The 72,089-nt window shown below is 35.8% G+C and overlaps 1 protein-coding gene across 1 annotated transcript; it reads left to right on the forward strand.

Moving 5' to 3' along the window:
• Positions 1-40,805: 40,805 nt before the first annotated feature.
• LOC124353466 lies at positions 40,806-54,960 on the forward strand. The gene is made up of 4 exons (XM_046803308.1): positions 40,806-40,827; positions 45,227-45,349; positions 48,954-49,367; positions 52,140-54,960. Exons 2-4 carry the CDS (start codon positions 45,233-45,235, stop codon positions 52,488-52,490), a joined length of 882 nt encoding a protein of 293 aa, XP_046659264.1. The 5' UTR covers positions 40,806-40,827; positions 45,227-45,232; the 3' UTR covers positions 52,491-54,960.
• Positions 54,961-72,089: the final 17,129 nt, after the last annotated feature.

Raw genomic sequence — 72,089 nt, forward strand, 5'->3', positions numbered from 1 at the left:
CTGTTCATATAATTGTATTATTTTACTGGAAGCCTCCCATTACTTCGTATAACTTCTGTAGGTTAAAACTAATTCATCATCGTAATAATTCATTTGTGCTTCTAGTATAAAATCCAATTCAAATGTTATAAAGAAATCATAATGAATACAATTAATCAGTCATGATAATTACAAAAATGTTTGCCTAACCTAATTAATGATATAGTAATTACAAATAAATAAATAAAATGAAATCTGATTATTTTTGGTATACGTGCAATCTAAATTAGTAGTATGCAACACCAACTCTTATTTAATAATACATTTAAAGTATAATCATGTTCAAGTACAGTGTGCAACTTAGGTAAATAAACAGGTGAAAGTAGAAATATAATTCACTACTCGTTTCAAATATAAAGAACTTTCATTAAGTTATCCTTGGTTGAGATAAATTAATTAAGTAATTTTAGTTATACGACCATTGTAACAGGAGGATTAGGAAACCTATTCAGTGTTGTTGTGTTAAATTTAATGTATTTAATGTTTGTAGTACGGTAAACGTTAAATAAGATAAACTATAAGAATAATAGTGAGGTATTAGGCAGGTATCTCTGCCTGGTAATTGGAAACAACATCTAATCACAGCTTAATTAATTAAATAACTATTAATGCTAATTTTATTAAACCAATTTATAATTGTTATGTCTTGTAAAACAATGTCGTCATGTCACAAGTCTATGTATCACCACGAAAAATATTTGTAAATAATAATTGTGTATTCTTAGCTTATTTTTTATGTCACATTAAACATTAAATATTAACTTAATTATTAACTAAATTTAATGATTGCTCTCTCAGTAACATAGTAATTTCCTCTAAAATAATATATATCTATATATTCTTTAGTATCTAGTATTGGTATTGCACTGTGCAATGTATGATTAATTATTATGTTAGTAAAACTCTTTCTTTGGAAATAATTAATAATGCAGGCAGTAATAATGCCAAACTTAGTGAATACTGAAAGCAATTTAGTCCGAAAAGCTCACTCCATTTTAGTCACAAAAATATTTCCGCTGTGATACTTGTACCTTTTAATAACTGTTATTAATGTTGCAATCCCGTAAGGATGCTGTAACAGTTACTTTTAAAATGTGTCGTTTACTGTTGTCTTGAATTATTATTCGTTATGGTGCTTTCATTATTGTATTCATTGTTCATTGTAGTTAAAACTTTGAATGGCAGGACACGTTGTATGTGAGAAGTAATTTTAAGAGCTGGGCTATCATATTTTGTACATGGTGCAGGGTTTTGATTCCCTGGAATCTGATCGTGGCTGCTGGACTGAGGATAATCTGCTAGTCCCACTGTTGCTGCGCTCACCGAGTTGCTGTTGTCGGCACCCGCCTGTTCGTCTGCCGTGCCCGTACCGGAGGCGGACAAGCGACCGAAGGGACAAGCGACACAATTTTTCTATTGGAAAACACTACGTACAAATAAGATGGCAGAATGGCGGTGGGGGCGTGGTTTACGCAACCTCCAGAGTAATACAAGCGAAGAGTATTAGGCGCACAGAGGTTGGTAAGAGAATTGGATGATGCTTCCCTCACAGCTGCTTAGGGAGAGGGCGATGAGAGAGGGCGATATGATGTAACAGTGTCTGAAAATGTCAGTGATGAACGTCTCAAGTATTAGGAGAGTAGAGAACAACAATAACATTGGGGCAGAGTGACCATCGCTATCCTGCGTTGCTCCCTACGTTGAAGTCGTTGAGAGCCCACCGTACTCACGACGGATGTATTAGATAAGACAATGAAATTGCAGCCTCATTTTAGTTATCTCTATACACATAAGTTTGTTGTACTTCTTGATTACATATTACATCATATTTTTGCAGTTCAAAAATTGCATTTATCTATTACCAGCCCAATCCTTTTAGTAGCCTATAGACTGCTTTTCTAAAGAAGATCAGTGTTGTGTTTTAAATCTTAAGCTCTCTCCACTTTAACCAATTACTATACAAGAAAATAATGACAATAACAATATCTTATTCAAAAATTGTAAGAGACATCTCTTGGGATATTTAGGAGTATATTGTTTTAAAATTCTAAATTAATGATATAGCAACGATATCAGATCAGTACCATAATTGGAAGTAAGAAAATCAATAATTACGTCATGTGACTGCCGTAAGAATTTGTCATCATTCAGCACAAGCGTATATTGCGTAATTCGGCAGCCGTGTATGTGTATTTAGCGGCGAACAGTGTTTCCAGATTTTACTTAAGAATATATATCAAGTACAATCATATGGCGGCTATGAATATTGTGCCTGTGTCAGGCCTGTCCGGGGGCTGTGATTACAGAATCCTGTCACGCTCACCGCGTACAGGAGTAGGTTAACGGTTAAAATTTATTGTATTTTAAAGAATGTTCCGCCGCGCCGCCTTTCATGTCCTGTCAACCGCGTGCAGCTCCTGTGGCTCGTGCAGCACCTGCAGATTCTGTCCAAAATTATAAACTTTATTATTTATTCTCGTAGACAATTTGTATACTGCAATATGCTTCATATATTCATTTATTAATCATATATTATATTATAAGGTACGCGACACGTGGTTTGGTTTAAAATGAAAAGAGCAAGGAAGGAAACCTATTGAGAAATGTATTTATTACTTCACTTTGTTTATTATCTATGTCTATTTAGATCTCTCCCTAAACATTTGATAGTGCCGAAGTGGTTTGAGACATAATAGCGTTACAATTTCGTATGAATGTCTATTCAATGCCCACTACTAGTATGCAAACTATCTCTGTGTTTGTATCGTCATGACGCAAAAAAACATTGCTTATATTTAACCTCTTTCCACTAGTCAACAGAGCTCAAATGTTGCATGTAAACTCTAATCCTGTAATGTTTTTTTAAAAATATATAACAATTACTTATTTAATTACAACAGCTGTATACCGTTATACATTAGTGTTTAGTAACTGAGTTATTGTTGTGTATGAGTGTAATTTACTTTACTATTTAACAAAGTAGGGTATCGTTTAAAAAGAATTTGTTGTGACTGAGATGCTAAAGGCTTATTAAGTCCTCTATAAATTGAACTATTACGCCTCAACTCTAGTTGTATATTTTAGATGATGGATGTTTAAAGATTGTTTCTGTAAAAACAAAATTAAGATCATAACGTATTTATTTAAAAACTACCGATGATATTTAAATTATAACTGGTTTTCTGTTGAAACAATTAGAGTACAAAACACCTCAAATAAATAATAAATTGTTAAAAAAAACCCTAAGTAATTGTATGGTTCAGACACATTTAATGAACATTTATTTGTTTATGTGACTCTTAACAATTGGAAAATATGTTAACGGATTGATGTAGCACATGAACAATGTTTATAGACTGGTGTTGTCACTTCTACGATAGGAATCACTTTGTTCATGCTACATATGTGGTTTTGGTAGAAAACAGACTTGGTGGTGTCGCGCGCTATGCAGAGATTCCACGGGCCACGAACTTAGTCGGCTGCTCGCTCTTCCGCATTCCAATCTTTTTATCAACTCATCTTCCGGTCCCAACCTATGTTTTGTTTCTCGACCATATCGGCTGATGACTCGATATACCCAGCTCCTAAATAGTCCTTACTATTTTGCGCACTTGTTTTCCAACAACCCAATCAGTTTTGGAAGTTCTTAATCAATATAGATGCACATAAAAATTATAATTTAAATTATTTTGTAGAATTTTTTAATAGCTTGGAACCCATTTGAGGTTCAAGATTTTGAAGGTCGCAATAAAAATACTTAATGAGTAGCCCATCTCGTGGTAGCATATGGTTTAACACTGCTTTTCCCTACCGAATACCGATACCTTTGGTAGAATCAAAACTGAAAATTATTTCACTACTTTCAAGACAAATTTAGGATTTTTAAAGCATTTTAAAACCTAGAAGACGACAGCCATTCCATAAATTGTTTACTATAATGTGTTTTTCTAAAGAAGATCCCTGACGGAGCTGGGTCCAGACGACCTCTATTACAAGCTAAACATATTATTTCAAACTTCTACCACATAAAAGTATACACCTATATCACTTTGGAAAATTGTTTACTAATTGGGTTGTATTCACACATGTATTCGAGTAAAAGAAAAATATTTTGATTGTTATTGAGGATTGTGATAACCAAAACAAGTTTTATGTTTAAAATATAAGCTTTCTTCACGTTAACTTATCATTATTCCTTATTGTTATTCTGCATTGTGTGTGTCTTTTGAAGAACGACGTACAAAAAATTTAGAGTTTACGTTAATAATTAAAGGCGTAATTATATTTGTTGAAAACCCTTACATAATCGGTTATCAGTTATTATTTTTAGATTTATAAAATACTGTATGATATTATATGTTCTGCATGTGAATACAGATTTGGATTTGTCCTCATTAAATTTGCATTTATTTATAAATCAACTATCTGTTACCTTCGGCCGTAGCCTACTTTGTCGAAGCACTTTAGGTTCCTTTATAAATTAGCAACAATAAGTTCAATGATGGTGCATGTCACTCCATGGTATTTGGCTTTAGAAGAAATATAACTGTAATTGAGCTGCATACAATTTTAGCATGCCTCATTTATCATTTAGTCGGCTGCTAAGACATAGAAGGTGTGTACCACACGCTTTCCAATGCAACCGCGGCTCCCGTGGGAAACCTTGCGTTGAACGAAAGAGTTGATACTCCGCCTAGTGAAGCTGTTTAGATGTTGTTTAATCTCTTCAGATACAGATAGACAGCAGTTTGAGCTGTCACTGTGTTCCTGCCAGTTAAAGACCGAGAATTCGCCCTCTTGTCGATTACCATCCCAGCCAGTGCAAGAGACTAAAATCTACTATTAAAACGCTTCTAGCTAAAAATATATGATGGAATACAACTCGCCTATCTCTCCCGAGGGATGGTTCGCACATTGGGAAGGGTTTACTTTAAGAATAATTTCGTCAGCTGGCCGGGCGAACCGCGCAAGGGCCACGTATAAGGGTAAACGGACTGTAGGCCCACGTCGTAAAACTGTCGGGACCATTTCTTACCTACTTCTTAAGGGGTGGACAGTGGGTGCACGGTCCCGGCCTGGGACCCACTGACCGACTCACGGGCTTCTTTTGACGAGGGGTAGACCAGGGATCGTCTTACTCACACTGCAGCACTTGAACGGATGTTTCGAGATCTATAGTGCAAGAACTTGTTAACTTTAGTCAACTGTTCTGTGTAAACATTGTTTTATGGTAGCACAATCATTTGTAAAATTAATTTAACCACTATATTTTTAATTTGTTTACATTTGCTCGTGAAAGCATAGAGTAAGCTTGATAATAACAACACCTCTCATTTCAAACTTTTCTGCAACCACGGTTGAGCAGGAGTAAGAACAATATTTAGATAAGAAAACCAAAAGTTTTAGTAAAAGTCTACTTTTAACTGTACACTTTAGTAAATATAAAGTATGCAGTGCTTGGTAAGTACTGTAATGCAGATATCAAAGGAATTACTATATAACTTTAGTTGGAAGTTTAACGACTGTTGTAAACCGCATAGTTTATTTAACTTTTGACAGAAGTAGGCTTCTCAGACCTTTGTATGTACCTTGATCGAGGAAACAAAGCAACATTAACTAGAGCACAAAATATATTGAGTCTGGAATAAATTACGATTCCCGTAAATATACACTTTACGGCATATTTCCTTAATCGTAGAAACAAGGAAATCTCAACATTGGCGTCGGACAATAGAGTTCACTCGAACCAGAAGTGTTCATACGAAAGCCTACGAAAGTTTGTGCAAAACCGTGGGGAACTCTACTACTTTTAACATGAATTGTAATCGTGTATCTTTCAAAACCCTAACAGCATTTGTGTTTTCTTTTTTTATTAACTAAACTCCAGATTTTAAAACGTTTGAAGGTTAACGTTTTATTTTAAAGGGAATAAACTAATAGAGTTTAAGAATTTATTTAAGAATTTGTTGCGTTCGAAGTCACTAGTAAGTAACTGCTAGTAATTAATCTCCTGTCGTTCCTGTATCACTATTTGAAATATCGTTACACTTTGTCGCAGCGGGATATAGCGATGATTAACAATTGTAAGTTTGAGTTAAACTAGACAAATTCTTTATCCGTTTTTCATCGAAAAGATGTTTGCTACATTATATAAGTGGTATATGTACAATATCCACCGAACTTACCCGTTGATGTCTTGGTGATAGTTTACAATTGTAAACAAATTATTCCCTAATCCATGTTCACATCTTGGATAGAAATTATGTGTTTAAATTAAACGACCTCATCATACAACTGTATAGTTGCACATTTCTTGAAAGACAAGAGATTTTTAGAATAAACCTTCTCCAACAATCATTTAGAATTGATTATTAAAAAAGCGTGTTAATTAAAATTATTTGAAAATAAAGTTAGGAATCTTGTGAACAAAAGTGTAATGTATGCAATGATACAGAAGTAAGCTCTGCTCCAAATTAATTCATGATAAACCATAATTTACAGCAACGTTGAAAAAATGCAGCGTTAATGGCGATATAGATTGTTAAGGAAGGAAGAAAGTTAGATTGTTCCGCCTTAAACTTTCACTCCCATTATTAAAAAAAAATGTTTTTATTAAAATTTTTTTAGAGGAACATGTTTTTCTTTTTTTGTGGATTTATACATTCCAATACATCACATCCAATACTTTTGAATTGTTTTTACAGTGTTCTGTGCTTCGTGGATGTTTTTCTTAATTTTATATTCTTAGAACTACCCTAATTTGAGTTAGTATAACTTACCCTCACCTGTATTTTACGGTGACTTATGTTTGAAAGGGTTTGCAAACAACAAGAGAAAGTTTATGGCATTACTTCAAAACTGAAAATAAGATAATCATGAGCTTTCAGAAATGATTGTAGGACTGTAGGTCCACGCCTAGTTTGACGAGGGTGGCTGACGTCACTTTTCTGCAGGGTAGGACAGTTAGTCCACGCCGACACCTGCGGACTAACTATCCTACTTTTCAAAACTGACCTGGCCGTGCATTAGTTTTTCTACCTGCACTTATTCTTTATTCTGGTCAGTGATGCTTCCACTACATTCGCACAGCGTACTGCTAAAGTAGTAAATATTAACAACAGTTTACTCAAGCTATCACATATGAAGTGGATTACTAATAGGGATTATATCTTAACGAATTCCATATAGCATTATATTACTTTCTGATTAATTTGGCATTGTCCTAATGAATCATAAACATCTACAGTAAGTTTGTATTAGTTATTCCATCGTTTGTATAATACTGTATATACCAGTAGACACGTTACTCGTAGTAGCCTACACGTTAATTGCAATGGATGGTTTATTGTTTTATTAACATTGTTAATAGTTAAAATAACCATTTAGTTCATATCTAATATATCATTTTTAAAGTTGTACCAAATTAAGTTAAATAGATACGAAGAAAAAATATGTTATTACCTTAAATAGTGGCTCTTGGCATATAATCCAAACAGTAAACAAAACATCTGCCTACACAGACATACTAACTTACATAATAGTGACCTTATGCCGCTAACGATACGTTGTAAATATCACTCAAACAGGAATTCGATGAACGGCTAAAAAATTTGTCTAGTTTCATTCAAACTTCCAATTGCTATTCATCGCTATATCTCGCTGCGAAAAATTAACGTTATTTCAAATAGTGATCCCGGAACGACAGGAAATAAAATGTTTAATTACTAGCAGTTATAAGGACCTCGAACGCTCCAAATTCTTAAATTTATTCTTAAACCCTATTAGTTTTATTCCCCTTTAAAATAAACCGTTAACCGTTAAAAGTTTTTTTAAATTTTAAAATTTGTTGTTTAGTTCATAAAAAAGCCCTAGTTAATATTGCTTTGTTTTTTCGAATAAGGTACATACAAACTTCTGAGAAGCCTACTTCTGTCAAAAGTCAAATAAACTATGCGTTTTATAACTATATGAAAGTTATATAGTACATTCCTTTGATGTCTGCATACAGTACTCATCATGAATACTCAATATTTACTAAAGTGTACAGTTAAAAGTAGACTTTTAATAACACTTTTAGTTTATTTATCTAAATATTTGTCTTACTTGTGCTCAACAGCGGTCGCAAAAAAGTTTGAAATAAGAAGTGTTGTTATTATCAAGCTTACTCTATGCTTTCATGACTAAATGTAAGGTAATTTATGATTCTGTGCTGTTCGGGAAAAAGGGGATAAGTGCCGTTTTTATTAACTTGCAGGAAATGCAAAAACAAAGTTTGAATGTTTATTGTAAATCTGGTTATTATTGACTGAGTTCATAATATATTGTTTTTTTAATTCTATAATTAATGCACTGTTTTAAAAATATATAATTATCTTAGCTAAATAATTGTTCAGTATTTTTTTATAAATTTTGTAAAAGTTTTTGTACAACTTATCCCCTTTTACCCCCAAACCTTTGAATACATATCCCTTATTCTCTAAATATTTGTGATTTATATGTCATTGAGACAGGTGAATAATAACATGAAATACAGTACATAATCTTTAATGAACATTTCCTACATGACTAGTACATGTACATTGGCTACATCAGTCGTCACTCTCTTGACCTCTCTTGACCTTAACCTTGACCGGGAAAACGAAGCTCCCTAAAAACCAACAATATCCCCAAAATGCCCCACTTCAAAAATATTATTATCAGAGGTGACAGCCACGCTCGCCACATCGCGGGCCTTGTACAAAGTTTAAACTGGCCCTACGATCTCAGTTGGCGGAGTGTGTGCTTGCCTGGTGCCGGGCTGCTTGAATGTCCTGGGTTCGAGGCAGAAGTCAATTGAGTCCGGAACCACTGCGAGCTGCTGATGGCTGGCACAAAACGACCTGGCGCTGGCGGTGGGAAATCAGAACAATATTTACAGTCACCTGGAGACTTACATCACTTCCAGATCAATCAACACTGACATCGTTCTTGTCACCCTTCCGCGTCGACACGATCTGGAGCCAGACCACTCCATCCACGATGAGACCTTGCTTGTGAATGCCTACATTGAAGAGCTCGCAATCCGACACAACATCAAGGTCTTAAACTTTAATAGGATCGGTCGTAGGCATTTCACAAGACACGGTATGCACCTCTCAATGCGGGGAAAGCGGATACTTGCTGGAATGATTGTGGAGAGCCTCGCTCTGCTGAGACCTGACCCTCCGGAACCCGAGAAGCCACTCCTAGTGACCGCCGTCCCTCCAGCCTTCGTGCCGCCACTTGCTGCTACCCCGGGGAGCCGGCTGCTGTCTCTCAACGGTCTCCAAGGTTCCAGCTTGTCTCGTATGCGGAGGCAGCCAGAGTGTGAACTACATTAGACATAGACTGTCCAATGTCAAAAAACTGTCCTGGTCAGACATGTGTGAAGCCGACCTAGGGATGACTTCAGATCCAGCTCCAAAACACAACAAAATTCAAAATCAACATTTTAAAAACATTCAAAATTTAAAATTGACAACTGAAACAATAAAAATTGATTCACACCAAAACGCCCAAATAGCAACCAACAAGGTTGAAGAGCTAGAGATCATGTGTGAAGAGCTTAAACCCGATGTGTTTATAGTCTCAGAACACGGTTTCAAATCCGATTCATACATCTTTTTAAGATTCAAAATTTTGAAATGGCTAAACATTTTTGTCGAACCAGCTATAAAGGGGGCGGTGTGGCGATTTTTTATGAAAAATTCCTCAAAATTCGAAAAATTTCAAGATTAAAAACAGTTCGGACATGAATTTTGAAGCTGAAGGCATCACAATCATGTCCAGCTCTTCGGAAAGAATAACAATCATTGGGTTGTATAGATCCCCCAATGGCTCTAGAGATTCTTTTTTCGAGAGCTTGGAACACCTTCTGATTGGTCTTTCCTCTTAAATCAACGAAGTTTGTAATAATTGGCGATTTCAACATTAATGTTTTGGATCACACACCGACCCCCTCACCCAGCGGGCTTCGCGATCTTCTAAATTCCTTCAATCTAAATTGGTCCGTGAATTTGCCAACACGAGTGACAGCCACGACGCGTACGGCCATCGACAATGTGATCACCAACATTCCTAACACAACAGTTTCTGTATTGAGTTCTGCAATCTCTGATCATTTGCGCAGGAGGTCTTGATTCATGGATGCAAACTAGAAAATCAAAATCCAAAATTCAAAATTACTAGGGCACTTACTTCCCAAAACATTTGCCACTTGAATAGATGCTTAAAAAAAAAACTGAATCTTGGACGTTTTTTGAGCGGGTATAGAAATGTCGACGGACATGTATCAGTCATTTAGTGATACCTTCAGTCACTATCTGGATGCTGCATGCCCGCTCAGGAAAACAAAAAATCAGTAAAAAGCTGCAAGGTTCATGGATAACTAAAGGAATTCTTGTATCTCGAGAAAGGCTCCAATTCTTCTATAAAAATTTTCACTAATACTCAAAATAATGATTTCAAAATGTTTTTTAGAAGGTATCGGAGAATCTATAAGAAGGTCATAAGAGCTGCAAAAGCCTATGACATCAATAGAGCCTTGGGTACCTGTGAAAACCTTTCCAAAACGGCTTGGAAAATAATTAATAACTTTTCTCGAGATGGAAGTTCCAACAAGAGTTCCAAATCTATTGAAATCCAAATTAATAATGAAATTGTTGAAGATAAATTAGAAGTGGCAAATGAGTTTAATAAATACTTTTCAACCGTTGCTTTTACGAATTCGTCATTTAAGAATCCCCAGTCTCACGGAGGAGAGATTGGGGTACCTGTTGGCGTCCATGGCTTTGGCTCCTGTGTGTGAGGAGGAGGTAGAACGTGTCATACAGAGACTAAAATCAAAAAAGACCAGTGACGCCAATGGGATGTCAGTGTGCTACTCAAACGCTGCTTTAAGCACATTTGAGTCCTCTAACAAAATTGATCAATTTTTCATGGGAGACTGGAAGTTTTCCATCTCTTTTAAAGACGGCCAAGATCACCCCAATTTTCAAAAAGGACGATCCTTGTCTCACAAAGCAATTATCGTCCAATCTCAATTCTTCCAGTTTTCAGCAAAAATTTTTTGAAAAAACTTTTCTACGAAAGGCTTGAAAGCTTTCTGGAAAAAATTCGAAATTCTGAATCCAGAGCAATTTGGATTTAGAAAAAAACAGATCCACAATTGACGCTGGTGAACAATCTATTGGACAATGTTGTCGATGGTCTGGATAGGCGAGAACATGTGCTTAGCATATTTCTCGATCTGTCCAAAGCCTTTGACTGCGTGCACCACGAGACACTGTTGCAACAGTTGGAGAAATGTGGCATTCGAGGTCTCCCGCATTTATGGATCGGTTCTTACCTTAAGGATCGACATCAGTGCGTGGAGATTTCGAACGTCATTTCAAACAAAATTAAAATAGCCCACGGTGTTCCTCAGGGTTCTATCCTCGGGCCTCTCCTGTTTTTGATTTATGTCGGCGGATTGAATTCAGTTATCCAGCATGGAAAACTAGTTCAATATGCCGATGACACGACTCTTTGTTTTAAAAAGTAAATCAATACAAGAATTGGAAATCACCTCTTTTTATGGAACTGAACACATGCATTCAGTATTTCACTGAAATGAATCTAAAAAACAAATCAGTCAAAAACAATAGTAGTAAATTTCGGCCTTCGTCAGCATGATCGAGTCGTGCGTCCGGCCGTAATTTATGGACGACAACCTTCTCGAAGAAAATAATTCCACAAAGTTTTTTGGGAATGATTCTGGACGAAGGACTGACCTGGAGCGATCATGTTGACAGGGTCTGTGCTAGAGTTACCTCAGGTATTTTTGCTCTGCGCAATCTAGCAAAATTTTTGTTCCTCAGATGTTTTTAAGAATGGCCTACTATGGCCTAATCCATCCTCATTTTGCGTATGGAATAAGACTTTGGGGAAGTTGTGCAAAAAAACAAAATGGAGCGCGTCTTTAGACTCCAGAAAAAAAGCTGTCAGAATCATTGAAAAATTTGAATTACAGAGAGTCGTGTAGGGAATCTTTCAGGGAGTTGAGATTGCTGACTTTGCCCTGTCTCTATATTTTTGAGGTGATCATGTACTGCAGATCAAGGTGCACCTTGATTCGTGGCGGTGACGTTCATCAATATGAAACTAGAGGGCAGGGACAACTTTCGAACTCATCAACGCAGATTGACATTTAGCGCAACATTTTACCGCAAGAAGTTGGTGTCAGATTAATCAACAGGCTCCCTGAAGAAATCAAAATTTCCAATAATCAAAATCAATTTAAAACGCGTCTCAAACTCCTATTGGTGTCCAAGGCTTTCTACTCTGTTGATGAATTCATGATAAGCCCCTGGGATATTTGAGAGTGCTGGATCTGAGGTCAGTGCGATTGTGTCTTGAATGATTGTAGGAATTGTGAGTATGAGGTTGCGTGAATGTGTAGATAATATCGTGTAAATTGACCAAACTATTGACGATTGCGATACGATGTAAAAAATTGTTAAAAGAATGCAATAAAAAAAATAAAACAAAATAAAACAAAAAACCTTCATTGGTTATATCTGGGAGAATGTCTGGTTTGTCAGTTGATGGAAGGTTGTTGTAGTAGTCATGGAAATACGGTTGGTTATGAGATTTAGCTTACTGATTTAAATCTTTTTTCTTCTTTTCAGAGATCGGGATTCTTCCACTATATGATAGCGGTGGCATCAACTTGTTTCTTGACTGCCCTGCTTTGATCACTGTGATGGATTTGAATGGGGTACATCTTCATCAAAGTGTCTTTGTAGAGTACTCTATGTGAATTTTTAGTAAATCGCATCCACTTTACATTTCGCCATAAAAACGGTCTTCATTGTCATCATAGATTTTTTTCCATTCCTCACAGGAATCCGTAGGGGTCTAGTCTTTTCTTGACTTGTTTCATACAGGCCAGCGTACTGGAAAAAATCCTGCTTTTGCATTTCCACAACTTTAAATTTAGTCTTTCCTCCAGTTTGACGAACTAGTTACATCCAATCATGAGGATGGAAAATGGGTGCATCTTGTTTTTTCTTTCTTTTTTCTATTTGTGCATGGTCACCATCGCATTCCATATGTGTATTTCCAGGTATCAAGAATTTGTGATCAATGGTTTCCAAATGGGTATGATTTTTCACTGTTGAGAGGAACATGGCAAGCATATTTAAATTTCTATTCTGGCCTCCGCATGTGTCTGAATACAAAATAACATGTTTCAGCTGTTCAGGAATATTGTTTAGGTGTTTAGCCACACCACACACGACCCTATCTGATTTGAGCCTCTTCTTCCTCCATCTACTTCGCTCCACATATAGCAGTAAGCTTGGTTGACTTTGCTGTTATGGATTGTCAAATTGAAGGTCCATAATTGACGTTTATAAAATACCACAGAAGACTGAAGATGAGGGGTTGGGAGACATTGTTGAAGGTCAAAGGTTAATGTAGTAGATTTGTCATCATTCATGGTTTTCTTTTTGGTCATTCTCTTTAGATGTGTAAGCTCTGTCTACTAACTCATGATGTTTTGCTAATGCATCCTCAACCAGGGTTTTCTCATCAATTTCTCAGCTGTTAACTATCAGATGAGTGCTTTTTTCAACATGTGTTTCTCTAACTTATCCCATTTTACACAAACATTGAGTTTGATAGTGTTGCATTTTGTGTTCGGGTAAAACGGGATAAGTTGACATATCCCATTCTTCCCAAACAGTAATTCTCCCTCAGTGAAGTAACTCCTTTTTCACAAGTAAATAGAACCTCCTAATATTCTCTTAGAACTTATCCCATTATACCCAAACACAGCTGGGAATCTCATGAACACGATACTATACTTAACTCATTTTGCACAAAAAATGAACTTATCCCCTTTTTCCCGAACACCACAGGATTGTGCTACTATTAAACAATGTTTACAACAATTGACTAAAGTGAAGAGGCTCTTATACTATTATATAAATGTCTTGTTCTCTTTACCTGATTTTTCTGTGCATTCTTACGATATTTTGATCGTTGTTCTTCTACTCGGTGCGAAAACGTATCCAATAAAGCAAAGACCACTATAATCGTTACAGACATTCTTAAGTTAGAAATGGCATAATTAACCTGAATTTATTTTATGTATATAATTTTGTTTCATTCTTTTTGCAGCTGTCTTATGTAGTGTACTGAAAACTATTTAGCAGATATAGAGTTTAGATCTCGAAACATCCATTCAAGTGCTACAGTGTGAGTACGACGATCCCTTGTCAACCCCTCGTCAAAAGAAACCCGTGAGTCGGACAGTGGGTCCCAGGCCGGGACCGTGGACCCTCTGTCCACCCCTCAAGAAGTAGGTAAGAAATGCTTCCGGCAGTTTTATGACGTGGACCTACAGTCCGTTTACCTTCAGAAATCATGGGTTGTCTCATATGTTCTCTAGGTAGTGAAAGTTCTAATAGAGAGATGCATGACACTCATTATACAGGTATCGTCAGATAAACAAGGGTTTTAAACACAAGAGCACATTCAAATCCAACAACAAGCAAAGCGATGGCGGTGTTAATGCAGAAAGGAATTATAAACACAGTGATTGGTGACTGGGGAAGGAAACAGACTCTGATAGAATAGGGACCTTACGTATGTTAGAATAATCCCAACAAAACCTGTTAAGAAAGGATATTTCACACATTTACGAACAGTGGATCGTGATCTTTTATTAAATACCATTGGAAAATAATTAAACGTGCCCAAAATTTTAATTAGCAGTAGATATTTAACAGTGCAAAACGCCAATTTATAAATAGTTACTGTATATTAAACGCAAAGTGATAACACAAGAAAAAGTGTGTTACGCTCGACCGTATAAGCAATAAAAATATACGTGGTTAAAATAATCGAGTGCGATGAAACTTTAATCACTAAAAATATTACAGACACATCAAGGATTTGGATTTCTTAACTACACTCTGTGTATGGCGGATATACAGTCTGGGAGCGCAGGAAGCTCGCTATCTCGGCCCACCTGCCACACGTGTCCATTCTAACAATGACTCACAACTAGGCTAATTCTGAAAACATCACTTGCTATTTTAAATAGGAGGTTGTATGTATAGCCATTAAAAAGGTTTGGTGAGGAGAAATAAATAGTTAGAAATACGCATTATACTGAGTACATTATTTTTTTATTGCTCTGCTTAAATCTATGATATTATATAACCAGACTTAAGAAACAACAAAAAGTTTACATAATACGAACTTAAATTCAAGTCTCTAGCATTCAATATAAATTAAGAATAAGATGAATGATTTATTTCAATGCGTAATAGGCTACAATATTAAACTATGTACAATTCAGTAGCTTCAAACATAATTATATACATATAGTAAAATAATACAAGAAACAATTTGTCATAATCCTAATCCTAATATTATTATAAATGCGAAAGTAAGTTTGTTTGTTACGCTTTGACGCTAAAACCATTCTATCTGTTGTATTGAAATTTTACATGGACATTCCTAGAAAAAACATAAGCCTATTCTTATTTTGAAATTCCTTTCGGGCTACGCCCCGCTGGTCTTTCGAATGTTCTGTACTGTGGGCTCCAAGAGCCGGATAAATGCATTCAACTGTTTTTTTTAAACATCGTATTATGTCAGCACGACCACATGTTTTATTATTTTAACCAGTATTTTCTATTTGTTTACATTTATAGAGTGAAAACATAACAAAGGTAACAAAACTTCTTATTTAAACATAATGAGAAAAAAGGCAAACCAATTGATTTATTCTGGCTCACAAAGCCAACACGAGAGTGACTATAAACACAATTTTAATGACAGAAAATCGTCAAGGTGACATAGCATCCATTTACTTCCTGATGGGTTCTACGATACTGATTAGGTATATAAATACTGATGTAATTCCTAAACTGGACCGAAGAAATAGCATACATGAACATGGACTGGGAAGTAAGAACTTTACTGTATCATGTATGATTTACATATGGATGACGTGCAGTGTCGCCTATGTTCTAATTTTATGTGAAACGGATAGTTAGTTATCTAGTGCAAGAAAGCCACACATATTATAAAATTTAACCGTATGTTTCAGGGTAGCAGTCAGATAGCTCTTATTGAAATCGTTCTAAACTGAATGTGGAATCACAGAACGCTATGGTTTAGCAATATGTTTAGTAGTAAATTGTTAAATAGATTAATAATTACGGCTTAACAAATACGTTCAATAAATTATTAGGTGAAATATACCTATTTCTGAACTAAGCCTGAGTCACTGTTGTTGATATTTGTAAGTAATATTTGTATCACTGTCAGCCAACGAGATAAACGAGAACACAGTCACAGTTTTCAACAAAATAATCCATCTTCATAACAGTTTCATTACCTATTCTGTTATTAGGGCCTATCCTTAACAGATTAAAGAAAATTCAAATTGGCTCTCGGCATCGAGACTGTACATTATGGTTAAGTTAAATGACGGATAGTGGCCTAACTTTAGCTCCTAATATATATTTTGCCAAAACTTTTATTAACAGCTTAGAAAAATTTAATGTTCATAGCTCAATTCGCTATCAAAATATCACAAATATCTCAAACAACAAAGCCGTGTCGTCGGCATAAAAGAACGCCCGGTTCCCGACAAAATTGACTTTATCTAGGTTATTTACAAAAGTGAGAAACAGGAGATGACCCCACATACTTCCCTGCAAAACCCCATAATCAGTTTTTATTTTAGAACTATTCTGGTAAAATATCCTAACTGGATAGCGATCAGTTAGGTGCTTTGCAACCATTTCAGAGCTGTTTTTTTTTAAATTTTTAATCAATGAAGCTGTAACATTATCAATGCCGGGAGGCAAGCCGTCCTTCATACCCGTAACAACACGGCCTCAGGAAAACTTTGTTTCCTTTTTAATTTATTTTAATACGTCTTTTCCGGATGTAATTGTACTGACAGAAGTTTGATACACGATTGTGAAATAAATTTGTTTTAAATTAGTGGGTATAACCAGTATTCAAACTGTAATCACGGCTACAGATCAGGTGGAGTGATTGTTTATGTGAGTGAGCGATATGAGACCAGACAATCAGGCGTTAATATGAAATCAGCCGACGCGCTCAAGGTCACTGTTGACATTGAGTCTGTTGGACTTTCTGTTGCGATCGTAGCGGTTTAAAGGCTGCATTCGCATTCCATTGCGTCTTTCCTGAACGAATTAAATATCTTATTGTCTGAATCCAAAGATCGGAATTTAGTTGTTACCGGGGATATGAATTTATGCTATGGTCACGCTCGTCGACAAGTATTTAGCGATTATGTCAAGTAATGGCCTTGAGCAACTGATTGACTCACCCACAGAGGAAATAACTGTTTATCATATATCTTTAGAATTAGAGATCAATGTAGCTTTTAATGACATGTTTTAACGTCTTTCAGACAAGACCATAATGCGGTAGTTTGTAATATGTTATATCCTAATATGTCACTTTGTCTTCTGAATTTAAAAATAAATTAGATGCGGCCACACACTGGGAAATATAAGCGTTCACTCAATTAGGTTACTAATGTTAAACCATGTAACTATGCCTTTTCCTAAATTAGAAGTTTACAAAAGTATTTATATACATATATAGATCGTAGGCTCTATAACACATTATCTTTCCCAGTGTCTTCCTCGAAAACATTGGGCACGCTCATACGCAAGCTGACATGCTGGGGGTTTTTACAATTGTTGACATAGAGCAACTCATATATTAGAAACTTTGTTTGACTGTTAGTAAATGTATTTGCTGAATCTTTTGTTTAATTTATATGTACTTGGTTACACATTAACAATGCACTTTACGTTAACTTAAAAAAAACTGACATTTGAAATATTGAGTGTCTAAATAAACCGTCATTTTAATATTGAATAACGAATGAAAAGAGGTATTGTATTTGTTTGACTGGTATTTTTGTGCATTCTAAGAATCGAATGGTTTCTACTTATGTTTTATGTACTTTCAATCAAATCAAATCATTTCATTATTGCTTTTAGACAATATATAACATTGTATAGCAGTCGTCATATATTCAAACATCAAATACTCTACACATTCACACACAGTCAGACTTATATTTCACTCATTCACACTAATTCACACTATCTTTGGATCCAGATTTTAAATTTTGATAATTTAAGATATTTTTAGATATTCCAGCGACTCATCGTAAACTCCTCTAGCGAATAAAATGCTCTGACACCAACAGGCATTTGAGACGAGTTTTGAATTGGTTTTGATTAGTTGCATTTTTTACACTTTCAGGGAGCTTGTTGATTAAGCTGACGCCAACCTGATGCGGTAAATGCTGAGATACCGCCAGTCTATGACTATGGACTCTAAAGTTGTCCCTGGCTCTAGTTTCATACTGATGAAAGTCCCTGCCCCGGACTAAAGTACACTTCGATTGACAGTACAGGATTACATCAAACATATAGAGACAGGGCAATGTCAGCAAACCTAGCTCCCTAATAACACCTTCTTATAACTATTGGTCACTTTATTTCTTAAATGGAACGTAAAATTATCATAGTGCAATTATTCTACAAAGAGACAAAATGATTCATACATCTTTGTCCTTTATTTTTACAATATTATTGACGTGACAACGTCTTAAATTAGGTTGTGGCTCGGAGTCACTCATGAAAAAGTGTAACGCCCGGTAACGTTACGATGCCCGTCAAGTGGGTCCGCCGCACGGGATCCGCACGGGATAAAGCAGATAACTGTGGGTCCGCCGCACGGGATAAAGCAGATAACTATGTTTATTCGTGAAAATGTGGAGTGCTTAGATTCGTCATTTACAACAACTACAACAATAAAGGTAAATAATTGTACACTGATATTTCATTATCGTAAACTATGATTGATTGATTAATTGTTAGATTGACACAAAAGTTGAGAAACTGAGTTTATAGGTTATGTCATACTATTGACAAATGTTGATAGTGTTAAGTAAATTATTAGTTTAAATCACTCTGCAATCAATCATAATTCAGTCGATTGAGAAGAAACAGCGCGTATTGCTAGTCAAACATTTAAAATAACAAATTATAACCTCTAACCTGTCATAACAGTGCGACCAAACAAACGAACTAAACCGACCAATCACCACGCGCGGAGTTAGAATTTAACTGTGTTTAGCAAGAATTTCAAATTCCAATTTTAGTAAATGTTTTAATCAACTTTACCATTTACAATAACAAATTTTAATTAATTTCAAATTATGTACAATGTTTTAGTAAACAAAATATATTTCTATAGTTAAAATTTGTGCAATTCTTATTTTCATTCAATTCCTTGTTCCTATTGTGCAATTTAATAATATTCATATCAATAAATATTCTACCGAGAAAAAGACGTTGTCACGTAAAATCTTCGCCCGTAAAACCGACTTTACAGGCAACCATAATTTTTTTTTACAGAACATAGGACGCTGTATAAAATGTAGGTAGACTTCAATGTTACCAATATGTAATAAAAAAGAAGTATCTTTCTTAGATAAGAAAATAAACAAAGAACGGAAGAAATTTTGTTCATACGTCAAGAAACCTGTATTCTTGAACCGGTCTAGCCCTATAGAGGCAACTACAAACATTGCTAAAACTAGTACAGTTTCCTGCTCTGCTGATACTCCGGTCTGGGTCAATCTAATCGCGATAGCTGGGTTGGCAGAGATGGGGACGGTTTTGGGACTTGTGATTGATTGATTTACTAAGGATACTTTTATTTATTAATGTGAGTAATTAATTTTTTTCAATATCTAGAAGTTTTATATCATAATAATACTGGAAATGACACAGTAACACGTCTAAATAGTCTTTCGATGGAGCAAGCACTAGTAGTAAATAAACTATTTCTGAAGTAAATAAACTCGATTGGTTGTTTACCTTCACAACCATTGTTTTCAAATTAAAGGGATAGGGCGTAAAGTATTTGTTCTGCTAGCTAGACGCTTGCCACTGCTCAAACTAGCACACAACATGCGTACAATTGAATCGCAATATGGCATAGTAATTAAACAAGAAGAATTAAAGAACCGTCAAAAAGCAGAAGGTTTGAAAGTTACAAACAAACTTTCATACAGGCTAAGTATGTATTTTATAGGAGACGAATTATAATAAACGTAAAATTAGCGCTGAGTGAAACAAAAAAAAACTAGGTTTTTTATTAAGCAAAAAATATCCACCATTTGTTGGTTGTCAACCAACAATCAGTTTTATTAACTCAAAGATCCATTTTTGACTACTTCATGCAATTAAATTAGTTCGATTTTTGTATAATCTTTTTATTATAAACATTGCCATAGGAACTATAACATTAATACGAATCACCTTTATTACCATGTCAGAAGTTTGCTGGACAAATATTTAATGAATATCAATACAACAATTTGACTTAAATATTCGTGAGGCGAATCTCATTTAAAGTAATAAATAAGTGTACTATTGTACAAAGTTGTATGCAACTCTTCTGATGTGTTCGTGTTAAATATAATTAATACACGTTAGTACTTTTATTAGCCAAATTGGAAATAATGACCTAAATTCCAATACTTGTGGCTCTCATATGGTTCTTATATTATTATAATGATAATTACGTGTGACTCAATATAATAGCTTCCGCCAAACTGAGAACAGAAGTCGAGAGTCCAGTGTCAGTGCCGCGCCAGTTCCCCTCATTTGTAAAAACAAGTACAGTAAAGATGTCTTATTCTACCAGGTGGAGGGCTAAGAAGCCCTCTCTAACACTTAACCTGGGGACCAACGGCTTAAAGGTGACTTACGAACCACCACCGATGGTCGGGCAGGCGGGCTGCTTGCAAGGACTGGATCTCTCAGCGGTCACCCATCCAAGCAGCAGCCACGCTCGACGTTGCTTGATCCAGTTATCTTGGGATAACCATTGCACCCGCTACACAGCGCCATTGACAGTAGTTTGGATACACGATTGTGAAATAAGTTTGTTTTAATTAGTGGGTATAACCAGTATTCAAACTGTAATGATAGCTTGAATACTTATTTGTAATCGCTTATAAACGGTGCAAAATGACTTCCTATCAAAAACGTTTAAAATACAGATTAAAATTGTACTTTAATCCAAAACTTTGTCGTAGGGAGTGTTTTCCTGGCCCAATAATAAAAAATTTCCTAGCTTACTCCTTTTTTATGTTTTTAACGGTGTTCAAAATAAGTTAGATTATAAGTTTTAATTCACTAAAATGAATGACAATAAATATGTAGTTGTTAAAAATCTACCCAGTTAGAAGCACTAACTTATTCAGTTAATGACTATAGAAATTAGAAATGTTATGTACAGAAATAAATATATCGGCGCAGGTTTATTTAATATATGTTTGTTTAAAACAGTGCGGCTTATTCAAAGTGCCCGCCTCAATAGACCACCAGTTATTTGTGATGGAATCGGTGATCACCAAGGTTCTGCTACCTGAACCTCTATCCATCTCTGCGCGCCTGATACTCAGTTACAGGTGAAACATTGAAACGCTGCCTTATCTTGGCTATTGGTTAGTTAAATATTCATAACTCCGTTCTTGAATGGATATATATTTTTTTTTTTTTGTTATGGGCGGAGTTGTGCCGGTTGTCCCTTCGGTCGCTTGGGTGGACCCCTGCCGTACCGACCGACACTGCCGTACCGCACATCCGGTTCATCCGCGGTCGTGTGCTTCCTCTCGGTTCGGTCGACTTCGTTGAAGTTACCGGGCGTGGACTTGTCGTCTTCTGGTGAGTGACTTACACATTTTCTGGTGACCTCTCATGTTATACTATATTCCTCTCCGAGACGGGGACCATTTCTCTCGATATACTGGCAACAGGATCGGTGAAATGGCTTATACAATCCCGACCGACTAAAGAATGTTTTTTATTTAGTACACGATCAAATGAGGATTGTATGTTTCACAGGGGAGCCATCTCGCCGAGCCCGTTATACTAAATACCTGTTGCAAGTAATACGTAATAAAAAAGCTAAAAGTACGCCAAAACACATATTATAACCGTCTCCTGAAGCTTTGTATACATGATCAAATGAGGATTGTATGTTTCACAGGGGAGCCATCTCGCCGAGCCCGTTATACTAAATACCTGTTGCAAGTAATACGTAATAAAAAAGCTAAAAGTACGCCAAAACACATATTATAACCGTCTCCTGAAGCTTTGTATACATGATCAAATGAGGATTGTATGTTTCACAGGGGAGCCATCTCGCCGAGCCCGTTATACTAAATACCTGTTGCAAGTAATACGTAATAAAAAAGCTAAAAGTACGCCAAAACACATATTATAACCGTCTCCTGAAGCTTTGTATACATGATCAAATGAGGATTGTATGTTTCACAGGGGAGCCATCTCGCCGAGCCCGTTATACTAAATACCTGTTGCAAGTAATACGTAATAAAAAAGGTAAAAGTACGCCAAAACACATATTATAACCGTCTCCTGAAAAATGGGGATTGTATTTGTGCTGAAAAAGTTTTAATTCTGTCTGTCTTCCCGCCCGATATCTCAAGTAAGAATTTCTCGCGACCTCCCTCACATAGTTCTTAAAAACTTTATTTCCTGGGTTGCATTTATTAACATCAATAATTTAATTTACAACTTAAAAGTCAAGTATTCCTTGAGCTTTCGCAATCGTGCAGTACATCCAAGGTATGTGAGTGCAAATAGTTAATAATGTAATATATTCGGAATAAATTTTCCATTTCCAATTTTCATCAATCAAAGACGCGTCGAATAAAATATTCATGAGATTCAGTGGAGCGTGTAACTCAGTTGGAAGATGTTCCGTGTAGTGCACGTATAGACGTGTACTGCCACATGCGAATTTAACTAGTGAAAATATTTATAAATATTTTAATAAAATATTAATGTAATTAAAATAACGAAAACTCTTTAATTAAAGGGTTTTAGTTATTTTAATTACATTATTATATATATATACATGAATATGCTGAAATGAAGCACGTGAGTATTATACTGTTGTATAACTTTAGGTGTAAAAGGAAAATTTAAATTTACCTCACTAATAAGGTATGGCGAAATTATAAACGGTGGTTAATGTCCAACATCACAGACATTATATCGAAAGAGTGGCAGGAAATGGTGTCGCCTGTAATATGGCTTACTCAGGTAGAAATCAGCCTTTTGTGTGTAGCTTATTTTATGTGGTTACATCACACACATTATAGTGAGGGAGAGAGTCTTGCTGGACCGGATGGCATCCCTAACAGGACTCACTAAAGTAGGACGCAGCATTTAGTGTGTAGCTTATTCTATGTGGATACATAACAAATATTATATAGAGAGGGTGGCCGGAACGGGTTTCGCCCCTACTACAGTTCGCTCAAGTAGAAAGCAGCATTCATTTTGTAGCTCATTCTATTTGGTTTCATCACACACATTATAGTGAGGGAGAGAGTCTTGCTGGACCGGATGGCATCCCTAACAGGACTCACTAAAGTAGGACGCAGCATTTAGTGTGTAGCTTATTCTATGTGGATACATCTACTTTAAGGCCACATGTTACAATTGGTTTTTATTGTAATACGTTTTTTTTACAAAATGTATGTATTATATATTTTTATCGTTTTACTTGATTACCCATAAGGCCAATCTAAAAATGTTCATTTAGTGCTTATGAAGTGTCATGCACTATTTTTGACTTTAAGTTTTTTATATAGAAATGATACTTTATGTAAAAAAGTATATGGGTCAGTGTGTTCTCGAAATATTGTATGATCATATAAAAATGCTGATATACAGATATGAAATGTTTTCACATTTAACATTCCAGCCATAGTTCTTTGCCCCTTATTTTTAAACGAATACTTGCTAAATACCTCAATAGGTTCCGTAGTAGTATGCGTTTTTAAGAGCTATAAATAAATCTTGTAAACAATATATTTAAAAATAGGAAAAATATTTTTGGTGGTTAGTCCCATTGCATAACCTGGAAGTCTACTTTTTGACGTAAAATTCTGTTCAACTATGCATAAAATTTTTCTCAGGAAGCATACTGAGAAACCGTGTATTTTACTTTTAGCCAGAGGAGTTCTAAAAACAGTGTTCTCATAAAAATTATAAAAATAATATAAAACTCGTTTCTAACAAATTATTCAACAAAATTTACCCAGAGTATCTGTCTTCTGCTTATTCAACTGCTACCAAGATCACGAGTTGGTTATCAAATCATCATACGTTTTCATGGAAAGATATGGATAAAATTTCAGATGCCTTAGAAACATTCACAAGTATTCCCATGATTACATGATAAGCACAATTATCAAATTTGAAACATGAAGAAACTTACTTCTTAACTTATAATCTTCCTAATTCCGATTCCTGTGAACAAACTGTTTCTGTGAAAAATCTTTTGAATCCAAAGGGATCATTTTGTTACCAATAAGTGATTTATTGCTTCTAGACCGTTTAAGGATGGATCTAGAACTATTTGGGAGTATTTAACCTGCAAAATCCTTCTTGAATATTATATTTACAACCCTTGCAAAATGAAGGAAACAAAAGAAATGTGTTTAGGTCCTCAAAGATCTTACATGTACACAGTGTTCGATACAATACTCTAAGGGAGAGGTAAATCCTATTTTACATCTTATGGACTGGCCTTTTATACTCTGTCAAAATGCATACGATCAAATGAAGGAAACAAAAGAAATGTGTTTAGGTCCTCAAAGATCTTACATGTACACAGTGTTCGATACAATACTCTAAGGGGGAGGTAAATCCTATTTTACATCTTATGGACTGGCCTTTTATACTCTGTCAAAATGCATACGATCAAATGAAGGAAACAAAAGAAATGTGTTTAGGTCCTCAAAGATCTTACATGTACACAGTGTTCGATACAATACTCTAAGGGGGAGGTAAATCCTATTTTACATCTTATGGACTGGCCTTTTATACTCTGTCAAAATGCATACGATCAAATGAAGGAAACAAAAGAAATGTGTTTAGGTCCTCAAAGATCTTACATGTACACAGTGTTCGATACAATACTCTAAGGGAGAGGTAAATCCTATTTTACATCTTATGGACTGGCCTTTTATACTCTGTCAAAATGCATACGATCAAATGAAGGAAACAAAAGAAATGTGTTTAGGTCCTCAAAGATCTTACATGTACACAGTGTTCGATACAATACTCTAAGGGGGAGGTAAATCCTATTTTACATCTTATGGACTGGCCTTTTATACTCTGTCAAAATGCATACGATCAAATGAAGGAAACAAAAGAAATGTGTTTAGGTCCTCAAAGATCTTACATGTACACAGTGTTCGATACAATACTCTAAGGGGGAGGTAAATCCTATTTTACATCTTATGGACTGGCCTTTTATACTCTGTCAAAATGCATACGATCAAATGAAGGAAACAAAAGAAATGTGTTTAGGTCCTCAAAGATCTTACATGTACACAGTGTTCGATACAATACTCTAAGGGAGAGGTAAATCCTATTTTACATCTTATGGACTGGCCTTTTATACTCTGTCAAAAATGCATACGATCAAATGAAGGAAAACAAAAGAAATGTGTTTAGGTCCTCAAAGATCTTACATGTACACAGTGTTCGATACAATACTCTAAGGGAGAGGTAAATCCTATTTTACATCTTATGGACTGGCCTTTTATACTCTGTCAAAATGCATACGATCAAATGAAGGAAACAAAAGAAATGTGTTTAGGTCCTCAAAGATCTTACATGTACACAGTGTTCGATACAATACTCTAAGGGGGAGGTAAATCCTATTTTTACATCTTATGGACTGGCCTTTTATACTCTGTCAAAATGCATACGATCAAATGAAGGAAACAAAAGAAATGTGTTTAGGTCCTCAAAGATCTTACATGTACACAGTGTTCGATACAATACTCTAAGGGAGAGGTAAATCCTATTTTACATCTTATGGACTGGCCTTTTATACTCTGTCAAAATGCATACGATCAAATGGACACCCGCCATTTATATATATAAATTTATATATAAATAAGCTTTAGTTTCCACTGTTTCTTTTCTTTTATCAAGACATTTCAAATAAGGTGTGACCTAATGGGTCTATACATTTAAGAATTTTGAGCCGCCCTACCCCCCAAAATCACAATTTGGGGAAATGGCCAAACTTGTAAAGGTGCCTAACCATTTTACTTCTAATTCCTAGAAAGGTGTCCCGATTTAATCCCTCCATCTTTACCCATCAAAAACTAAAAAGAATGTGTTTTTTTAAAGTGTATCTTATATTAACTGGGCTACATTTTTAAAGGTCCACCATGTTTAAATCAAATTGGTGTCTGGACGTGTATCTCAGTTAAAATACTTGAAACTTGATACATAGGTTCCTCTTGGTCCAAGAAAGAAACATATTTTGGGATTTTAGGGTCAAAAGATGACTGGAGGCTCCGCCCATCTTTATTCGTCTGGGCCATAAATCGGGTTTTACGCCGCTCTGTATTCAGAGCTTTTCCTACGAATTTAACATTAAAAGTATTTCCTAAATCCAAAACAGAGAACACCACCTTAAGTATGCCAATTCGATAACTCTATGGAATTAAAATATGTTTTTACTTCAAAGAAAATATAAAGACCTTGGTAATTCTTTATATTCTACGATAAGTTGTCTTATAATGTAGCCTATTTACTCAATAAAACGATCCGACTACGTGTAAGTTAGAAATAAAAAATTATAAGTACGCTAAAAATATTTTTAAATGAACTGTGCAGACTCTAACAGAAACATTATCACAATTTAATTCTGTTTTTAATGATATTTAAAAAATAATACAAAAACTAGTGAAGAAAAGACTCAACTAGAATTTACAATTTGAAACAAAACATTAAGCAGGGTTTCACACATCTAGCGCAATACTGAAATAGAGTATCAGTAGAGTATTTCTGACACAACTCTATATGGATGCGAGATATTTCATTGTGCTATAGGTAAGACAATGTAGCTACAATACGACATTATAAAACTAAAAAAAAATTATTTCAGTACTCTTGTATTTAAGTTAGATTTGGTGATTTATATTTGTACATTTCAGTTCTTTCTACCATATTCATGTCAAACTATTTGTTCTTATTACTTTTGAACTAAGTTTACATAATTAAATGTCTTTGTGTACTCTGAATGCAATAAAAATTACTATGATAACCCTGTTATACTATATAAATTTTCTTTTAAACCTTTTTTCTTATTGTCACATTAAAATCAACAAGTCTTAATTAACCAGTCTTTGTATCTTCCACCACACAGTTTCTCAGAATCGATTGGATTAACGATTATATCCTGTTACGTAAATGGATAAGGTGCTCAGATATCCTGGATTTACTGCTGAATACGCTAATGAACACAAAATTGTATTGTGTATGAGGTAATTTGTTCCCAAAATACATAAAACGACAATAACGGTGTAACAATCCGTCGTTACTTTTATACGAGAGGCTGCAGACTGTCGCGGCTGTATACTAACGAAGATTCTTCTTGGTCTCATATTTCCATTTCTACAGACGTTCTATCAGCGAGGTACTTTGACGATATTTCAAATATAGTGTTTCTCCAAAGAACTGTATTTTAATTATATTTAATATTATTAAAGTGTCTTTTATAAGCAGGCTACATAACATTTTAGAAGATATAAATTTAGATTTCGTACCCGTTATAGTATTCTGCCTGACGGAGTGTTTTATGTGAACTAAATATATCAACTAAATTGTTTTAAAAATGCGTTCTCTAAGTTACCATAGCGGACATGCGACTTTGTAGTTAATCTTTGGACGTGACATTTACCTTGTGGTTATGACGATTCATGAAGAGAAGAGCTGTGAGATAAAGACAGATAAGTTCAGGGTTCTCGCTTGCAATCATATATCGGGTTGGTGCTGTGACAGATCTAATGAATCATGTTACATAGGATCAGGAATTGTTATAAATGTCTCCAGTAGTACAACTAAGGCCTGCGTCGCTTCAACAATGTCTTTCTGACAGCATAAAATCACTGTCCAGGTCTGAATGGAACTGACGAGAAGAGCTGTGAGATAAAGACAGATAAGTTCAGGGTTCTCGCTTGCAATCATATATCGGGTTGGTGCTGTGACAGATCTAATGAATCATGTTACATAGGATCAGGAATTGTTATAAATGTCTCCAGTAGTACAACTAAGGCCTGCGTCGCTTCAACAATGTCTTTCTGACAGCATAAAATCACTGTCCAGGTCTGAATGGAACTGACGAGAAGAGCTGTGAGATAAAGACAGATAAGTTCAGGGTTCTCGCTTGCAATCATATATCGGGTTGGTGCTGTGACAGATCTAATGAATCATGTTACATAGGATCAGGAATTGTTATAAATGTCTCCAGTAGTACAACTAAGGCCTGCGTCGCTTCAACAATGTCTTTCTGACAGCATAAAATCACTGTCCAGGTCTGAATGGAACTGACGAGAAGAGCTGTGAGATAAAGACAGATAAGTTCAGGGTTCTCGCTTGCAATCATATATCGGGTTGGTGCTGTGACAGATCTAATGAATCATGTTACATAGGATCAGGAATTGTTATAAATGTCTCCAGTAGTACAACTAAGGCCTGCGTCGCTTCAACAATGTCTTTCTGACAGCATAAAATCACTGTCCAGGTCTGAATGGAACTGACGAGAAGAGCTGTGAGATAAAGACAGATAAGTTCAGGGTTCTCGCTTGCAATCATATATCGGGTTGGTGCTGTGACAGATCTAATGAATCATGTTACATAGGATCAGGAATTGTTATAAATGTCTCCAGTAGTACAACTAAGGCCTGCGTCGCTTCAACAATGTCTTTCTGACAGCATAAAATCACTGTCCAGGTCTGAATGGAACTGACGAGAAGAGCTGTGAGATAAAGACAGATAAGTTCAGGGTTCTCGCTTGCAATCATATATCGGGTTGGTGCTGTGACAGATCTAATGAATCATGTTACATAGGATCAGGAATTGTTATAAATGTCTCCAGTAGTACAACTAAGGCCTGCGTCGCTTCAACAATGTCTTTCTGACAGCATAAAATCACTGTCCAGGTCGGAATGGAACTGACGAGAAGAGCTGTGAGATAAAGACAGATAATTTCATGTTTATCGCTTGCAATCATATATGGGGTTGGTGTTGTGACAGATTTACTGATCTAATGATTCTTGTTACATAGGATCAGGTTTTGTTGAATCCTTATCTAGAACTGTTTCGTTGATGACTTTTGAATAAGCAAAGATTAATTAGGTACTAGTACATGCTAAAGTACCTCACCACTACGCATAAGCAATACACTATTATGACTCAAAGTCTCTTTGCTTCTTCGGAACATTTCAAATGTCACCGCACGTTTATGCTCTGTCTAGAACGCGCTCTAATTCAACACTATTGGTTTTGGAAAATTTGTTACTTACCATCATAAGTAACACAACCTATGACTCAAAGTCTCTTTGCTTCTTCGGAACATTTCAAATGTCACCGCACGTTTAAGCTATGTCTAGAACGCGCTCTAATTCAACACTATTGGTTTTGGAAAATTTGTTACTTACCATCATAAGTAACACAACCTATGACTCAAAGTCTCTTTGCTTCTTCGGAACATTTCAAATGTCACCGCACGTTTATGCTCTGTCTAGAACGCGCTCTAATTCAACACTATTGGTTTTGGAAAATTTGTTACTTACCATCATAAGACAACTGGAACATCTTAGCTTGCATATATCGAGCATACGTTATGATGGTGGTGCACGTCACTCAATGGAAATTGGTTAAGCGTTGGCAAACATTTTTACCTTTGTCAAATTTTTAATAATATTGTTAATGTAAAATATCGTAGAAGTAACAAAGAGAGTACAGTCATATGATATTTTAGCCTGCGACGTAGTCACACATACAACTTGGTTGGATTAATTAGTAAGGATTTCTCCCTCATTTCGTTGGGTCTGTTGATACTCACTTGCATCTTTTTTTGTATATAGTTGATGTAGAGTTAAATGATGGAGCATGTCACTCTATGGAATATGGCTGATCTTTATCATTTTTATTTATTTCGCTCAGGTATCACGTAGCTTGTGTTATGTAGTCTAGCTCTGACCATTGATAAAGATTTAATCTCTGTAACTTTAAATGCTGCATAAATCTACATTTTACATTAGAATACAGAAACTTGAGCAAGGTATTAACTCTTCTCATCCCTGCCAAGTATGAAGACATGACCCTCCACTCATCTTGAGGGAGAATATAAATCGTTTTGCCAACCATCCCGGTGACGTAATCCTACTCTGTTGGGCTAAGGTTAATATACAAAACTTAAAATACGCTCTAGAGAATATTATATGCCACTATTTTACATAATTTACTGTTTCTATGAGGAAGATTTCAATACTTTATGCTTGTTTAGGTTATATTCAACTCAAAATAAATAATATTCCTGAGATAAATTGATTAAAATTCAGTTTGATATTTCATGAATATAAACGAAAACCGAATGAACTTTAATTATTGCAAGTTCGACAGAAGCAATAATTATAATTGCCATTAATGTATCTGGTCAATGTATTTGTTACAATTTCAGAAGTGCTGATTACCGAGCAGTCTAAGACGTCAGACTTTGGGTCTGAGTTACAGATAGTAGGTTCAAATGTTCAAAGGTTCAAATCCTTTCTGTGACCGTAGTACTTTTTATCAGTACCATCGACCTTGTACTGTATCGATTCCCTCCGTTATTGTGTTTGATAAAATCCACGCACAGGCCATTTGCCCGTGAGAAATAGGGCTTAATAAGAGGGTCGGCCTCTCCTTAAATGAAACAAATCATGCTGCTTCTTATTTAAATAGGCTGAGTCTGTTTTTATTTTTTTTAATGTTTCAAAATATTATAGTAATAAGTATATATGTAGACTCAGATGGGGTAATTCAAAACTATTTTTACCGAACGAGAATTCCGTAGTAAATAGTATCATCAGTTAGAAATAAAAAAAATAACTAGTATCATTTACAAGGAAATCAACAGCGCAACCCAGATTAAGTAATCCAACACAATGTTTTCAGGTGTTTATTATCTTCATTATGGGAGTATTTGTTATCACCTTCGTGCTTTTGAGCGTTATGAGCTGCGTACTTACATACCCTGTCGATCATGAGGTTTGTATATTCTCAATTACTATTACTATATTACTTAAGTTCTTTTATGTTTTACTAAACGTGATTTAAATAGATGCACCCTGTATGCTTACAAATAAATGGAGTAGCCTATATTTAGTATCCGTATAAAGTATAGATGGGCTAATTGCAAGAACGTTCCATAGTTTTGTATTTTCTACCTATTTGAGTGTATTTATTTCTTTACACAATTTGAAAGCGCAGTTTGAAATTCAGAATCAACTACGATTCCATCACTAGTCATCTCTTCATTCTCAGAGATATGTTTCTCTAGAGCTTCACTGACACTTGAACTCTTGAACTGACTGAGTACTGTTTATATATTAAATAACACGGAAAAATATTTTTCTATAAAGCTGGTTGGATTTTATCATACTGAAACTAAACTTTAGAAAGACTAAAGGCTAAAGCAAAACTCATAATAGAGGTGTAAAACCAGTATTATGATTTCAAAACAATCTATAAATATGAACAAACAAGCCTACTTGGAAACTAACAGGTTTTAACAAATATTACAAAATAAATTAGCCGACCATTACAAAACGGCGCTACAAACTTCTGTGGGCGATAGTATTAAATTATCTCAAGCAAAAATTGTCCTATAAATATAAATAAAAAAAATGTGTCGTTTAGCCGCTAGCCAATATTTTGTAAAAATAAATTATATATCTAAAACTATTTAAGCTAAATAAGCCAAATTTGGCCAATAGGTTTTAATAGATAGGAAAAAATTAAAACAATAATTGTGTTGTTTTCTTAAATATTACCAAAATGGCGTCTGAAGAAAATATTTAAAGTTAAATAGGAAAAAGATCCGTATAGTTATAATAAATGTATTAGGCAAAAACTATTTTAGCAATATCACGACCATTTAAAGTTACGCCTGCACAAGCCAGGAGTAACAAAAATTTTGTCTTTTCATAGGCATCAGCTGTGTTACATAAGTTTACAAAAATTGTACAAGATGCTAACTATTTTTAAATGTATTTCAACGAAATTCGTCAACGCATAAGAGAACCAAACATGTCACAGTTTGTTCAAGAGTTCTTAGTTGTTTGTCGCTCAGACATTTTTTGTTTAAAATTATGAGCATATATGTATGTATTACAGGACAAAAACATTTGGATTTCAATGTTTAGATTAAATGCTTAATCTCCATCATACACACTTTTATTTGCACAAAACAACCATTACATGCATGTCTTGTAATGTTATTACTATTAAATTACACGCATATACAGGGTGAGTCAGAAATATGGTAAAATATTTTAAGACGTGATTGTAGAGCTAAAAATAAGAAAAAAATGTTATATAAAGGTAGGTCCGGAAACGCTTCATTACTGAGTAATGGCTGGCGAAAGATTCTGCTTTGTTTTCAGTTCACCTGGTGAAATTAAGTGATTCTGAAATGTTTTGCTCTTACTTTTTAACTCAAATAAGGTGGATTTATAAGGAAAATCACCTGTAAAATCAAATAAAACCACTCTAGAGGTTGTAGTGTGAACAGTTTTTGAGAAAAAGTATGAAATTTGCCAAAAATCTAATAACAAAAATACCGTCTTAAATGTTTGATGTCCTTAAATGACTAAGAAACACATTGTTTTTCCTGACTTTCTGACTCACCCTGCATACACTATATACATTACACGCATATATCAAAATGCTGCGAAATAACCGTAAAATAAGAAAATCAAATTAAGAGTAAACGAATTAGCTTCAAGTCTTCAAGTCTGTCTCCCTATGTTATGTTTTTAGTTCATTGGTTTAGGTAGTAGGTTGTGTATCAGCTATTATATAAGCGTTGTGGCTGTGTTTTCTTTCGTTGCAGTTCAAATTTTAAATATTTTGCTGGTGCAAACCTGTCAAACACAATATATTTTTCTTATTGAAAACAATATGACTGTTTTCTTAGTATCAACTATTTGATAGAATATGTGTACAATGTTATTTAATTTCATCGAGCGTATACAAATATAAGGCGGCATAAGGAGACTTTTAAACGGGGTTTTGCAATATTGTTGTAAGCAGAATAATGCAGAAGTTCGAATATGAAAGTAGAGTTCAAGGTGTCAAAGTTTTAAATTCTCAAAGAAATGTATAACTATTAAAAAATTAAAGTCAAACAACAATGAAAAATATGGACTTTTGTTTAGCTACAGATTTGGGTACGTTTTCAGCTGTTACATATAAATTATTATGTTGTTTTAAAAGATGAAATCAAAATGTTATCTGAATACAACAGGAGTAAAATATTCACGTAGAAAAATAAGGGTTTATTTTTGTGATGTCAAAAAGAAAAAGGCCTGGCTTTCCCTGTCTTTCTGGAAGAGGTGTATAAATGAAAAGAATGAGGTTGTGCATTCCGGCATTATCTCGTAAGCGTTTAATTTTTCCAAATTTAATATTCCATACCAATATTTTTGTAGACCTGAGTTCTTCTTTGGAACCTTCCTTAGTGTTTATTGTTATTGTAAAATATACCAAAGGTATATACCAAATACTATACATGTTTACTTGATCAATTCTCCATGTATAAAAACATAAATTAAATTAAGAAACGTTTTATATTTAATAAAAGCAATTAATCATCAGTAGTATAATATAATAATAATGTTTATAACCTATGGGTTTCCATTGTGATAGAGTACTATATTCCAGGTAATTAAGGTATTTTACCATATATAATCGATTGAAAGTATTACGATGTTTCAGGCCGATGATACGGGGTTTGGTCCTAACTCGGAAAGGGTACTAACAGGTAAAATGATAATTTATTATGGCAATTTAATTTTCATCTGGATTTACCTGCAGAGCAAAGTTAGGCGTATTTGCATAGCGTCTAATACCTAGAACTTAAATGGATGTACATGAGCAAGTAACCTTTCGTTATTTGCAATCCTTCATTAAACTATGCTGTGACCTTTACAGTAGAAATAATTTTAATTTATTTTAAATTTATTTTTGCCTTTTTTAGGTAATGAAGAATAAAAAATACGGTATTTAAATATTCAGAATTTGTTATTATGAAATATAGCATTAGAATAATAGTGGATGAACATGTTTACTCACAGCAAAATATTTCTTGAATTTAAGAATAAATACCTTGTTTTGAGGGTTTTCTACAAGCCAATATGTATGTGAATGGAATAAAATTTGTACAAATTATTACTTTAACCATCCAATAAAATTAGCCGCTAACAATAAAGTTACAAGTTATTTATTTTCATTCGAAAAACGCAATAAATATATGAAGTAATAAAATATTTTTTTCTCACAAGTCCATTTTGTGTAAAGATCTTATAATTTATAGCAAACATTTATTTGCCTGTTATTTGATACCACAAACTATCCGTTAATGATTTGTAAATTTCTAATTATTAAACTTTATTATTTCCAGCCGGAAAAAATAGCTGAAATATATCTAAATAATCATGGTCGGAGATAGTAGTGGATTATACTAAGTGTGCGTATATGCATGCTTTCCAAATTTATATTAAGCTCTGAAAGTATGAATGCAGTATATGCAAGTTCAATTTGTTATCCTTTACTCACGGGTTTTACATAATATGACTAATCAACGTAGTCACAAAGTTTATTACATCAGTGTAGAGGCATTTCGATGCATGAAATCAAGTAATTATTTAGCTTATTTGTAATAATTGGTAGTTTCTCATAAGTAATTAATTTTTCCAGCCGGCAATTCCAAGATACTTGCAAGTGCAGGAAAGCGGCGAGAAGAGGTGGGTCATCTGATGGACAAAGTGAGAAGTCAAGAACAGAAGCTGAAAGATTTGATAACTCAGAAGTGATATGGATAGTCTGGACAGCAGCAAACTATAAACAAATCGTTACTTCCTTAAATGAAATGAGTATAAAATGCATTGCACGTTTCAATTCTGCACGTACGATTCAAATTTTGTTTCGTAATAAGAGAATCATTAAAGACATACGATATGTTCTTTTTCAATAATTTTAATTATCACTTTTATATGTTAAATGTTTGTAAAATTACTAAAGACACACTATAAATAATATTACATTGCTAATAATTGTACTAAATGTACTAGCAATACTACCAATACTAGCAATACTCTAACTATGGTAAATAATAATAAAATGACAATATAACGAAATGGTAACTTGCTTTCTTCTCCCCTCGGTGCTAAAATAATTTCAACATGTAATTTTGTAGTATTATTAAAGTATTATTAAATATGTATTTTATTTCACACATTTATTGATTAATATGAACTTTCGATATACTTGTAAATTGCTAGTCACTGTCTTCAAATTTAGATATGCATTGAGCATGAACTGATTGTTATTGTGCTTGATTAGTTTTCACCATCACACCTAACAAAGTTTATTTGTTCCAAGTTTGCCTCAGACAATTGTGAGAGTCTATTGAGGGTTTTGCCAGTATAACGTTATATTATTCCTAATATTTTTTAAACTTCCACAAATTTAATCAAGTCGTCGGCTTCAACCAGGAAATTTATCCTATTGTAAGTTATACTTCTAGAAGGAATTTCCTATTGAACTTTGACTTTTTTAATTAATTTTTTAAGATAATATACCATATCTTCTTTATAAGATATCATATATGACTTAGTTAGTTTTGAGTCTTTGACAAATACACTGTGCATTATCTAAGTAGTTTTAAAAGATCGGTAGAATTTGAGCCAACTTCTCGTTGTATCTTCAGTTGTAAAGGTTTTCGTCAATATAAATATTATGACATTGAAATGAAGTGAAAAACACATTTAATGAACATATTGAGTTTGGAAAAGCAAGACCTCACTATCACTCATTTTGGGTGTGATGGTGATTAATTAAAACTCTATACGAGCATAAATATCACCTACATAATTTATGGATGTAATGAAATCATTACTTAGAGATATATACCAACATAAAACGACCAGCTACATAATGTAGAAATGTAACGAACTCAGTTAAAATAGATCTCTAAAAGCATAAAACGACCACCTACATCACGTAGGGGTGTAATGAAATCAATACTTAGAGATATATATGAACATAAAACTACCAGCTACATCATGAAGAGATGTAACGAACTCAGTACTGAGAGATCTATACGAGCGAAAAACGAATACCTAAATCGCGTAGGGATGTAATGAACTCATTAATTCAAGATCTATACGAGCATAAAACGACCACCTACATCTCGCAGGGATGTAATAAATTCATTACTTAAAGATCTATACGAACATAGAACGACCAGCTACATCATGTAGAGATGTAACGAACTCAGTACTTAGAGATAAATACGAACATAAAACGACCATCTACATCACTTAGGGATGTAATGAACTCAGTACTTAGAGGGCTATACAATTTAAAATGAGCAGCTACATCACGTAGGGATGTAATGAACTCATTAATTCATGATCTATAAGAGCATAAAACGACCAACTACATCTCGTAAGGATGTAATGAACTCATTAATTCATGATCTATAAGAGCATAAAACGACAACCCACATCACGTAGGGATGTAATGAACTCATTAATTCGTGATCTATAAGAGCATAAAACGACCAACTACATCACGTAGGGAAGTAATGAACACAGTCCCTGAAGATCCATAAGAGCTTAAATCAACCCCCTACGTCACGTAGGGATGAAATGAAATCAGTACTTCAAGATCTATAAGAGCATAAAACGACCACCTACTTTAAGTAGGGATGAAATTAAATTAGTAGTTCAAGATCTATTAGAGCATAAAACGACTACGACTACTTACATCACGTAGGGATGTAATAAACGCAGTTCCTCAAGATCTATAAGAGCTTAAAACACCCCCCCTATTTCACGTAGGGATGAAATGAAATCAGTACTTGAAGATCTATTAGAGCATAAAACGACCACTCACATCACGTAGGGATGTAATGAAAGCAGTACTTCAATATCTATAAGAGCATAAAACGACCACTTACATCACGTAGAGATGTAATGAACTCAGTTCCTCAAGATCTATAAGAGCATAAAACGACAAAATACCTCATTTAGGGATGTAATATATTCAGTTCCGCAAGATCTATAAGAGCTTAAAACGCCCCTTTACATCACGTAAGGATGAAATGAAATTAGTACTTCAAGATATATTAGAGCATAAAACGACCACTTACATCACGTAGAGATGTAATGAACTCAGTTCCTCAAGATCTATAAGAGCATAAAACGACAAAATACCTCATTTAGGGATGTAATATATTCAGTTCCACAAGATCTATAAGAGCTTAAAACGCCCTTTTACATCACGTAAGGATGAAATGAAATTAGTACTTCAAGATATATTAGAGCATAAAACGACCACTTACATCACGTAGAGATGTAATGAACTCAGTTCCTCAAGATCTATAAGAGCTTAAAACGCCCCTTTACGTCACGTAGGGACGTAATGAACTCAGTTCCTCAAGATCTATAAGAGCATACAACGACAACCTACACACACGTAGGGATGAAATAAAATCAGTACTTCAAGATATATTAGAGCATAAAACGACCACTTACATCACGTAGAGATGTAATGAACTCAGTTCCTCAAGATCTATAAGAGCTTAAAACGCCCCTTTACGTCACGTAGGGACGTAATGAACTCAGTTCCTCAAGATCTATAAGAGCATACAACGACAACCTACACCACGTAGGGATGAAATAAAATCAGTACTTCAAGATCTATTCGAGCATAAAACGACCACTTACATCACGTAGGGATGAAATGGAATCAGTACTTCAAGTTCTATAAGAGCATAAAACGACAACCTTCATCACGTAGGGATGTAATATACTCAGTTCCTCAAGATGTATAAGAGCTTAAAACGCCCTCTTACGTCAAGTAGGGATGAAATGAAATAAGTTTTCAAGATTTATAAGAGCATAAAACGACCACTTACATCACGTAGGGATGTAATGAACTCAGTACTTAGAGATTTATACGAACTTAAAACGATCAGCTATATCACGTAATGAACTCAGTAATTCAAGATTTTAAAAATCAAAATATAATGGCCATCTACTATATCATATAAATATATCGTATACACATATCCCAGCATGACTATATTAGTATAAATTCTCGTTTGATTTTTATTTAGCATATAGATTTTTTCGGAAATGGAAGAGCAATGGATTCTTCTAGAACTACCTAAATTGCCCTCTTCTCATTATATTCCAGGTTTATTTTATTTAAACATATTTAATATTTACACCTCTGTTAAAAACTATATATTTGCACATCCTGCTCATTGTGTGAATGAGCAATGAATTCTTCTAGAACTACCTAAATTGCCCTCTTCTCATTATATTCCAGGTTTATTTTATTTAAACATATTTAATATTTACACCTCTGTTAAAAGCTATATATTTGCACATCCTGCTCATTGTGTAAATGAGCAATGAATTCTTCTAGAACTACTTAACTTGCCTTCTTCTCATTATATTTAAGGTTTATTCTCTAAATATGGGATGTCTGTTCGTCCAAATACAGAAAGAATAGATTTTAAATGTTTAACCTTAAAATTCCAATTATTTATGTATTATTTATTCCATTTTGTTGTATTGTACTTCAGAAAAACCCCTTATTTCTGTCAATGAGTATCAAAAGTTACATGTATCAAAACAAATTGCAAGTGGTTATGACTCCGATCATTATAAAATATGGCGGCCACCTCCACGGGCTGCCAATGAACCTCGTGTTATCATGTGTGTTGTCATAGTACATGGGAAATACACTGAACTATTATGTATCTAACAATATTCTTTAATAAATAGTTTTTAAAATCTGAGTATATTTGGTAAATTAAATAGTAGTTAAATATTCTACGAATAAATCCCATTGAATATCGGATAAATTATCTTTCGAGATATTGTGACGTGATGTAAGGAAGGCTACGGTTATGACGTACTGACAGTGAATACCAAATTTGTATAAACTATGTTGAAAAACATATATTATTTATTTCGATAATGGTATTGAATTGAATAAGTTGATGTTTATAAAGGTCGACTGATAATTACTAGCCAAACGTTGACTTAAAACATCGCATCGGTAGTTTATCTTTAAGGGCAGTCGGAACGCAAAATAGGCAAAAGCATTGCATTATTTTATCATTGTCTACAGATATTTATATGAGTGACCAAGTCATAATTTGTTTTATATATATATATATATATATATATATATATATATATATATATAACTTTACTGATAAAGGTATTTCCCCTTGAAGTTGGTAATGGCCATCTGTTAACTTAGGAGATCTGACATCTGTTCATGGTTTTGATTTGGTATGAAGTGAAATATGTTTATTATTATTGTTTGTTATAACTGCGAATTTAGTAATTTTCACTAAAAGTAAAAATGGATTTGTTTCCTTGGAAACCCTGACGTTTGGTGTATTTGACGATGTTAATACATTTAATAAAGGCAATATTGCTAAGAGCTTAATTTTGAGAAAACTAGACACAAATGTCAACAAGCTTAGGAATTGAAAGACATTGACATAATTAGAATACACAAAACTGAGAAACAAATTTGGAGCTACAAGAAGGCACGACAATCAAGAACAGCTTCAAAAACAAACTAGAGCAGCTGTCCTCCTATTTCCCAGGATCCACTGATGCTATTGGGCTGAAGTATTTTACAATCAAATATGACCTAAAAAAAGTCAGATAACATTTCAAGAAACCTGATCAACAAAATAAGAATGAAAAAATTAAAAATTTTATATTATAAACATTTTTGAAGGTCTTTTAAAAAATATCACAAAAATAAACTTATAATAAATTTGCTATCAAACGTTATAAAATTGTACAGCAAAAGTGTCTTAGAAAATTTATAAAAACTACAAATACCTAATTGCTTTTCTATCTGGAAAAAGAGACGTCAAAATTGAAAATGTAACATATGAAAGATGGGGCGTTTTGATTCTCTCTGTAACGTTCGACATGATATATACCAGTTATGCTTTGGAGCTGCTTGTGTTTCATGCGGAAAAGAGTTGAAAACATTAAAATACTTCTCGTTTAATATAGACACCTTATCGGTATAGTTGGAGGTTAACCCTGGAAATTAACCATTACTCATAAATTATTATTACAGTTTCATTAACAATCAGGTGGAATACAAACTAAGTCCTTGTAGATATACCGCTCGCGCTGCCCTCCAACGGCTCTGACAATAAATACAGTTATGTGCGATAAACTAAAGAGAGCGTTTAAAGCAACAATTATCGCTATTGTTACCAACAGTTCGTTAGAAGTTATGGCTCTGATTTATGCCCGCATACTGCTAGCTGTAACAAGGCGTTTGTCAACACGTAAGTGACTTTTTTACGTATTATAATTTTACTTTTGTCCTCGTTTATTTTAAACTGCCTCTGCATTGTATTTCTTCCTGGAGAGATAACATATTTGATACAATTGTAAATTAATCAGAACGAATATCAATTCTATTATTCCAGTCCCTTTTCTTGTCAGCTAATGCGCTTTTAAATATCTATGTAAATTAAACTACCTGTTTATTATATTGTAAACGTTTGATGATTAATTATATGAGCTTTAGTTAGTCTATCATTCGAGCGACTGACATTTTTTCATTTCTGTATTTTCATATCTGTCTGTCCCAAGCCAACGTCGAGTTCGATGACGGTGCATTTAACTATAAGGGATCTAAGGACAGCGTTAGCGAAAATTTTTACGTTAGTATACACGTATCAACGACAGTAACGAGAAATAAATACATAGAATAAATAAATGTTTGTGGAAACCGAGTACAATCGTATACAAATTTAATACGTGGCGTATCAACGCATGCAGCCTATTTAAGTGAAGCTTCTTACGCGATACGTGATGTGGCGTATTAACGCATGCAGCCTATTTAAGTGAAGCTTGTTACGCGATACGTGATGTGGCGTATTAACGCATGCAGCCTATTTAAGTGAAGCTTGTTACGCGATACGTGATGTGGCGTATTAACGCATGCAGCCTATTTAAGTGAAGCTTGTTACGCGATACGTGATATAGCGAATCAACGCATGCAGCCTATTTAAGTGAAGCTTGTTACGCGATACCTGATATGGCGAATTAACGCATGCAGCCTATTTAAGTGAAGCTTGTTACGCGATACGTGATGTGGAGTATTAACGCATGCAGCCTATTTAAGTGAAGCTTGTTACGCGATACCTGATATGGCGAATTGACGCATGCAGCCTATTTAAGTGAAGCTTGTTACGCGATACGTGATGTGGCGTATTAACGCATGCAGCCTATTTAAGTGAAGCTTGTTACGCGATACGTGATGTGGCGTATCAACGCATGCAGCCTATTTAAGTGAAGCTTGTTACGCGATTCGTGATATGGAGAATTAACGCATGCAGCCTATTTAAGTGAAGCTTGTTACGCGATACGTGATGTGACGTATCAACGCTTGCAGCCTATTTAAGTGAAGCTTGTTACGCGATTCGTGGTATGGAGAATTAACGCATGCAGCCTATTTAAGTGAAGCTTGTTACGCGATACGTGATGTGGCGTATCAACGCATGCAGCCTATTTAAGTGAAGCTTGTTACACGATTCGTGGTATGGAGAATTAACGCATGCAGCCTATTTAAGTGAAGCTTGTTACGCGATACGTGATGTGGCGTATCAACGCATGCAGCCTATTTAAGTGAAGCTTGTTACGCGATACGTGATGTGGCGTATCAACGCATGCAGCCTATTTAAGTGAAGCTTGTTACGCGATTCGTGGTATGGAGAATTAACGCATGCAGCCTATTTAAGTGAAGCTTGTTACGCGATTCGTGATATGGAGAATTAACGCATGCAGCCTATTTAAGTGAAGCTTGTTACGCGATACGTGATGTGGCGTATCAACGCATGCAGCCTATTTAAGTGAAGCTTGTTACGCGATACCTGATATGGAGAATTAACGCATGCAGCCTATTTAAGTGAAGCTTGTTACGCGATACGTGATGTGGCGTATTAACGCATGCAGCCTATTTAAGTGAAGCTTGTTACGTGATACGTGATGTGGCGTATCAACGCATGCAGCCTATTTAAGTGAAGCTTGTTACGCGATACCTGATATGGCGAATTAACGCATGCAGCCTATTTAAGTGAAGCTTGTTACGCGATTCGTGATATGGAGAATTAACGCATGCAGCCTATTTAAGTGAAGCTTGTTACGCGATACGTGATGTGGCGTATCAACGCATGCAGCCTATTTAAGTGAAGCTTCTTACGCGATACGTGATGTGGCGTATTAACGCATGCAGCCTATTTAAGTGAAGCTTGTTACGCGATTACGTGATGTGGCGTATTAACGCATGCAGCCTATTTAAGTGAAGCTTGTTACGCGATACGTGATGTGGCGTATTAACGCATGCAGCCTATTTAAGTGAAGCTTGTTACGCGATACGTGATGTGGCGAATCAACGCATGCAGCCTATTTAAGTGAAGCTTGTTACGCGATACGTGATGTGGCGAATTAACGCATGCAGCCTATTTAAGTGAAGCTTGTTACGCGATACGTGATATGGAGTATCAACGCATGCAGCCTATTTAAGTGAAGCTTGTTACGCGATACCTGATATGGCGAATTAACGCATGCAGCCTATTTAAGTGAAGCTTGTTACGCGATACCGTGATGTGGCGTATTAACGCATGCAGCCTATTTAAGTGAAGCTTGTTACGCGATACGTGATATGGCGAATCAACGCATGCAGCCTATTTAAGTGAAGCTTGTTACGCGATTCGTGATATGGAGAATTAACGCATGCAGCCTATTTAAGTGAAGCTTGTTACGCGATACGTGATGTGGCGTATCAACGCATGCAGCCTATTTAAGTGAAGCTTGTTACGCGATTCGTGATATGGAGAATTAACGCATGCAGCCTATTTAAGTGAAGCTTGTTACGCGATACGTGATGTGACGTATCAACGCTTGCAGCCTATTTAAGTGAAGCTTGTTACGCGATTCGTGGTATGGAGAATTAACGCATGCAGCCTATTTAAGTGAAGCTTGTTACGCGATACGTGATGTGGCGTATCAACGCATGCAGCCTATTTAAGTGAAGCTTGTTACGCGATTGCATGCAGCCTATTTAAGTGAAGCTTGTTGATACGTGATGTGGCGTATCAACGCATGCAGCCTATTTAAGTGAAGCTTGTTACGCGATACGTGATGTGGCGTATCAACGCATGCAGCCTATTTAAGTGAAGCTTGTTACGCGATTCGTGGTATGGAGAATTAACGCATGCAGCCTATTTAAGTGAAGCTTGTTACGCGATTCGTGATATGGAGAATTAACGCATGCAGCCTATTTAAGTGAAGCTTGTTACGCGATACGTGATGTGGCGTATCAACGCATGCAGCCTATTTAAGTGAAGCTTGTTACGCGATACCTGATATGGAGAATTAACGCATGCAGCCTATTTAAGTGAAGCTTGTTACGCGATACGTGATGTGGCGTATTAACGCATGCAGCCTATTTAAGTGAAGCTTGTTACGTGATACGTGATGTGGCGTATCAACGCATGCAGCCTATTTAAGTGAAGCTTGTTACGCGATACCTGATATGGCGAATTAACGCATGCAGCCTATTTAAGTGAAGCTTGTTACGCGATTCGTGATATGGAGAATTAACGCATGCAGCCTATTTAAGTGAAGCTTGTTACGCGATACGTGATGTGGCGTATCAACGCATGCAGCCTATTTAAGTGAAGCTTGTTACGCGATACCTGATATGGAGAATTAACGCATGCAGCCTATTTAAGTGAAGCTTGTTACGCGATACGTGATGTGGCGTATCAACGCATGCAGCCTATTTAAGTGAAGCTTGTTACGCGATTCGTGGTATGGAGAATTAACGCATGCAGCCTATTTAAGTGAAGCTTGTTACGCGATACGTGATGTGGCGTATCAACGCATGCAGCCTATTTAAGTGAAGCTTGTTACGCGATACCTGATATGGCGAATTAACGCATGCAGCCTATTTAAGTGAAGCTTGTTACGCGATTCGTGATATGGAGAATTAACGCATGCAGCCTATTTAAGTGAAGCTTGTTACGCGATACGTAATGTGGCGTATCTCTGCCCTCTTTTTAATAATTTATATAAGCTATTTATATTCATTGATACTCCTGGTGCTGCCGCTCCCACTTACTCTTGTAATTTGGCTTACAAACCATGGATACATGGTATTGCGACTCGTATTCCTGAGGTTTATGTGGTTTTCAACATTAATTCCTAAGTTTAATAGATTTATATCCAATATTTTTCTTTATTATATCAAACTATCTCAGATTAACAATCTTCTTAATACACCTGCAATGTTGTTCAAAAATGCTCGATCAAAGATTAAGATTGGTCTGCCACGTCCAGTTTAGATTTTCTTAACGTTATTCCGAAGTTAGTTTGAGTTATCAGGTTTTAGATTTAATTTTGAAATGAACATTCAAATTGATATTTTTCCAAATTTTGTAGCTGAGAATGAAATGTAGGAACGTGGTCAACATTTATAATTATTACAAAACATGCTCCATTAATTATCAGTACATATATATCTACAATTTAAAGAATATTTAACGGCAACTACCCATCCAGGTATTCGATGTGATAAGTAAATGCAACATATAATTGCTTGTATTGTCATAATTTATTATTTATACAATTTATCAAACCAACGATCTTATAAGAAAGAACAGACTTCTATTTTTGTATATTCCATAAGATGTTATTGAAACAGCCTAATTACATTTCATGTATTTCGTGTGTATTTGCTAAGAAATGGGAAATACAGTCAAAAGTCATATTTTGTAACTCTATATTGACATCCAATATAAAGTTTTGTCATCTTTTAGTTTGATTGTTTCTCAATTGAGTCTGGAAATGATGTTACAGCTGTTTATGATGTTTTATTGGACATTGCTGGTGACGTTATCTGTATGTGATGTTTTCCCTCCTGTTCTTGCCGTACATTGTACTTGTGACTGCTCTAAATGCTTCCTCAACAATAACAAAAAGGTAAGTATTAATTTCACTCTTGTTTCTGTATTGCAAGCAAAATCATGAGTTACGATAAATTATTTCCTCAAGCTTCTGCTCTTGCCATACATATTGTACTTGTGACTCCTCTCAATTCATTCTCAGCAACAACAAAAAGGTAAGTATTGATTTCACTCTTTTTTTTCATTGCAAGCAAAATCATGAGTTATGATAAATTATTAACTCAAGCTCCTGCCTGCTCTTGCCGTATATTGTACTTGTTACTGCTGTAAATGCTTTTTCTGCAGCAACAAAAAGGTAAGTATTGATTTCACTCTTATTTTTTCATTGCAAGCAAAATCATGAGTTGTGATAAATTATTAACTCAAGCTCCTGCCTGCTCTTGCCGTACATTGTACTTGTTACTGCTGTAAATGCTTTTTCTGCAGCAACAAAAAGGTAAGTATTTATTTCACTCTTATTTTTTCATTGCAAGCAAAATCATGAGTTGTGATAAAGTATTAACTCAAGCTCCTGCCTGCTCTTGCCGTACATTGTACTTGTTACTGCTGTAAATGCTTTTTCTGCAGCAACAAAAAGGTAAGTATTTATGTCATTCTTATTTTTTCATTGCAAGCAAAATTATGAGTTGTGATAAAGTATTAACTCAAGCTCCTGCCTGCTCTTGCCGTACATTGTACTTGTTACTGCTGTAAATGCTTTTTTCTGCAGCAACAAAAAGGTAAGTATTTATTTCACTCTTGTTTTTTCCTTGCAAGGACAATCATGAGTTGCGATAAATTATTTATTTGAGGAAAAAAACTAGTACTGAAGTTATGCGGACACCATTACTGTCGTATAATCGTATTTATTATTATCTAAAGTATCGAAACGAATTATGTTATATGTATTTTTATAAATACAAGAGTAATCATTTAGTGATGAATAAAACACTATCTAGGGTATGTGTATTTATAAAATGTTAACAAAGAAAACCGTGTAACATTACTATTTGGAAGGATATGCGTGTCTGACAGCTTCTGGCACGAATAACAAATGTACATCGCCATCGCACTTGCTGCTGCTACTAAAATACTATACAAATGATTTTATTTTGCTTGAAATAATTTGGTTTAGTATTGTTATTCAATAAATAAAAAAAGCTGGGAATTCTAAATAATTTGTATTAAAATGTTATTTCATTAGATAGCGTTGTTATTTATAATCGATAATGTGGTACCCCTGTTTCGTTGTGTTGGTGACCGCTTACTATACTGCACCCAAACCGTTGACTGATAGACATGTTGTCTAATGAATATCTAGCTTTATCTACAGTTATTGCCTCTTAAACCATTGAAAACAAACCAAAGGTGTCACTGGAACTGAAGGCTAAGTCTTCTATATAATATTAATTTTTTAAAGCTGGCTTTTAGATCACCTCTATCTATTCTCATATAAGTTTTAATAATGCAATTTATATTAACAGACCACCTAATAAGTAAAAGCCGATTCCTATACAAGTCATTTTTAATAGCAACTAACACATCATGATCTGATACGACGTAGCTGAATCATAAAATGAATAGAAACTGTTAAAAATATTTGTATTTGATTTCGTATTGGTTTGTAAGAAAAAAAACGCTGTATTACATACATACATACATTTACTAGTACTTAAAAGGTTATGCCATACCTGAATATACCATTTTCAAATTTCAAAGTAAACGTTTATTGTATGGATCACATGTAAATAATTTGAAAATGTAAAATAAAATGGAACTTTTACTAATTTAAAACAACTTGCGTTATTAATAAGTTTGAATCCTTGATTTGGTCCAGATTTATTGATAAACAGAGATATTTTGAAACTAGATATTACCGGGTCCCCACTTATAAAAATGGGTAAAGCATTCAAGAAGTGATTCAAGAACAAGTTAGGGGTGGGCCGATCGATTCAAAGGGTAGTTTCGAATTCAGGTAGATACGGATGTCAAAGCCCGAACGGCGAAAAGTCTCTACGGACTCTGCTTCTAATTCCAAGCCGTGTTTATATTTAATTCCAGTTCATTAGAATTATCTGAATCCTGACATGGTAATGATGTCGACGGTAACTACGTATTGACCCTCCAGTACTCGTATAATACAGATAACAATCCCACCGATTGCAATGAGAGAACGGATTTGAGACGTAAAATTTCGTATTTGGGACGGCTGCTGAATGTTACGTCTTCAGGCATTTGTTATGGTGAAACACGATGGTGGAGGTTTTTATCTAACATTTGCGAATCCATAGCATCTGTGGGCTCTGGTATGGATCGCACAGTAACCGATCGCCGAGGACTTATTGTATCTGCGGTTGGTACCACTGTACTCGTGTAACAGGTTCCAGTAATTTGTCTAATAATGATAAACGTTTGGGCAACCTGTGTCGAGGCAACAAAACAATCCCAAATGTGATATCAGTTTTAAAAGTTGGACTCGTTCCTTTCTATGATGCGTTATAAAAGTATGCCCATTCTAATAAGTAAATAATGAGTCTTATATTATTGGCTGAGAGTTAGTAAAGCCTATCACTCAGGGCTGAAACCATTAAACCTCTGTCTGAATGTCCGTACGATATCCCGAGAACGCATTGATCTATAGATTAAAACGTTTGCAATATTCTACGTGAATAGGCTCAGCATTATAAAATATTTTCACATTGGTATTTACGATGAAATGAGCTATATACTTTTGCTACACCTGCGTGTATTTTGAATGTAACCTTAGTGATGTGTATGAAATGAAAAAAAAACAGTATCAAAGGACTAGAGACGTCATCATTTTAATAAAATAAATAAAAATTTCGAATACATCGTGATCGAGTACTGAGGTTTCGTATTAGGTAATTATGTAGTTTCATTGTTATAATCATAGAACGGGAAATGTTTATTTCTTTAATAAAGGGTGTACAGATGATCTTTATCTTTTATAATTGCAAGTGAAAGCTTTGTTCATTCCAAAATTACATGTCTTTAATCATAACTTTTGATCTTTAATCTTCGTGTAATTGTATTGTTCATGTTTTATGTGGATGGAACTTATGTTTAAACAATTAAAATTACTTATGTTTACATAAGGTCGACTGTCATCTTAAGATATATTTCGTTCGAATACCGAAAATAAATATATATTAATAACTATAATTTTATAAATAATATTAAAAATTTACTTCTTCTAACATGTGCAAGCTTTAGTAAGAAAAGTTATGGACAGGCTCTATATACGTTATTGTTGCAGTGATTTTAGATCATTAAATTTAAATATCTAGAAGACAATGATGTTTTACAAATTGTCCTACCCATAAACGTAAAACGCATTATAATTTATAGGGTAGATAAGTTTTTATATAGTTTATCTGTAATTACAACGATTAATCTAATGTGTTGATTAAAAAGAAGTTAAGTCTGGAAGTTGACTTAAATGATTTTTGTCTCTAGGTATAATAAAGAAATATTTAATTTCTTATTAACCTAATTAATAAGCCATATTATATCATATAAAATGCTTAATGTTCGATTAAAGTTTTATAAAACATAATATTCTTTATTGCTACGAATGTAATACTTGTAACAGCAAAATCTAAAATATTTGTGTTTCTAAGGATGACGATGTATCGATAAGTACAAGTGAACAAAGCATGACAGGAGAACCCGGGGTGGATAGCACGAGTCCGAGGTCTAGAGATGTCAACCTGACGTCCCAGCTGTACAATACCTCACTGGCGTCTAGCCCAGACCACGACCGTGTCGCCCTTCGTTCGATGGCTGCCAAAGCCAAGTCCGTTACAGCTAAATCAACACCGACAGAAGCCAATCCAATAAGAGTAAGGAAACTGGCAAAAAGGGGAAAAACGAAAAAACAGCGGATGATGGAAGAGGAAGTGAAAACTACACGCTCACCACCCGTAACTAGAAATGAATCTACGTCACTTAACCGACAGATTCCGAGTGACCAGCCTCCTCCTCCACAGAACACTGAGCCAAAGACAAAACTCGGAAAAGGAAAGGCAACGGAAGTAAGTTAATTTTATTTATTATTAAAGAACTTATTCGGTTTAGGAGCGGTGATTTTCTGGAAAAGATATACAATTTATTCTCTGCGTATTAGCTGAGCGTCAGCAAAACCAATAACTCACTAATTTGGCGGCTACAAGTTCTTTTCTGCTCGCTGGATATATAAGAATGCATATAGACATATGTTTTAAATATTACACAAACCTTTATTTATACCGGGTGTCTTTAAAGTCCTCCCCCTCCCCTTTTAACTTTATTATGAACAGAGATGGAGTGATTTTTGGGAGGATGTTTATATGACCAATAAGGAGTTTTTTAGTGTATGAAATTTATTGACTCACCCTCCCCCCCAAAAGAGGTATTTTTGGGGTTGTCAAAATGTTTAACTTATTTTTAATTAAATAGAAACCTAGCATTTAAAGTATTGTAAAAAAAGCAGAATGGTGCAAAATAGAGATCTCTAACTTTACTCTGTCAAATTAGGTGGACAATTAAAGTGTGAATCGTATTATAAAATCCCTACAGTTTCAGCTATATTTAAAGTTATTTTAAGGCCAATAAAAATTCACTCACTAGTATTTTGAGAAGTGACGATATGAAATCATAATAAATGTTATTATAAGAATCAACAACCAAACCGGTTACTGTGTCAAAGTAAACTGAATGTGTCTCGCATACTAACCGGTAATCAATAAGAGATTACCAGCTATCGGTACTCCAGGAATACTCCAGGGACAAAACCTAATAAACGCTGTGTTATTCACGGTTGTTGGAAAAAACCTAATAAACGCTGTGTTATTCACGGTTGTTGGACAAAACCTAATAAACGCTGTGTTATTCACGGTTGTTGGTGTAAGTTCTCAAAACAACTAGTGAGCGAATGTTTTATGTGCCTGTAGGGGTCAAAACTTTTCATACATAACAAAATTTCTCAGTTGGTCATATTAACATCTCCCAAAGTAAATCACTCCATTTCTATTCATAAAAATGTGAATAGGGGGAGGGGACTTTCAAGACATCAGGTATACAGGCAACATGACGTTCGGTGCTCACGTTACCTTTCCAATACATATATGGAAAAGTTAACCAATTACTATTAATAATAAAAACCAACAATTTTTTTATTTTAAATTAAAAAATAATAATTAAAAGTTGTTATTTGAAGCAGCCCAAAATGTATATTCTTCTTCGTAGTCACACAGCCAAGAGGTGAACATGGCTTGAGTATGGATTTGGTTATTATAACAAAAGAATATCATAATACGAGCTGTAAAAAGATGACATGTTCTAATTAGATCATTAGCAGTATAAACATGTTGGTTAACTACATAATAACTAAGACGTATAAAAATAAGAGTAGGATCAGAATATTAAATAAAACTATTTAAATACACTTAAACAAGATTTAAACTTAAGGTCTTCTTGTAAGCATGACACAACCGACATTACCCAAGTAAGGATGAGAATGACCTCAGTTTGTCTGTACAATCATAGTTTTAGGCTTCAGGAAGTTAAGATTTTGGTGGATTTCGCATCCAACAAAATCTTCCAGTAAACATGACACAACCGACATTACCCAAGTAAGGATGAGAATGACCTCAGTTTGTCTGTACAATCATAGTTTTAGGCTTCAGGAAGTTAAGATTTTGGTGGATTTCGCATCCAACAAAATCTTCCAGTAAACATGACACAACCGACATTACCCAAGTAAGGATGAGAATGACCTCAGTTTGTGTGTACAATCATAGTTTTAGGCTTCAGGAAGTTAAGAGTTTGGTGGATCTTGTATCCAATAAAATCTTCCAGTAAACATGACACAACCGACATTACCCAAGTAAGGATGAGAATGACCTCAGTTTGTCTGTACAATCATAGTTTTAGGCTTCAGGAAGTTAAGATTTTGGTGGATTCGCATCCAACAAAATCTTCCAGTAAACATGACACAACCGACATTACGCAAGTAAGGATGAGAATGACCTCAGTTTGTCTGTACAATCATAGTTTTAGGCTTCAGGAAGTTAAGATTTTGGTGGATTTCGCATCCAACAAAATCTTCCAGTAAACATGACACAACCGACATTACGCAAGTAAGGATGAGAATGACCTCAGTTTGTCTGTACAATCATAGTTTTAGGCTTCAGGAAGTTAAGATTTTGGTGGATTTCGCATCCAACAAAATCTTCCAGTAAACATGACACAACCGACATTACCCAAGTAAGGATGAGAATGACCTCAGTTTGTCTGTACAATCATAGTTTTAGGCTTCAGGAAGTTAAGATTTTGGTGGATTTCGCATCCAACAAAATCTTCCAGTAAACATGACACAACCGACATTACCCTAGTAAGGATGAGAATGACCTCAGTTTGTCTGTACAATCATAGTTTTAGGCTTCAGGAAGTTAAGATTTTGGTGGATTCGCATCCAACAAAATCTTCCAGTAAACATGACACAACCGACATTACCCAAGTAAGGATGAGAATGACCTCAGTTTGTCTGTACAATCATAGTTTTAGGCTTCAAGAAGTTAAGAGTTTGGTGGATCTCGTATCCAATAAAATCTTCCAGTAAACATGACACAACCGACGTTACCTAAGTAAGGATGAGAAGGCCTCAGTTTGTCTGTACAATCATAGTTTTATGTTTCAGGAAGTTAAGAGTTTGGTGGATCTTGTATCCAATAAAATCTTCCAGTAAACATGACACAACCGACGTTACCTAAGTAAGGATGAGAATGGCCTCAGTTTGTCTGTACAATCATAGTTTTATGTTTCAGGAAGTTAAGAGTTTGGTGGATCTCGTATCCAATAAAATCTCCCAGTCGATACTGCAGGAGCAGGAAGCAATGGCAAAGGAGGGAGTGACCAACGAGCGACTATCCCAAGCCAGGCTCCAAATGGCAACGTTTGAAACAGTTAAACGACTGGACAAGCCTCTGGAGGATATCGGACGTCTCACCGGTGACGCTACAACTGCTGTCAAAGTCATAGAGAACGCCGTGGCAAACAATGCGATGTTTCGTCAAGCGACTTCAGACAACAAAGCTTTGTCATCACGTAGTGGACAATCATCCATCATCAGCCTGTCTCCCATCACCAAAGACTACATAACGATGATCATGTCATAAAACTATATTTATACTATCGATTCACCTAAGTAGTTTTGTAGAACACTATGTACGCTCATGAAGAACCTTATCCCACCCTGTTTTCAATTCAAATTTTGCAGTAATGCCGGTTAGATATCTTTTAATACTCAATATATCTCTATTTGCAACACGTACCTTATCCGAATGCCAATGCCAGCTACTTTTGTGTATCCTATCAATTTATTAAAATACAGTATATTTGGTTAAGCCAATCCTTATATATTTGAATAAGAAAACGAGTTTATATTATGTTGGTGTTAAAGCCCCACTGGACAGTAACTGTATTCTGTTTTTTTTTTAAATTAACAATACTTTTAAATCAAGTAAAACGCTAACTTAATTACATACTACTTAAAATTGTTATAAGGAAACAATAAAAAAACGAGTTTTGAGCATAAAGCTCATGTGATTTGTGTTTGCTGAGACACAGAACACATCCGGCCACTAACAGAGAACAACTACTCGTACCTGCACCTTGACCTGAGCTGAGACACAGAACACAACCGGCCACTAACAGAGGACAACTACTCGTGCCTGCACCTTGACATGAGCTGAGACACAGAACACAACCGGCCACTAACAGAGGACAACTACTCGTACCTGCACCTTGGCATGAGCTGAGACACAGAACACAACCGGCCACTAACAGAGGACAACTATTCGTACCTGCACCTTGACATGAGCTGAGACACAGAACACAACCGGCCACTAACAGAGGACAACTACTCGTACCTGCACCTTGACCTGAGCTGAGACACAGAACACAACCGGCCACTAACAGAGGACAACTACTCGTACCTGCACCTTGACATGAGCTGAGACACAGAACACAACCGGCCACTAACAGAGGACAACTACTCGTACCTGCACCTTGACCTGAGCTGAGACACAGAACACAACCGGCCACTAACAGAGGACAACTACTCGTGCCTGCACCTTGACATGAGCTGAGACACAGAACACAACCGGCCACTAACAGAGGACAACTACTCGTACCTGCACCTTGACCTGAACTGAGACACAGAACACAACCGGCCACTAACAGAGGACAACTATTCGTACCTGCACCTTGACATGAGCTGAGACACAGAACACAACCGGCCACTAACAGAGGACAACTACTCGTACCTGCACCTTGACCTGAACTGAGACACAGAACACAACCGGCCACTAACAGAGGACAACTACTCGTACCTGCACCTTGGAATGAGCTGAGACACAGAACACAACCGGCCACTAACAGAGGACAACTACTCGTACCTGCACCTTGACATGAGCTGAGACACAGAACACAACCGGCCACTAAGAGAGGTCAACTACTCGTACCTGCACCTTGACCTGAACTGAGACACAGAACACAACCGGCCACTAACAGAGGACAACTATTCGTACCTGCACCTTGACATGAGCTGAGACACAGAACACAACCGGCCACTAACAGAGGACAACTACTCGTACCTGCACCTTGACCTGAACTGAGACACAGAACACAACCGGCCACTAACAGAGGACAACTACTCGTACCTGCACCTTGACATGAGCTGAGACACAGAACACAACCGGCCACTAACAGAGGACAACTATTCGTACCTGCACCTTGACATGAGCTGAGACACAGAACACAACCGGCCACTAACAGAGGACAACTACTCGTACCTGCACCTTGACATGAGCTAGCGAGAGGTCGGTTTAGTGGCCTGTCGAGTGTCATGGGCAGTCAACTTATCATTTGTATAGAGGGACACGCATAAAAAGAGCAAAATGCTTCGTCATAAGTATATACGAGTATTCTCGTGCAAAGTAATAAATTACATTTCCGCACTGTTATATAGATATGTACTATATCCTCACAAAGTCGGTTTAAAATCAATCTGCAATTATAGGAAATATAAATCAGTGAAGATACATATATCCGTAATAATATAAAATTATTTCCATAAAGTGTTACTTGATTACTGTTGGTGTAAGATTTCTCTAACATTTCCAAAAGTCCATCAGCAGTCATCCATAAAGCTGCCGAAGTTACGTTTTTTCTATATACCCGTCCACAGGATATTTTGTGAACGAATTAAAAATATCGAGGCAATCATTATTCAAATATCATATATGGAATTAGGCTGAGAGTTAACGAAATCTATCACTCTTGAAGATGACTGAATATAAATTGAGCTGTAGATGAAACTTCATAGTGTATAGTGATAGACCTCATCAAGTTGACCCACATCTGGTCAGGGTGCCAATAAGGATATGTTTATGATGTCCAAACAGTGGGGGTTTGGGGGGAGGTTGAGTTCTCGGGCATAACAGGGCAACTGGGGTTTTATATATTTTGTAACGATAATTATGAATACATTAAACATAGATATATTTTTAAGAAATGTGTACATTATAAAACAGTCTAATTGTACTAACATATGTCATAGAGTAATAAATTGAGAGATTTATTTTATGCTCTATTGCAGTTTATATAATCATGTAGTTCGAAAATTTTAAGAACTTAGGATTTTAACCATATTATTAATGAGGAATATGACAAATATACATAAAACGTTGGAAATTCAACCTAAAATTACATGTTTTGCTGAGCTCTGTAATATACATCCGTGTTCATGTAGGGGCCTAATGGCTGCAATACGGGTATTGTCAAAAGGCTTAGCTATAATGTATGTTTACTTAAATGTACCTAGAAATTGGATACTTGTAAAGGAAAATCCATACTTTTTGTTCAAAATTGATTCATTTTGTATCGAGTACAATATTTTAGTCGTTTGATAATTTAAGCTGCTATGTGTTTCGTTTGATCTTTGTACCACAAGTTCGTCATGTCTATCGTCTATCATAATACGAGGTTTTCCTTTTTTACTGGCCTTCTGTAATACATAGATTTTTATTAATAGCAGTACGAGCATATACTATTATTACTTATAATTTAAATCGTTCAGCATTCAGATTTCTAATATCAAACATAAAAAACGACGATATACTAAGGACGAATAATAATACTTAAAACTATAAAAAATATACTCCGTAAACATTTACGAGTTAGTGATCACTTCAGTGTTAAAATAGTACCTAAAAAATACATATCGGAACTATAAAAGCATAGTAAAGATAATCCTGATTTCAAACTAACGAATGAATAATTCCTGCGATACAGGTTATCACAAGTAAACTTGATTTAAATAAAAGATTTACATACTCTATGGAGTTCACGAGTGGAGTAGTGAAAGGAAGGCGCACTCCGCCTGTCAGGGCTCAGTCTAATGTACGGACCTCACGAGTGGAGTAGTGGGAGGAATACACCATCCGCCTGTCAGGGCTCAGTCTAATGTACGGACCTCACGAGTGGAGTAGTGGGAGGAATACACCATCCGCCTGTCAGGGCTCAGTCTAATGTACGGAGCTCACGAGTGGAGTAGTGGGAGGAATACACCATCCGCCTGTCAGGGCTCAGTCTAATGTACGGAGCTCACGAGTGGAGTAGTGGGAGGAATACACCATCCGCCTGTCAGGGCTCAGTCTAATGTACGGACCTCACGAGTGGATTAGTGGGAGGAATACACCATCCGCCTGTCAGGGCTCAGTCTAATGTACGGAGCTCACGAGTGGAGTAGTGGGAGGAATACACCATCCGCCTGTCAGGGCTCAGCCTAATGTACGGACCTCACGAGTGGAGTAGTGGGAGGAATACACCATCCGCCTGTCAGGGCTCAGTCTAATGTACGGACCTCACGAGTGGAGTAGTGGGAGGAATACACCATCCGCCTGTCAGGGCTCAGTCTAATGTACGGAGCTCACGAGTGGAGTAGTGGGAGGAATACACCATCCGCCTGTCAGGGCTCAGTCTAATGTACGGAGCTCACGAGTGGAGTAGTGGAATGAATGCACCATCCGCCTGTCAGGGCTCACTCAGTCTACTCTACTGAGCTAACGAGTGGAGTAGCGGGATGTATGCACCATCCGCCTGTCAGGGCTCAGTCTACTCTACAGAGCTCACGAGTGGAGTAGCGGGAGGAATGCACCATTCGCCTGTCAGGGCTCAGTCTAATGTACGGAGCTCACGAGTGGAGTAGCGGGAGGAATATACCATCCGCCTGTCAGGCCTCGGTCTACTGTACGAAGCTCACGAGTGGAGTAGCGGGAGGAATGCACCATTCGCCTGTCAGGGCTCAGTCTAATGTACGGAGCTCACGAGTGGAGTAGTGGAAGGAATACACCATCCGCCTGTCAGGGCTCAGTCTAATGTACGGAGCTCACGAGTGGAGTAGCGGGAGGAATACACCATCCGCATGTCAGGGCTCACTCAGTCTACTCTACTGAGCTCACGAGTGGAGTAGCGGGATGAATGCACCGTCCACCTGTCAGGGCTCAGTCTACTCTACGAAGCTCACGAGTGGAGTAGCTGGAGGAATGCACCATCCGCCTGTCAGGGCTCGGTCTACTCTACTGAGCTCACGAGTGGAGTAGCGGGAGGAATGCACCATCCGCCTGTCAGGGCTCGGTATACTCTACTGAGCTCACGAGTGGAGTAGCGGGATGAATTCCCCATCCGTCTGTCAGGGCTCGGTCTACTCTACTGAGCTCACGAGTGGAGTAACGGGATGAATGTCCCATCCGCCTGTCAGGGCTCGATCTAATGTACGGAGCTCACGAGTGGAGTAGCGGGATGAATTCACCATCCGTCTGTCAGGGCTCAGTCTACTCTACTGAGCTCACGAGTGGAGTAGCGGGATGAATGCACCATCCGCCTGTCAGGGCTCAGTCTAATGTACGGAGCTCATGGGTGGAGTAGCTGGAGAAATGCACCATCCGCCTGTCAGGGCTCGGTCTACTCTACTGAGCTCACGTGTGGAGTAGCGGGATGAAAGTCCCATCCGCCTGTCAGAGCTCGGTCTAATGTACGGAGCTCACGAGTGGAGTAGCGGGAGGAATGCACCATCCGCCTGTCAGGGCTCAGTCTAATGTACGGAGCTCACGAGTGGAGTAGCGGGATGAATGCACCATCCGTCTGTCAGGGCTCGGTCTACTCTACTGAGCTCACGAGTGGAGTAGCGTGATGAATGTCCCATCCGCCTGTCAGGGCTCGATCTAATGTACGGAGCTCACGAGTGGAGTAGCGGGATGAATTCACCATCCGTCTGTCAGGGCTCAGTTTACTCTACTGAGCTCACGAGTGGAGTAGCGGGAGGAATGCACCATCCGCCTGTCAGGGCTCGGTCTACTCTACTGAGCTCACGAGTGGAGTAGCGATATGAATGTCCCATCCGCCCGTCAGGGCTCGGTCTAATATACGGAGCTCACGAGTGGAGTAGCGGGATGAATTCACCATCCGTGTGTCAGGGCTCAGTCTACTCTACTGAGCTTACGAGTGGAGTAGCGGGATAAATGCATCATCCGCCTGTCAGAGCTCCCTGTCGATCACTTTTCATGCGTTTGTAAAAACATGGCGCATGCTATACTCAGCTCCACGTTCACTGTGCAGTACAGATCTTATGGGACATACTCATGTTACTACCTGTACTGGGAACATCGTGTCCAGTGGTCTGCGAGTTGCGTCAACTGTCCTCGCGACTCGCACTAAGTAGCTTAAATAGGATTTTTGTTTTTTAACATTATTTTAGTATTAATAACTACTTCAAAGCCCCTAATTTATTATTTTGACATAACTGCAAAATGAATTTAATGTGTACATAATTTACGGGTAACCTGTATACTGCCATTATCAATTTACATAAAAAAATAAATCTGTAGTTAAGGATTAACATTTTTTAATAATAACTATTACGATACTTTAAATTATAACATAATTTTTTTTACTAAAGAGTAATGTCAAAAGTAACGTGTAAGTACCCTATACCTGTAACAAGAAACCTGATTTTGAAAAATTTGTTGTGAAAATTTGAGAAATAAGTTTATGACGGATAAACATTTAGTATGACCGAAAGAACGTATTTAGTTCAATGTGTTTATGGAGAGTGGCTCGGGCAGTCGATGTACCACTGGAACTGCTCCGTACTGCACGGTGAACGTGGAACCGAGTATAGACGGTTTAAATAAAATAACATCACTTATTTGGTTTGTAACTACCATTATATTGTTATAATCTGATTAAATCTTTCATTTAAGTAAAAACAATAATTTGCATACCATTATTAATCATAATCTTTCGCTCGCTGATTTTTGTCGGTTAGAAAATTTTTATTGGTTATTAAATATAATGTTTAAATATGTAATTATTTAAATATGTAATTATTTAAATATGTTTGTAACATTGCTTATTATTATTAATTATATTGTAGTCTTTGTATTTACAAATTTATTTCATTCTTTTAAAGTACATGCATTACAAAAGTATCAATAAGCTCAAATACAAAAGAGTCATCCGCTTTGTAATAGTAACCATAAATTGTATTTATTCAATAAATAAGTATTATTTTCATTAGGCATAACACATTATGTATACGCACGTTATTTATGAATAATGTTTATAGTCCCAAAATTACGAATAATGATTGAAATAGCGATTAGTAGTTACATTAGCATTACCGTTATCATTTACTAAAATGACACTTTTAAATTCAATGAGGCACATGAATACAGTGTGACGATAAGACAGACAGGTACTACGTTAGAGGAGTGGGGAAAACATAACTAGTTAATTTAGGAATGGCTAGTTCGAGGAACACGCAAGTTCGAGAGACAATTTGACAATTTCTTTATTTAACCTGCCCTGGCTTAGACCAAAGGTCCACTCTTCCGCCAGGACAGGCCCCAAACATTTTACAATTTTATCATTCATTACAGTTGTTGTGGAAAAACATGTCTTACTTATACACAAGCATTTTTACATTGCATTGTATACATGTCTTTACATTGCATGCTTGTAAAAAGGTTATTCCTGCAATACACAATGATATTATAAATTCGAAATATTAAATAATAAATATAAATATATATATATATATATATTTATTTTTTTATCATTGCACAGTCAACAATACATATTAGAGATAAAGTGCAAGTATTACATGCAATAAATATAACTATTCCTCTCAAACTAACCTAGACACCGCAAACACTTTAATAAATCACATGCATTTAAACATGCATAATAAAGAGTTTAATAAATATTCATTATAATTTATACAAAACGAAAATAAAACAACACAGAACAATTATTTACATGGTAATCTAAATTAAATTAAATTAATCACATATATTGTGTTTACAGCAATGATGTAGTAATTACTCATATCTAGCCAACAAATGATTATTTAGGCTTTTTTTAAACAAAGAAATACTAGGAGCATATTTAATACTGTCATCTAAGTTGTTTAATAATCTTATACTCCTTATATGATAAGATTTATTATATGTTACAGTTCTATGAATTGGAAACTGTAAAGTAATGTTACCAAATCTTGTTTCCCTACCATGCACACGGTTCATCATTATATATTGATGGAATAAATAGTCTGGTTTCTCAAATATCAAAATTTTATACATCTGTAATAGAACACTGTACTCAATTCTTTTATTGATCTTTAGCCAACATAGCTCTTTAAAATAAGCAGTAACATGCGCATCTATTGGTAAATTGAAGATATAACGAATACATGCATTTTGTGCTCTTTGTAGCCTATGCAGTTGTTCATTGTTTATATCACAAAATACGGCATTGGAATAGTCAAAATATGGAAAAATAAGGGTAGATACAAGCATTTTTTTACATGTACATTTGGATTGAAACAGAGCCTCTGAAGCCTATACAAACTTTGGTATACTCTCTTGTGAATATAGTTAACTTGCTCCGACCATGACAGCGTATTACATAATCTAACACCTAGGTTAACAACAGCATGCTCATAATTAATTGCAAACCCATTTATTGTTACATGCAAAATCTCATTTAAGTTAACATTATATAAAAGACGAGGTGTTCCTAATATTATCGGTTTGCATTTAGCTGCATTCAGGCTTAGCCCATGGTCAGTGCACAACTTATACAACATTGTAATATCAGCGTTTAGGCGGTCAACAGCAATATTAATTTCATCCAACTGACAGTGCGTTTACATTTGCATGCCATCAGCATATAACATTGTCTTACAAAAAGTAATAGGTTCATCTATTCTATTTATGTACAAAGTAAATAACAATGCGGACATTGTTGACCCCTGAGGCACCCCTACAGGGTTACACCTCCATTCAGACAGTATACCACTTTGAGTTTGAACTCTGACTACTAAATAAGAGCAAAACCACTTAAGAACTATGTCATCAAAATTATATGATTCGATTATAGACAATAGTAGCCTATGGTTGACACACTCAAAAGCTCGACTAAAGTCCAAGAGCATTAATATTGTTAACTTCCTCTGATCCATGGCTCGTCTGATATCATCTGTTACTCTTATCAGGGCAGTTTGAGTGCTGTATACAGGGCAATAACCAGACTAGTATTTGAACAGGATATTATTTACATTAACATATTCGCTGACCTGTTTATATGCAAGCTTATCAAGAATTTTCCCTAGGACACACAGAATATTTATAGACCTGTAGTGTTTACATTCTAAAGGATTATCAATCTTTGGTAATGGCAGAATTAATGCTCTCTTCCACTGACTAGGATAAACACTATTATTAAGTGAGTAGTTAAAAATGTAACATAAAACATATTTTATTTCATCATACACTAATTTGATGAATTTTAATGGTATGCCATCATTTCCCACTGCATTAGAGGAAATGTTTTTAATCTCACTATGAATTAATTCTACAGTAATATTAGTAAACTTAAAATTATTATGAGTCTCTCCTAGTTCTCTCTTACTCTTGTAATATTCAATCAGGTTATTGTCTATACCATTATTAACACCACAAAAATAGTTATTAAGGTCATTGATGTTACCAATAGGGTCTGAAATATGTTTCTTTTCCTTACCAGCACCCTGAATAATTAAAATCTTCCATAAGTCTTTGCCCGACTTTTTTTCCTCTAGTAACAAACGAAAATGACGATTCCTCGCATCTCTCTGTAATCTCTTAATTCTATTTCTTAACTCTCTGTACCCTTCCCAGTCCTCTACATTTTTTGTTCTAACATAACGCTTATATTTAGAGTCTCTATGTGTCATCAACCCTTTCAGTACTTCATCTATCCAAGGACAAGGTTTTCTTTTCTTACGGATAACTCGTTCAGGTAAAAATGTATTAAATAATTCTAACAATCTCTCCTCAACCAAATTTACCATTTCATCAATATTATTACTACTATACACATTGCCCCAATCCGTATTTAAACATTAATTTTTTAAATTAATGATATTCACATGCTTAATCTCTTATAACTAATCTTTTTTTATTTACATTTAACTTAATTCTTAAATTTAATTCTACGTAAATCAATTCATGGTAAGAAATCCCTGAAACAGCCAACTGACCATGCTTTTTTACCTTATTTACATCATTCACTATAATTAAGTCCAACAGCGTATCGCTATTAGGTAAATGGTAGGTTGCATTCAGTGGTAAAATATTTAAATTAAGAGCTTCAACATGATTCAATAATGCGGTTCTTTATAGGGGTATTATCCCCTCTAATAACTTTTAAGCCGTTCCACGGATCACACTTCCAAATAGAATTACTTGTAAGGATAAATTTACAATCGTCCACGGTCATGTTCATTATACAAGCAAAGTGAAACAGATTACTACACCCAGAGCAAGTAAGAAAATTGCTGTGTAGGTTAGGTTACCAGGTCAGCAGCGAAACACTGTGTGTGTGTGTGTGTGTGTGTGTGTGTGTGTGTGTGTGTGTGTGTGTGTGTGTGTGTGTGTGTGTGTGTGTGTGTGTGTGTGTGTGTGTGTGTGTGTGTGTGTGTGAGAGCGAGTGTGAGAGAGAGAGAGAGAGAGAGAGAGAGATTTCTTTATTTTACCTGGCTTAGACCAACGGTCCACTCTTCCGCCAGGACAGGGCCCAAATATTATTCAATTTATTATTCATTACAGTCGTGGCAACAAGCTATTTTACACTGTGTTCCATGCATAGAGGGCTATATTGTTATATATAAGGTGAACTTTCCTACCACTCAGAACCAATGAGGTATAAAGAACTTCGTACATATCTATGATTCTGAATAGTACCCCTTAGTTGCCTTGTGTCTGGTTATGAATCTTTTATTCTCTCATCTACACTCCTCATGTATTTTATATTTTGTTAAACAGAAAGACAAATATTTTAGGATCATAATACAAATGTTAATAACTTTTATTCAACATTTGCTAATAATAAAAACCCTACGTATACTTCTTTATAAGATGGTGAAGATTTGTAAATATGTTTCCACCTAATCATTTTAGTGCCAATTCAGGACCTAAATAGTTTGCACTTTCGTCATATTTCAGACACTGAATGAAACAAATAGATATTTATCACCAATTTATGTCAAAGACATAACAGAGGCTAGAAACTATTTTTTAAATGCCATCTCTTTATAAGAGACATAATCAGTGATCAGAATAGAGACGTAAAGCTGTGCTTGGATTATTACGACTGGATAATCTCGGAATATCAGCACTTTAAGCATTATCTCTTCAGTTAGGAGGGTATAAGTTTCGGATGAATGGTTTTATCATATTTCTTCAGCTCATAGACGTACATAGCCCTAGTTATATTTCACTTTACATATTAGCAAGTTAATTTCTTCTCCATGTTAAACATGTTGCCAAATGTGCTATCAAAAGTATAGTTTGGCTGTTATTGAAGTTGATAAGGTATAGTGTTTTATGATATAGTTTAGTATTTAAAATGAACACAAAGAAGAGAGGCGCGAGAAGACCTGAGAGACACAAGAAGGCTCGAACTAAACGCTGTACTTTAGCACGAGAACAACTAGATTCGATTCCATCCGATGAAGAGTTCGATCGTACAAGATGTTTATTTGTTACTCCACCGAACAGATCTCCTGGAACACCTATTAAGGACGACCACCTCCTTGTTCGCCCTTGCACTCTGGCAGAGATCAAGACTTGGGAACTTCCCGATATGCTCAAAAGGAATGTTTCGTGTCATTCTTTAGATTCAAAAGGGTATCCGAGTAATCTGTGGGAGAGCTGCAATGTGTCGGATAAAGACTCTGTAGAAGGTGATTGTGATACCGACGAAATGTTATTTCATTCTCCGAAACACGAAGCATTCATTACTTCGTCACCAAATTCTTCACACAATTCAACGATAGACATCGATGTCTTTCTCAGTCCGTTACCGTTGACCCCAGGAAGAGACCTAGAAGCTCGAGTGGCGAAAATGTCACCTCTTTTTCGTTATCGAGAAAGTCCGGAGTGTGTTTTTAGTGATCTGTCACCTTTGCGGACACCACCGACCCCAGGGAGCTGGCTAGATGTTTTAGAAGATCAGGAGGACTGATCGTTTTACGTGTCTTTTCGTTACGTGTACTACGGAAGTTTTAGTAATTCTACTCCTGAAACATTATCCGGTTCACTGGTACTCATCAGTACTATGTGTTGTTAATGTAATTGCTCTAAACGTGGTAAGCCTTTGTCTCGAGAGACTTCTTGTTGTAGAATATTTACTTCGAGTATTTTACACATAACTGTAAGAAAAACTTACTGTTATAATATTAGAAAATAAATCTTCATTACCTCATTATGATTGTTGTTTTTCGATGGTGCTGGTTATGTAGAGTAATATTATTTTAATTATTTTATATTTATATTGTCCATAAAGGGTGCTTTGGAAGTGCGGAAACTATTTAAGCCAATGAAGTTGTAAATATGTGTTACGATTGAATAAAAATATAAATAGTTCTGAATGAGACAGATGATATTTTCATTCTACTGAAGAGTGTAAGTGACGTAATGGATCAATGCAGGCACCATTTGGTTGATTAAGGGCACGTAATGGACTGATAATGTGGTCGCTGTTAGTACATATAAATGCTGTTTAAGTTCATTAGTACTAATTATACCATTTGATATAATAATTTAAGTATTTAGTTTTCCAATTTGTAAAATAAAACTACATTTAAATCGACAGGAATAAAATGTTTGCAGATTCAATATATGTTACTTGAGGAATAGTTTTTTTCCGTGTTGATTAGGAAACGGAAATTATTTATTTGTTGAATATAACAGATTTATAAGAAATAGGTTTATTTGTGTCTACTGATAAAGAAAAATTCTAGATTTGTGTTTCCATTTATCTACGAAAACATGGAATTACCTTGATAAAAGTTTTATTAGATAAAACGGTATGCGTGATTGAACTTTTCTTGGAATTTAAGTAGAAAGAAAAAGTTTTTAATTTAAATTGGTTCATTTTGTCCAAACTCAGATATATGTATATATATATATATATATATATATATATATATATATATATATATATATATATATATACAATGGACGGACTGGACCTTTTCTGTATGGATTGGTTTTATGTTTGATATAAATCCATAATACAGACTCAAAGATATTAAAAATGAAAAATAAAAAAAATCGTGTCTTCACGTTTTTACACATATTTCGTAGTTTAGGTGTCTATGACGTCGAAATGATGTTCGTTTCGAGCTTCTTCGTCGCCGACTTCAGACGAACACTAACGCCAGATTCCAGGAGTCAAGTCTGTGGCATTGTCAGATATCAGACGCTGCACTACGCAGAAGCTGAAATGGCGCCCAACTCAGCAGCATTCGTATTAGATTTAAGTAGTTTACAACAGCTGTTTTTAACATTCAACTATTATGGTAAACTGGGCACAAATGTTCATCATATTACGCAATTAAATAGTAGATTAATTAGTATACAAGAATTTAATACTGATATGAAATAAAATTATTTTATCAATACTGTTTTTGAATGGAGATTGAAAAAATTCACTCAATTTCCAAACGTAAATCTATATAGTTTATTTGATGAATAGCCTAGACATAAAATCTTTGATTTCAAAAGGCCTCGCACTAAATACAAAAGTTTACATTGAAAAATTGTGTTATTATTACTAGTTGCAATTTATTTTAAAATCAGTTTAGAAAACACATTTCTACATAATTTTTTTATTTCTCGTTATCATCAGCAGGTCATTAGTTAATCAAGCATTGCTTGTAAGCAGTTACATCTTTTTTCTCTAGGCCACACTTTATATAATCAAAATTGTGGTTTTGATAGTAACACAAGTAAAAACTAAGTAAAATATATTTCCATATTTATTTTCACTCAAAATAAAGTAGGCCTATGCTGTTGTTATAAGAGGTCCATATATTTTCCGGCAACGGATCCTCTATGCCAGAGTCCGGATCGTCGTAATGTATAAAAGGCGGAGAGATTGTTGATGCTAAGGGAGGAGGGTCGAACTCCTTAATGGCGTCCACGTCGAAGTGATCGTCCATCACTCCCATCGGAGCCTAAACATGTAGAGTTATTACAAAGTGTCAGGTGGTAGCAACATGAAGTCAAGCATTACATGGTTCTGTAACACTTGGAGAACAACATATCTGCTAGCATTTTCTGTTGCAGAACAAAATATTATGTACAAATGATAAGGTAATTTTACATTTACATTTTTAATAACTTTTGCTCTTTTGAGATTATGGATAATGTTCAAATAACACAGTATATCATGTTCAAGTCCAGTAAATATAGTGAATATTTTAAATGAAACTGGATGTGTATTCTCGGGGTATCTTCACCAGCTGTCACCGTAAGTCTTGAGTAGTGTTTGGCCATGGTTAAACCTGACGCTAAGATGATAAATGTATGTGTATTCTCGGGGTATCTTCACCAGCTGTCACCGTAAGTCTTGAGTAGTGTTTGGCCATGGTTAAACCTGACGCTAAGACGATAAATGTATGTGTATTCTCGGGGTATCTTCACCAGCTGTCACCGTAAGTCTTGAGTAGTGTTTGGCCATGGTTAAACCTGACGCTAAGACGATAAATGTATGTGTATTCTCGGGGTATCTTCACCAGCTGTCACCGTAAGTCTTGAGTAGTGTTTGGCCATGGTTAAACCTGACGCTAAGATGATAAATGTATGTGTATTCTCGGGGTATCTTCACCAGCTGTCACCGTAAGTCTTGAGTAGTGTTTGGCCATGGTTAAACCTGACGCTAAGACGATAAATGTATGTGTATTCTCGGGGTATCTTCACCAGCTGTCACCGTAAGTCTTGAGTAGTGTTTGGCCATGGTTAAACCTGACGCTAAGACGATAAATGTATGTGTATTCTCGGGGTATCTTCACCAGCTGTCACCGTAAGTCTTGAGTAGTGTTTGGCCATGGTTAAACCTGACGCTAAGACGATAAATGTATGTGTATTCTCGGGGTATCTTCACCAGCTGTCACCGTAAGTCTTGAGTAGTGTTTGGCCATGGTTAAACCTGACGCTAAGACGATAAATGTATGTGTATTCTCGGGGTATCTTCACCAGCTGTCACCGTAAGTCTTGAGTAGTGTTTGGCCATGGTTAAACCTGACGCTAAGATGATAAATGTATGTGTATTCTCGGGGTATCTTCACCAGCTGTCACCGTAAGTCTTGAGTAGTGTTTGGCCATGGTTAAACCTGACGCTAAGACGATAAATGTATGTGTATTCTCGGGGTATCTTTACCAGCTGTCACCGTAAGTCTTGAGTAGTGTTTGGCCATGGTTAAACCTGACGCTAAGATGATAAATGTATGTGTATTCTCGGGGTATCTTCACCAGCTGTCACCGTAAGTCTTGAGTAGTGTTTAGCCATGGTTAAACCTGACGCTAAGACGATAAATGTATGTGTATTCTCGGGGTATCTTCACCAGCTGTCACCGTAAGTCTTGAGTAGTGTTTGGCCATGGTTAAACCTGACGCTAAGACGATAAATGTATGTGTATTCTCGGGGTATCTTCACCAGCTGTCACCGTAAGTCTTGAGTAGTGTTTGGCCATGGTTAAACCTGACGCTAAGATGATAAATGTATGTGTATTCTCGGGGTATCTTCACCAGCTGTCACCGTAAGTCTTGAGTAGTGTTTGGCCATGGTTAAACCTGACGCTAAGACGATAAATGTATGTGTATTCTCGGGGTATCTTCACCAGCTGTCACCGTAAGTCTTGAGTAGTGTTTGGCCATGGTTAAACCTGACGCTAAGACGATAAATGTATGTGTATTCTCGGGGTATCTTCACCAGCTGTCACCGTAAGTCTTGAGTAGTGTTTGGCCATGGTTAAACCTGACGCTAAGATGATAAATGTATGTGTATTCTCGGGGTATCTTCACCAGCTGTCACCGTAAGTCTTGAGTAGTGTTTGGCCATGGTTAAACCTGACGCTAAGACGATAAATGTAATGTTAGTGTTTGGCCATGGTTAAACCTGACGCTAAGATGATAAATGTATGTGTATTCTCGGGGTATCTGTATCTTCACCAGCTGTCACCGTAAGTCTTGAGTAGTGTTTGGCCATGGTTAAACCTGACGCTAAGATGATAAATGTATGTGTATTCTCGGGGTATCTTCACCAGCTGTCACCGTAAGTCTTGAGTAGTGTTTGGCCATGGTTAAACCTGACGCTAAGACGATAAATGTATGTGTATTCTCGGGGTATCTTCACCAGCTGTCACCGTAAGTCTTGAGTAGTGTTTGGCCATGGTTAAACCTGACGCTAAGATGATAAATGCATGTGTAAACAGCATCATGAATACTCGTAGCCTAAAGTATAAATAGGTCTAAACAATTGTGAGGTTATTGCATTTTTTTGTCGCTTCAGATGCAAAGTAGCTTGGATAACAGTTTGTATAGTGTATAAAGATAAATAAGGCAATAGTAATAAATAAATTGATCTTATAAACATATATATGTATATTGTTCATCGTGTTGGATAAATGTTACCTGTACGTAATATCTATCTTAATCAATCTTTATTGTTATTAGCGTCTATTAAGTTTGAGATCTGTTAGTTTCACCGTGATGAATCATTAGAAGACCATAGTTAGTTATATTGTATCCACCCAAGTAAATATTTTTAGGTTTTTAATAGAAGTTTTATACGTTTTAAATGACTAAATCATAAAAAAACCAATTGAAATTTTTATTATGAATATCTCAGATTGAAAAACTTAAAAAAAATTGGATATAAATCAATCATATTTAACACCAGAAAACTCAAAACTATTTCACGACATTCTAGAGCATTAATATGCTCAACATTGTTCTTAGAGTAACGAAATCAAATGGTAGGCAGTATAGTCATCCCTTATCAAAGTGAAGAGTAGAGCCAACAATATACGAGGCGGACACTATTGATAAGACTTCATCCGGTACAGGCAAGAATTTAATCTAACCCACATTTGATCCTGACTGAAAACTCAACGTCTTAATAGTCTACTAATCTGTCACGTTCTTTACAATATACTGGTAAACAACGTTCGTATCGTGAGTACAGACAGGTAGTAACATTGCTCAACGTCTTATAGTCTACTAGTCTGTCACGTACTTTACTATATACTGGTAAACAACGTTCGTATCGTGAGTACAGACAGGTAGTAACATTGCTCAACGTCTTATAGTCTACTAGTCTGTCACGTACTTTACAATATACTGGTAAACAACGTTCGTATCGTGAGTACAGACAGGTAGTAACATTGCTCAACGTCTTATAGTCTACTAGTCTGTCACGTACTTTACAATATACTGGTAAACAACGTTCGTATCGTGAGTACAGACAGGTAGTAACATTGCTCAACGTCTTATAGTCTACTAGTCTGTCACGTACTTTACAATATACTGGTAAACAACGTTCGTATCGTGAGAACAGACAGTTAGTAACATTGCTCAACGTCTTATAGTCTACTAGTCTGTCACGTACTTTACAATATACTGGTAAAAAACGTTCGTATCGTGAGTACAGACAGGTAGTAACATTGCTCAACGTCTTAATAGTCTACTAATCTGTCACGTTCTTTACAATATACTGGTAAACAACGTTCGTATCGTGAGTACAGACAGGTAGTAACATTGCTCAACGTCTTATAGTCTACTAGTCTGTCACGTACTTTACAATATACTGGTAAACAACGTTCGTATCGTGAGTACAGACAGGTAGTAACATTGCTCAACGTCTTAATAGTCTACTAGTCTGTCACGTACTTTACAATATACTGGTAAACAACGTTCGTATCGTGAGTACAGACAGGTAGTAACATTGCTCAACGTCTTATAGTCTACTAGTCTGTCACGTACTTTACAATATACTGGTAAACAACGTTCGTATCGTGAGTACAGACAGGTAGTAACATTGCTCAACGTCTTATAGTCTACTAGTCTGTCACGTACTTTACAATATACTGGTAAACAACGTTCGTATCGTGAGTACAGACAGGTAGTAACATTGCTCAACGTCTTATAGTCTACTAGTCTGTCACGTACTTTACAATATACTGGTAAACAACGTTCGTATCGTGAGTACAGACAGGTAGTAACATTGCTCAACGTCTTATAGTCTACTAGTCTGTCACGTACTTTACAATATACTGGTAAACAACGTTCGTATCGTGAGTACAGACAGGTAGTAACATTGCTCAACGTCTTATAGTCTACTAGTCTGTCACGTACTTTACAATATACTGGTAAACAACGTTCGTATCGTGAGTACAGACAGTTAGTAACATTGCTCAACGTCTTATAGTCTACTAGTCTGTCACGTACTTTACAATATACTGGTAAACAACGTTCGTATCGTGAGTACAGACAGTTAGTAACATTGCTCAACGTCTTATAGTCTACTAGTCTGTCACGTACTTTACAATATACTGGTAAACAACGTTCGTATCGTGAGTACAGACAGGTAGTAACATTGCTCAACGTCTTATAGTCTACTAGTCTGTCACGTACTTTACAATATACTGGTAAACAACGTTCGTATCGTGAGTACAGACAGGTAGTAACATTGCTCAACGTCTTATAGTCTACTAGTCTGTCACGTACTTTACAATATACTGGTAAACAACGTTCGTATCGTGAGTACAGACAGGTAGTAACATTGCTCAACGTCTTATAGTCTACTAGTCTGTCACGTACTTTACAATATACTGGTAAACAACGTTCGTATCGTGAGTACAGACAGTTAGTAACATTGCTCAACGTCTTATAGTCTACTAGTCTGTCACGTACTTTACAATATACTGGTAAACAACGTTCGTATCGTGAGTACAGACAGGTAGTAACATTGCTCAACGTCTTATAGTCTACTAGTCTGTCACGTACTTTACAATATACTGGTAAACAACGTTCGTATCGTGAGTACAGACAGGTAGTAACATTGCTCAACGTCTTATAGTCTACTAGTCTGTCACGTACTTTACAATATACTGGTAAACAACGTTCGTATCGTGAGTACAGACAGGTAGTAACATTGCTCAACGTCTTATAGTCTACTAGTCTGTCACGTACTTTACAATATACTGGTAAACAACGTTCGTATCGTGAGTACAGACAGGTAGTAACATTGCTCAACGTCTTATAGTCTACTAGTCTGTCACGTACTTTACAATATACTGGTAAACAACGTTCGTATCGTGAGTACAGACAGGTAGTAACATTGCTCAACGTCTTATAGTCTACTAGTCTGTCACGTACTTTACAATATACTGGTAAACAACGTTCGTATCGTGAGTACAGACAGGTAGTAACATTGCTCAACGTCTTATAGTCTACTAGTCTGTCACGTACTTTACAATATACTGGTAAACAACGTTCGTATCGTGAGTACAGACAGGTAGTAACATTGCTCAACGTCTTATAGTCTACTAGTCTGTCACGTACTTTACAATATACTGGTAAACAACGTTCGTATCGTGAGTACAGACAGGTAGTAACATTGCTCAACGTCTTATAGTCTACTAGTCTGTCACGTACTTTACAATATACTGGTAAACAACGTTCGTATCGTGAGTACAGACAGTTAGTAACATTGCTCAACGTCTTATAGTCTACTAGTCTGTCACGTACTTTACAATATACTGGTAGTATCGTGAGTACAGACAGTTAGTAACATTGCTCAACGTCTTATAGTCTACTAGTCTGTCACGTACTTTACAATATACTGGTACTAGTAATACAACGTACAGTGTTCGTAGGATCGTGAGTACAGACAGTAGTAACATTGCTCAACGTCTTATAGTCTACTAGTCTGTCACGTACTTTACAATATACTGGTAAACAACGTTCGTATCGTGAGTACAGACAGTTAGTAACATTGCTCAACGTCTTATAGTCTACTAGTCTGTCACGTACTTTACAATATACTGGTAAACAACGTTCGTATTGTTGAGTATAGACAGTTAATAACATTGCTTTAGCTCAATAATTAAACTACCAATCCGACTTCAGGCTACAATATCTAATTACAGTTGTGGTTATATAAGTAAATAATCATCTTTTACTCTGGAGTAGCGCAGTGTCGTAAAGTTGTACTTACCATACAAATTTCTGCAGTTAATCCTAATCCCATGAGAACGAGTAAGATCATTGTTTTCCAACTAGAGTAAAATTACACTTTAGATCCGACTTCACTCAGGCTACAAT

The sequence above is a fragment of the Homalodisca vitripennis genome, chromosome 2 (genome assembly GCF_021130785.1).
Source record: "Homalodisca vitripennis isolate AUS2020 chromosome 2, UT_GWSS_2.1, whole genome shotgun sequence".
In the NCBI taxonomy this organism is placed as follows: domain Eukaryota; kingdom Metazoa; phylum Arthropoda; class Insecta; order Hemiptera; family Cicadellidae; genus Homalodisca; species Homalodisca vitripennis.

What these genes read in the sequence shown, in the direction of transcription:
- LOC124353466 (XM_046803308.1), top strand. Translation starts at nt 45,233, where the DNA reads ATGATGTTTTATTGGACATTGCTGGTGACGTTATCTGTATGTGATGTT. An exon ending in TCCTCAACAATAACAAAAAG is followed by an intron (nt 45,350 to 48,953) that starts GTAAGTATTAAT and finishes TGTGTTTCTAAG; the next exon opens with GATGACGATGTATCGATAAG. An exon ending in GAAAAGGAAAGGCAACGGAA is followed by an intron (nt 49,368 to 52,139) that starts GTAAGTTAATTT and finishes TTTATGTTTCAG; the next exon opens with GAAGTTAAGAGTTTGGTGGA.